Genomic DNA, 72,089 nt, shown 5'->3' with positions numbered 1-72,089 from the left:
GCTGAGGAGACAACGAGGTGCCGAGTTGAGATCACGCAGGCCGCTGTTCAGGACCGGGTTAAAGACTTTGTGTGAGAAGAAAAATAAAGGTTAGGTTAATATTTTTCTTTTATTGTTTCTTTTTGAATTTGTTTAATAAATAAATATGGCGGAAGACAGATTAGAGAATGTTAACGAGGAAGTTGATGAGGATTGTTTAAAATTAGAAACGGCTGTTAGACTAGTAGCTGAATTTGATGGAACCAATAGAGAACTGTTAAATTATTTCATAGAGTCTTGTGATTTAGCTCTTAATTCTATTCATCCACGATCAAAAAATTTGTTATTCAATATTATATTAAAAACAAAAATTAAGGGTAGAGCGAGAAACGCGATAAAATATAGAATTTTTAATAATTGGCAAGATTTACGTGAATTTTTGGAAGATATATATTTAGAAAAAAGATCAAATGCTAATTTACAACTTGAATTAAATTCGTGTAGACAGGGACGTAATGAGAGAGTAGCTGATTTTTCACAAAAAATTGAGAAATTACTAAACGGTTTAGTAGAAAGTTCAGTAGAAGGGAAAAATGATGAAATAGCTGGAGAAATTGTTGCTTTGTTGAAACAACAAGCATTAAATGTTTTTATTGAAGGTTTACAACAACCGTTAAAAATGATAGTTAAATCTAGGAATGTAGAGACTTTAGAAAGGGCTATAGATTTAGCGATAATAGAAGAACGCGCTTTGATAAATGATAGGGAAGCTGTACAATTTTTTTCTAATAAGATGGGTCAAAACAGCACGAGACCTAAACCGAACAACGTTTTATATAACCAAAATTCAAATCAAAGTAATCAAAATTATTTTAGACCTAGATTTAATCAAAATTTTAATAAAAACTTTCAGTCAGATAACTCCCGTGATCAAAATTTTCATTACAGCTCTGGTAATAAAAGAAATTATACTGTAGATCATGGTCACAAAAGTGTATTTAATGTTCATTCATTCCAAAACCAAGAGTTTAATTATAGGAAAAATCAGGATAGGAGAAATGATAATAATAAACAATTTCGTCCCGTAAAATGTTTTTTATGTGATCAATTAGGTCATAAAGTTCAAGAATGTCCACAGAAACAATCGTTCCAAAATTATCAAAGTAATTCTAAACCAAGGTCGTATAATAAACCGAGTACGTCTCGAGTTCTCTCAGGTTCTTCATCCCAGAAAACGGTTATGCAAGGAGGTACTATTAAAAAAGATGCCAAGGTATTAAACAGTAATTTTAAAATCGATTCTAAAAACATTTATAAGGGAATAATTGAAGATAAACTTAAAAGGAGTAATCCTGATCTTAAGGATCATATTGCGAGAATAATTAATGAGGTAGATAATAAAAAATTGTATGTAGACTTTACCTTAAATAAGGATATTAAAGTAAAATTATTGATTGATAGCGGTTCAGATATTAGTTTAATTAAAGATTCTAAAATTGATAAGAGAAGAATTAATAATGATGAAAAGATAGAGTACAAAGGGTTAATAGGTGATTATTAGTTAACTAAAGGTACTTACACCTTAGATATCGATAATTTTAAAGTCAAATTTCATGTTATTGATGAAGTTTCGTCATCGTTCTTGGACGCTGATGGACTTATTGGAGTTGACTTATTGAGATTTTTAAAAGCGGAGTTAGACTTTTACAAAGATAAGGTGGAGTTATATGAGAATAAAAGAGATGATTATAATGCTTATTCTAAGGGCATTACATTTAATACGAAAATATATGAAATTATTAAAATAAATAAAGAGGATAGCCTTAAATTTCTTGTTGATAGTGGATCAGATGTTAGCATGATAATAAAAGGTAGCACTAACCCTAATTCCAAGGGATTGTTTATTAATAATAAAGAGATAGTCAAATATAAGGGCATAACCGATGAAATTAGAGAAACCTTAGGCACTTGCATAATAAAAATTGGAAACTGCGAGTGTAAATTTCATGTTGTGGATAATGATTTACTCTTAGATTGTGATGGAATCACAGGAGTTGATATTTTAAAACAGTTAGGTGCTAAACTTAGTTTCTTACAAAAGAGGATGTTGTTAAGTGTGGATGAAGTGATAAAAATACCTCCTCGATCAGTTATGGTAATTAATGCAAATATTGAGAATAACCAAGGTCAAACAATAGGGTTTACCGAGAAAAAGATTTTAGATGAGGGTGTTATAATAGGCAATTGTTTAACCTATGCAAAAAATGGTAAATGTATTGCAAATATCATTAATTTAACAGAGGAAGAGAAAGTTTTTGAATCCCCATCAATAGTTTTAAATGAAATCGATATTAATTATCTGGATACACAATCATTAAATAATGATATTTATATTTCGCAAGTAATTAATTATTCGGAGAATAATCAAAAGGGTAGATTAGAAAAAATACTTAATGCCTTAAGATTAGATCACTTAAATAGTGAAGAAAGAGACTCAATAATTGAAATATGTATGGAATATAGTGACCTATTTTATTTAAAGGGAGACAGGTTATCTAGTACAGATGCAATTGAGGATAAAATAAGTATTAAAGAAGATAAGGGTCCAGTGTTCGTAAGGCCATATTGTATTCCTCATGCTCATAAACAAATAATAGAAGAGCAAATAAAAGAAATGTTGGATCATGGATTAATTAGGCATAGTAAGAGTGATTGGAACGCTCCATTGTTAGTAGTTCCTAAGAAAATTGATGAATCAGGACAACAAAAGTGGAGAATAGTAGTTGACTTTCGTAAATTGAATGATATTACTGTAGGCGATTCGTTTCCATTACCGCGTATTGATGAAATTTTTGATAGGTTAGGAAGATCTAGATATTTCAGCACGTTAGATTTAGCATCAGGTTTTCACCAGATTCCGTTAGCTGAAAAGGATAAATCCAAAACTGCTTTTTCTACTGATTTTGGTCATTATGAATATAATAGAATGCCAATGGGGTTGCGTGGCGCACCATTTTCATTTCAAAGATTGATGACATCCGTTTTATCTCCGGATTACAAGGCTTGGAATGTTTTGTATTTTTAGACGATGTAGTTATATTCGGTAATACTTTAGAAGAACACAATAAGCGATTAGAAAACGTATTTAAAAGATTTAGGAATGCAAGTCTAAAGATGCAACCCGATAAATGTTCATTCTTGAGAAAAGAGGTTAATTATTTAGGTCATGTTCTTAGCGCAGATGGAATTAAACCAGATAAAAATAAAGTAAGTGCAGTTAAATCATACCCGAGACCAAAAAGCAAAAAAGATATACAACGATTTATAGGATTAGCATCATATTATAGGAAATTTATACCAAATTTTTCTAAAATTGCTCAACCAATCAATGAAATATTGAAAAAATGCCATGAATTTATTTGGACAGATAAATGCGAAAGTGCTTTTAATACGTTAAAAGATTTGTTAACTAGCGATTTGGTTTTAGCATACCCAGATTTTTCACGGGAATTTATTTTAACCACTGACGCTTCTAATAAAGCTGTCGGGGCAGTTTTATCTAAAGGAACTATAGGGAAGGATAAACCAATTGCATACGCCAGTAGAACTTTAAACTCTGCAGAACAAAATTATTCAGTAATTGAAAAAGAGTTGTTAGGAATTATTTGGGGTGTTAAAAATTTTAGACAATATTTGTATGGTAACAAATTTAAAATTTATTCTGATCATAGATCACTAACTTATATATTTAATATTAAAAATCCAACATCCAGGTTGATGAGGTGGAGATTAGAGTTAGAAGAGTATGATTATGAAGTTTTATACAAACCAGGGAAACAAAATTGCAATGCGGATGCATTAAGTAGACTATTTCATTCATATCGTTAACAGCCAATAAGAATTCGCGGTTTTCCGTCAATTGCGAGTATTTCAGCGGTTATTTGGCCGTAACCATGGAGAACGATAATACGAACCTTTGTATTATCGCTGTAATACGAACCTTTGTATTATCGCTTGTTTGACATTTAATTAATTTCGAGACATCCATGCATGTTTCCATAACAATCAATGTAATTTATTAAAAAAATATAAAAATTCTAAAAATATGTCTATTTTTTATTCATGAAATAGTCTAGCCATATACAACACGACAATCGAAAATACACGAATCTCGACGTATTGCCTTAAAAAACACCACTCGACCTTCGGTCTCGTGGTGTTTCAGGCAATACGTCTCGTATTATCGAGTATTTTCGATCGTCTTGTTGTATAATATATGAGTATTTTTTACCAATACAGATTTAGATTATAAAGAATTTTCTGAATATTGTAAATCTCATTTGATTTTTAATGATAAAGTTGAAGAGGTAGAGGGTGATTTATTTTCAGTAGGGAAAGACTATGCTTTAGCTCATTGTGTATCAAAAGATTTTGCTATGGGTAGAGGTATAGCTACTCAATTCAAAAATAGGTTTGGTAAAATAGAAGAACTGAAAAGCCAGAATAAGGAATTGTATGAAGTTGCGTATTTGAACCAAGATAATCAATTTATATTTTGTTTGATAACAAAGGAATATTTCTTTGACAAACCTAATCATGAAGGCATGTATAAAACTTTGATAAATTTAAAAAATTTACTATTAGAACTAGGGATAAAGAAATTAGCAATGCCCAAAATAGGCGGAGGATTAGATAAATTAAATTGGGGAATAACTCGGTTAATGATTAGGTATATATTTAAAAACTCAGGCATAATTATAAAGATATTCCATCATCATATCATGATAATAAAAGAAGAGGAAGATAAAATAAAATTACTAAAGGAATATCATGAAACACCTGTAGGAGGTCATCAAGGAGTAAAACGAACTCTAAAGCGGCTACGATTGAATTATAAGTGGGATAACATGAAAAATGATGTTAAAAATTTGATATTTGTCAACGTAATAAATTATTAAAACCAAATATAAAAGCCCCCATGGAAATTACAGATACTTCTCAGAATCCATTTGATTTATGTTTTTTAGATATTGTAGGGCCGTTAACTCTAACAGAAAACGGGAATAGGTATTTACTTACATTTCAAGATGATTTGTCAAAATATTCGGAGGCAATACCATTACCTAATCAAGAGTCTAAAACTATAGCCAAAGCTTTTGTTGAAAACATAATTTGTAAATATTCCATACCAAAGAAAATTTTAACCGATCAAGGTACTAATTTTCAGTCAGATTTATTTAGAGATATTTGTAAATTTCTTAACATAAAGAAATTGCATTCCACTGCAGTTCATCCGCAAACTAACTGGGCATTAGAAAGATCACATAGAACCCTTAAAGAATATTTAAGACATTTTATAAATAATCGATTAACTAATTGGGATGAGTATATTTGTTATGCAATGTTCACTTATAATACTACACCGCATAGTACTACAGGATACACACCTTTTGAGATACTATACGGCCGATTACCAGAAATACCCAGTTCAATAGATAAAAATCCACCAGATATTATTTATACTTATGACGATCTACTTAACGACCTAAAACTAAAGTTTCAAAACACAAGAAAAATTGCTCGAGATAACATTAATCAAAATAAAGCTAAATCTAAACAAAATTATGATAAACAATCTAAAATTAAAGAATTTAATATTGGGGACAGAGTTTTAATGTCAGATGAAGCAACACGTAAAGGTAGAAGCAAAAAATTTTTCAAAATTTTATTTATTCAAACTTTATTCAAAATCCCTCCTAGGGCATCGGGAGGTTAAAGAAACGGATGCCGTGCCCTTGTGGCATAGTTTCGATAATTATACACACCAGTTGATTCGACCAGGCGTCACCCAAAATACAGGGATGATCGAAAGACTTCCCTGTATCTAAATTGTTTTATGTATTTTGGCCTTTTGGGTGACGTATAATGTCAGCTCTAGTCAGGCTGTCGCCTCCAAAGGAGCTTGGGCCATTCGCTGACGTGTTAAGGGTTTAAGCCAGAGGCTTAAACCAGTGAGAGGAGTTTTGATTTAATCATTTTTTTTCCATTATTTTTAATAACTAGACATAGTACTATTTAGATTGGATAATGGTCAGTGATCATTGATGTTTAATTGCAGGTTATGGAAAAGGTTATGAAAAGTTTATTAATAATTCTTCTTGGGATAACGGTGTGGAAAGTAAAATTTGAAACCGATTCGGTATATGATATTACTAAATTTGAGCATTCACCAGGTATTCATTATGAAGATATCGGTAAAGTTAGTCTGTATAATGATTTTTGGAAAGTAATTACTTATTATAATCTTACTCATTATCATGAACTTATAGATAATTTAATGAAACATTTTAAGCGAACTGTTGTCATTTGTAAATCACCTGATATTATAACAAATTTTCATTTAGAACTTCCTCGATGTCAAGAATTTATTAAAACAAATAAAGCTTTGCTAGAGAGAACCTTAAAAGAAAAAGATATAATTGAACAATCAGTAGGTCATAGTTCACCTAGATTAAGAATCAGGCGAGATTTAATAAATTTCGTGGGAAATGCGTTTAAATTTCTATTTGGAACAATGGATGAAAATGACGCAGAATACTATAGCGAAAAGATTAAAGAAGTTACAGATAATGAATCAGAAGTTACTAGATTACTTAAAGAGCAAATTAGTGTTGTAAAGAGTACTATTACTAATTTTAATGAAACTATCGGTGCATCGAATTACAACGAAAATTGTCTTACCCGAAATTTAGATAAAGTAGCTCAAATAGTAAAAGTAGATGATAGAAGAATAAATATTTTGGAATTAAAATTTAAATTAGAACAACATTTTGGTATGTTCGAAGCTATGGTAAATCAATACCGTATGGAAACTTCAAATTTAATTGATGCTATTCTCATGGCTAAACAAGGAATTATACATCCAATGATTATAACTCCTACAAATTTAGTCTTAGAATTAGCGAAAAATATTATTAATATTCCTTCGGAACTAAGATTTCCATTTGAATTATCCATTGAGAATGCGAATTTATTATTTAAATTATTAAAAGTAAATATATTTTATCAGGATAGCAATTTGATTTACATTTTAGATATTCCTTTATGTAGCACAAGCCATTACAATTTATTTAGTTTAAATCCCTTGGCGATATTCTATAAGAATAATCAGTATGTTTTTATTCAACCAAACTCAAAATTTTTAGCTATTACAAATAATAAACAACATTATTTTCCTATCACAAAAGATGAGTTAAAAGAGTGTATCAAAATTGCTAATGAAAACTACGTGTGTCCACAGAACAAACCAATTTTTGTTAGTAATTTACACGCTTCTTGTGAAATTTTGTTATATCAAGGAATTAATCAAATTCCAGACACGTGTGATAAAAGGATTGCAGTACTAGAAACAAGTTTATGGACACAATTTTATACTCACAATACGTGGATATTTGTAATCCCTGTAAAGGAAACTGTTACAATCATTTGTAAAGATGAACCAAAGCCAATAGATGTACAAATTTTTGGTTCAGGAAGTATTTATGTAAAACGAAATTGTAAAATTTACGTAGGAACGGTTATTTTATCAACTAAAGATACCTATGCTTCTTATATTTATACTCAGTATATACCACCTATAAATTTTGATTTTGATTGTTGTGAAATTTTTGATAACGAAAAAATTAACGTTACCGAATTACATTTAGAAACAAAATTAAAAGTAATAAATTTAGATGATTTGAACATAGCCAGTTTTAAATTGGATGAATTGGAAAAACTTTCAGATGATATTGAGCAACAAATTAAAAGCATCTAAAATATCTAATTATTCCAATTACTTTTTATATGGTACTATTACAATTGTAGTTATAATTACATGCTTTTGTTGTAAAAAATGCTTTTCCAAACGTTGCTGTGGTAAAACCATTTGTTCTAAAATATGTTGTACCCCCGGTATTTGTTTTACAGTTAATAATACAGTTCAAAATCCAAATGATACTGGAAATCAATCTATACAATTATCTGAGACCTCATCTCTCACAAATTTAGCTACAAGTTCTAACAGATCCCCGGAACCGAAACTTACTAATCGTACTATTTGTGCTCGTTCGTCCGTTAGACAATAAGAAAAAAAAAATCTATGTCTAATCAATAATTTTTTTTCCTTTCATTTTAGGGGGGAGATGTTATAACCCCTGTATTTCTCCTTTATATTTTATATTATTTTCTCACGTAGATAATGTAAGAATGTGCTAACGTATTAGTATAAAACAAAGAAAGCTTGTGAAAAAGTCACTCGGGTCGGAATGTACGTGACCGTTGAAGTAGAAGATAAGTAATAAAACTGTGTAGGCGTACCGAGAGCAGAAATAGAGAGCGAGCGCTAGTTTCGGGGACATTCTTTTGTTTCTCGTCTTGATCGTCGTAAAATAAGAAAAGCCACATCAACGTGTTAATTAATTAGTGAATAAGTCATACTTTATCATCGTTCTTTAATCATCTTCCGATCATCCGTCGTCCGTCTTCATATAATTTTAATCACATCGTCCGCCGTCCGTAAAATCGTCGTTTGTGTCATCGTTGTTCATTATAATTACCAATAAAATACAAGAAAAGGTCACTCTGAGTTTTATTTGCGGACACCAACTCAAGAACCCATTCTGTGCTGGATAGGAGCACAACAATAAAGTGGCTATCGTACCCACTTAAATTATGAAAGACTACTGGAATCACGTGACTATCCTGATAGTTAATGTTGCAATCCTCATGCGCAGCTCCTCGATACTTACCAGTAAGGTGACAATGGTCTCGAACTCTGACGTCATCCACGTTAAAGGGGTTTTCGCATATATGACAGCATGATAATGAGCGAAACTCCAGTTCTTGCGCTTCGGTAAGAGGTTCCATGGGTAAGGGACATAGGAATATAGTTTCCACATCTTCAGCAAGCTGCTTCATTTCGGTCGCAAACCACTGCTGACAGTTCTCACCGGTATATGATTTGTAAAAGCTCAGAGACTCGTCATATTGTCACCAAGTACGAATTGAGCGCCGTTCGGTCTGCTTGGCCATTGGTCGTCAACCCTACCTACGGATCGGACGGTCGCCAACCAACCACAACGCCCGGTTGATAGGGTTTTACCCAAGGGCGCCTATTTAAGGCGGCCGGGTTTCCATCAGCGGTCAATTCCAACCGAACTCCGAAGCGACAACAACAGCGACAACGATAACAGCGACAACAGCAGCGACAACAAGCCAGCACTTCAACCGCCAATTCGAAGACGACCCCTTTCGTCTTAAAAAAACCTTTGAGGGTTTTTTTTTGTACATATTTTTGTAAATAAATTATTTCGTTTTATTCAACAACTGTTGTTTCTTCTTCGGCGCAATCCATCCCCCGTAACAATTGGCGCCCAACGTATGGCCCGATAATGCCAAAAGGACCAACAACGAGAAGCCGTTCATTGTCGACACGGCCATATCCGACGAAGGAAGATTTGGCAAGCTCTTCAGAAGAAGAGGGGCCCACCCAACCGATTAAAGAAGAGAAGAAAGGAAAAGAATCCCAAACTCAGAAGATGGGGAAGACCGCCGAAGAACCGAAACAAGACAGTGCGACCGTTCAGACACAGGTTTGCGCCCTGTCAAAGTTATTGGCCGAACATGTCTGCATCCCAAAAGCCGAGCCCCCGTGCTTCACCGGCGATCCCTTGGAGGATCCTGCAGAATTTATCAAGGTAATAAAGACATATTTCACTGACACCGGCATTCCATCAGCGGAACAAACAAAGAAAGCGACCAGTTTTCTTCGAGAAGATGCCGCTGTGTGGTGGAGTGCATTCGATGATTTGGAGATGTCCTTCGCGGAATTTCACCAAGCGCTGTTGGAAAGGTTCAACAGTCCGCAAATATTGGCACAAGTCAACGGCCAATATTTCAGCCGCCATCAGCAGACTGATGAATCGGTGCAGGCGTTTTTGAAACGCAAACATCTGCAAGCCCGTCGTCTGCACCGAAAACCGGACGACGACATTGGAATGATGGTTGCCCTGCTGCTACCTCAGCTACAGCTGCACCTGTCCCCCACGCCGGCCAACATACACGAGTTGCGACACAAATCAATCCGCACGGAGGCGCTTCTGAAAATGTCGGGCCTCCTCAAACAACCCTCAACACCATCTCCAAAGGGTAAGAAGATTCCTGAAGGGGACAACGAGGACCCCAAGAAGAAGGTGCCCCGATGCTGGTACTGCCCCGGGTACCATTGGAACCGTGACTGTCCCCTACAACGCAGCACCGGTTCGGGAAACGAAACGGCGGCCGTTCGCCCAGGACAACCCGGACGGCCGCAGTAATCTCCACATTGAGCAAGGCCGTTTCGACTACCGCCATACCGCTGCTCCTATACCAAAAAGGAATTTATCGCCCGTGAAGTAGAGAAGATGTTGGCGGAAGGTGTCATTGAAGCCAGTCGTTCCCCGTATTCATCTCCGATCGTACTGGTGGAGAAGAAAGATGGGGCCAAGAGGTTTTGCGTCGACTACCGTCGATTAAACCAGCAAACAGTGGACGAGTCCTCAGCGTTGCCAATCATCCACGAGACGCTGCGGGACCTCAGCCAGGCTACCGTTTTTTCGAGCCTCGACCTGCGGTCCGGATATTGGCAAATCCCAATGGAGAAGGGGTCTCGACCCTTAACCGCCTTCACAACTCCCGACGGTGCCACCTACCAGTTTCGCGTCATGCCTTTCGGATTGAAGAATGCCCCGGCGACGTTCCAGAAGTTGATGACGCAAGAAGTGCTCCCTGGATACCTCCGGAAATTCGCCCTGGTGTACCTGGATGATGTCATCGTCTACAGCAACTCCTGGGAAGAACACCTTAGACACTTACACCTGGTGTTTGAACGGCTCCGGTTACACAACCTCCGGTTATCACCGGAAAAATGCCACTTGGGGGCAACAACCATCGACTACCTGGGTCACCGGATTACACCAGGAGGAGTGGAGCCCTTACCGAACCACGTCAACTCCCTCTGCGACGCATCGAGACCGTCCAACAAGAAGCAGCTGCGATCCTTCTTGGGACTGTGTAACTGGCTACGCGGGTTTATTCCACGCTGCGCCGAAGTGTTAACCCCGCTGACAGATCTCTTGCGGGGCCAGAAACAGTTTAAGTGGACAGCTGAAGCCGAGAACGCCTTTCTCGAGATTAAACAGCTACTGAGCCGCCCACTGCAACTTAGACGCCCGGACTTCACTCAACCTTTCGTGCTACAGACCGATGCCAGCGGGAAGGGAATTGCCGCGGTCCTCTACCAAGAACCGGGAAGGAAGATCATCGCATTTGCCAGCGCCAAGTTGTCTCCCACTGAGCAGCGCTACCATGCTAACGAACAGGAATGCTTGGCAGTCGTCTGGGCGATGCGATTTTTCCGACCGTACCTGGAGGACAGAAGATTCACCCTGCGCACCGACAGTAGAGCATTGTTATGGCTTGACACCATGAAGGACCGGAACGCCAAGTTAACCCGGTGGGCGCTCCTTCTTCAGGAATATAAATTTGACGTACAACACGTCCCAGGGGAACAGAACGAACTCCCGGACTTTCTCTCGCGCCAACCCGGGCATGAGCCAACGACTCCTGCGGGTCACACAGCTGACGTCGACCGGATGTTTCTTCCACCATCCGCCGAACAAGAACCAAAAAACGTCCGACCCCACATCGCATGTGTCGAATTCCCTGGGCTAGCAGACGACTTAAAAGACAGTCAACGACGAAATCCCCACAGCCAAAACCTGATTCGTACCCTGGACGGAATCAACGAGGCGGGTCCCGCAAACCCGGCGGAAGCTAGAGTCGCCGCCCAGTATTTAGTGCATGATGGGCTTTTGTGGAGACGACATCCCGATGGTAACCGATTGATCGTGCCATCCCGGAGCTGAGGAAACCACGAGGGTCGTCCTGAGGATATACTGGTGGCTCGGCGTAGAGGAAGACGTGGCCAGACACGTCCGGGATTGCTGGGCCTGCTCATCGCTCAAGCGGGGACCCCTACAGGAACGGGCTCCATTACGACCACGAGCGCCCACACAACCATGGGAAGTTTTGGCAGTAGACCTCATGGGCCCATACGTGAAAACACGAGATAACAACAGGTTTGTGTTCGTTGTCACCGACCTGTTCAGTCGATGGGTGGAGGCGTTTCCGGCCGCTACCAGCAGCGCTCCGAAAATCATAAATATCCTGGAGAGTGAGGTGTTTCCCCGGTATGGTTATCCAAGGGCCATTTTATCCGACAACGGGCCTCAGTTTACCAGCGCCAACTGGGACTCCGCGCTGAGACGTTGGGGGTGCCACCACTGGACGACGCCGATATACCACCCTCAGGCCAATCCTGCGGAGAGGAGGATTCAAGAAATAAAGAAATGCATACGGATCCAACTCCAGGGCATAAATCCAACGACCTGGGATCGACACATCAATCGGGCTCTATTCAACGTTCGGTCACGGCGCAACGCGGCGACAAGAGAAACCCCCGCCGCCCTGCTGTTGGGATACGAGTTACCGCGACCTGGGGAATGGTTTCTTGAGGGCCCCCAAGATGGTCAACAGCCAGCGGCAGGACGGGCCGAGAGAAGAAGACGAGCGCACAGGAACGAGCACCGATACCGCCAGCGATACGCTGGGGCTGTACCACCACCCAGGCGGTTCCTGCCAAGGCAGCTCGTAATGGAGCGGGCTCATGTAGCGACGCCGTTTGGTCCTCGTTGAATAGGACCCCACATGGTTATAGAGGAGGCCGGACCTACAACGTACTGGATCCGCAGACACCAGACTGCAGAGCCCAGCAAAGTCCACACCAACGACCTACGTCTGGCTCCTCCACCACATCGACACCCACCTGCGCAGCCCGAACCAGCGCCTTGAGGGAGGGGGTGTCACCAAGTACGAATTGAGCGCCGTTCGGTCTGCTTGGCCATTGGTCGTCAACCCTACCTACGGATCGGACGGTCGCCAACCAACCACAACGCCCGGTTGATAGGGTTTTACCCAAGGGCGCCTATTTAAGGCGGCCGGGTTTCCATCAGCGGTCAATTCCAACCGAACTCCGAAGCGACAACAACAGCGACAACAAGCCAGCACTTCAACCGCCAATTCGAAGACGACCCCTTTCGTCTTAAAAAAACCTTTGAGGGTTTTTTTTTGTACATATTTTTGTAAATAAATTATTTCGTTTTATTCAACAACTGTTGTTTCTTCTTCGGCGCAATCCATCCCCCGTAACAATATGAGCATTTTACGTAATAACCAATACTATATGGCTTATGTTGTGTACCAGGATTTGTTGTCGGTATTAGAAGACATTCTAGATCCGCATACACTACAAATGGAACCGGTTCTTTATTCTGAAAATTCTTGAAATATACCGTTTCCCCTTCCTTCGGCATCCGGATGCGGCACTCATTCATTTTAACACAATCCTCCACATGTTTTTCTAAACCAGTGGAAGTGTAAAAATAATGAAGGCAACGTTCACAGAAATATTTTTTCCTATGATGTATCGATAATTGGGATGAAACTAGCCGGGATAAATTTTTTATCCAAACATAGTGAAATCTCGGTTTGAATTCATCATCATCATCCCCTCTTCTTCCACATACTTATCTTGGATGAGTAGTAGGTTAACATGTCTGCCTCTCTTCCCCTTAGCTAGATAGGAAGGAACTACATTATACCGTCCCTTCTTTAGTGGTTCGAGAATGTACACGTTGACCGACACATCATTTTGTTGTTCAAACCGAGGGATTTGTTTCATGACCATCGGCATTGTTATGTTCTTCATATTTAAAACTTCTGAGTAATGTGGATACATGTAAGTTCGGTCGGTGTGATGATTGGCTGGATGAAGCGCTGAAGTCACTGCCCACGCAAAACATGCTTCATCATCGTTCTTTACATTTACACAAGCATGCTTCAACCTAAGGGCTCTAGGTAACTCAATGTATGACGATCCAAGTTGTGGGGTAAATTTATTAACGTTCATCTGTAGGTTTACAATTGCATTTAAAGCCCATCCACTATCTTTTTCTTGAAATTCTTCAAGGTCTGTTAGAACGGGGTCTTGAATGTTGTTCTTAAACCATTCTTCTAAATCGGTGTTGTTATAAATTGGGACATTCCTAGTATATATATATTTAAATTCAAATACTTCCTTTCCTATTTTCTTAGTTACGAATTCACCACAAAACACAGCGTTAACTTTCAATGTTGATTTTTCACATCATTAGTCATTCTCCTTATTATCATTTTTTTGGCATCTTCCATAAATTGTCGAGGGTCCTTGTGGGTCAGGTTAATAACGATCCCCGTTCTCATTCAGTTGGAGAACGCCGTCTGAAGGTCCTGCCATTTTACCCGCAAGCTTCTAAAGTTTTCGCGTGTCGGGTGAGTTGGTTTGTACCCGGTCCCAGTTACGTACCGGAGCGATTTTAGCATGCTTCGGAATCCATGCATGTGACCAGCACAAGTGGTTATGTGGTGCTTCTCACCACTTGTGTTGGCTTATTGAGTCCGCAAACGGTGGAAGTTGATGTTCAACTGAACGATTTGTAAATGGGTAGGTAGATTTAATAGGCGGCCGCGCCCCCCCTCCACTTCTTTAATAAATTATTATTTAATTTCCACTCATTGCTTCATCGGCTTTAACACGTTCGGTACACTTAATTGGATATGGAATGTCCAGTTCAAGGTTCGAAATTGATTTTTTCCGCTAATAATAATAAGTGTAACCTGTTAGCTACTAAATAGTTGTTAAACTAAATAAATTATAAAAAACATGTAATCATATATCCCTGAAAAATTATTAGGGGGAGTGGGGGGGATGTGTAATAGAAGTATCTAGAAGGATGACGCCACCACCACCACCAAACACCACACGATCTGGTGGCATGATGTCATCGGCTCGATAACTAAATAAGGCCCTTTTGATAGTTTTCACCTGCGTCATGTTGTTCGTGCTTGTCATAGGCGACATAGGCGTTGTAGGGGGTAATTTTTCGGTTTATTTTTCGATTTGAAGCATCGTTAACGAGATATTTACCGTTTTATAACCTCCAAGCCAAACGCTTTGTACCCGGATGTATCGTGGCCTCGATGTATCGATGAAGATCCAACACCCCTCACTCCGCACCTCACCCAATTTATGTATGAACTATTGGAACATAGATGGTGCTTATGTGACTTTTATTCCCTCCCATATATATTATATTATAGTATATCGCTACCGTTTTACATTTCAGTCGACGTCTAGCGTTACGATATGTCCCAACGCGATTTGATTGTTGCGATACAAGGTTTATTAAATGACTTATTAAAGTTTTGTATAAAAATTCGTTTCCGCGATAAAAAATGTTTTAGAATGAGTACCAACATGATAGGGTTATCTCAAACTTTTTTTTCAAAATGTCGGTTTTATAGCGCCATCTATTTAGGTCCAAACAAAATTTTTTTTGAGATAAACCCATCATGTTTGGGCTCAAATAAAAGGATTTTTCGTTTCCTACAAGAAAGTCTTGATGAAATTTTTCTCTTTTATTTATTTTTTCAAAATGGCGGTCTATAGCGACACTTATTTAGGGTTAAACGACATTTTTTGAGATAACCTCATCTAACTGTGCTATTTAGTACTGTCATTAAAACTAACATAAGACCTAGAACTAGAATCATTCGGGTTTAGCCGTCTTGAGAGACATGCGGCTAAATCCGAATGATTCTAGTTCTATGTCTTGTGTTAGTTCTACTGCTAATATAAAACTAGAACTAGTATAAAGCTATATTACTATGTTGCATATTTTTATTGCACTAAAACTACAACTAACACTAGACCGATTACTGAAAACGTTCTGGTTTAGCCTTAAGTCTCTCAAGACGAAAATATTCCTCCTTCGAATACATTTTTAACATTTTGATGAAGTTTTATTAGATAATTTGAAGTTTTCATAAAGTTTCCTAGATTTTATTATGTTCCGATGAAATTTTCGGGTTAACATTAAACTTCGTGATCAAAACTAAAATTTTATTATAATAAAGTTTTTCTAATTTGATTGAAAGTTCCTTTAGTTGATACTTAAATTTTTGGTTAAAGTTTGAAATTTTAATGAAGTTACATAAAATAAATACAAAAATTTGAGAATTGATTGAAGTTTCTTACCCAAAATAAGTTTCAAATAACTTCTTTAAATAATTATTAAACGTTTTTTGTAAAAAAAATAGATTATAACGAAGTTAGATGAAGTGCATTTAGTTCCATTGAAATAAAATCCAAAATATGCCTAAAAATTAAAGCTTTTACGTATCTTCATTCATTAAATTTCCTTATTGCTGAAGTTCATTGATGAATTGTTGACGGATATTGAGTTCAACCCCTGTTCAACCGGTCGACCGGTTCAACCCCTGTTCAACTGATGTAGTTGTTGTTTCTACATCGGTTGTTGTTTCTACATCTGTTGTTGTTTCTATATCAGTTGTAAAATCTATTGTTGTTTCTATATCAGTTGTAAAATCAGTTGTTATATCAGTTGTTGTTTCTATATCAGTTGTTGTTTCTATATCTGTTGTTGTTTCTACATCAGTTGTTGTTTCTACATCGGTTGTTGTTTCTACATCTGCTGTTGTTTCTATATCTGTTGTTGTTTCTACATCAGTTGTTGTTTCTACATCGGTTGTTGTTTCTACATCTGTTGTTGTTTCTATATCAGTTGTAAAATCAGTTGTTACATCTGTTGTTGTTTCTACATCAGTTGTTGTTTCCACATCGGTTGTTGTTTCTACATCTGTTGTTGTTTCTATATCAGTTGTAAAATCAGTTGTTACATCTGTTATTGTTTCTATATCAGTTGTAAAATCAGTTGTTATATCAGTTGTTGTTTCTATATCTGTTGTTGTTTCTACATCAGTTGTTGTTTCTACATCGGTTGTTGTTTCTACATCGGTTGTTGTTTCTACATCTGTTGTTGTTTCTATATCTGTTGTTGTTGTTTCTAAAAATTAAAGCTTTTACGTATCTTCATTCATTAAATTTCCTTATTGAAGTTTAAAAAAAAATCGTTGATATTATTGAAGTTTTTACGATTTTAATCATCAAATTTAAAAGTTTTGGTGAAACTTCATCAAATAAATACAAATTATTTATTAAAACTTGATGATTAAATGAAGTTTTTTGAATTATTATTAAACTTCTTATAAAAAAATTAAAATTATAACAAGTTAGATGAAGTTGATTTGATTTTATCAAAGCTTTCTTGACGTATAACCCAAAATTGGGATAAATATTGAAGTTTTGAGGTGATTCGTATTAAATTCAAATTTTTACTAAAACATTAACTTTTTTGATGAAGTTTCATAAAATAACATCGCTATCATTGAAGTTATTAAGATTTCACATTTTTAATTCTCAAATTTTAAAGTTTTGGTGAAGTTTCATCAAATAAATACAAATAATTTATTAAAATTTGAAGATTTGATGAAGTTTCAATTAAATTTTTTGAATCATTATTAGACTTCTTGTAAAAATTAAGTTTTGTTAAAGAATAAGGCTTAAAATTGAAGTTTTGAAGTAGTTTTCTTGTACTAAACTTTCTTATTAACGTTCTGCGGTTAAGTTTCATAAAGTGATGTTGTTATTATTGAAGTTTTTGTGGTTACTACGTTGATTTTCAACTTTTTGAGTTTGAAATTTTCACAATTTCATAAAACTTCATCAAATAAGGGGTTGAAGGGGGTCAATAGGACACTAAGATGGGGTTGAAGGGGGTCAATAGAGCACTAAGATGGGGTTGAAGGGGTTGAAGGGGCGTCGACCGATCCTTAAGGATGCTACAGGTGGCGCCACCGTTGACCGATCCTTAAGGAGCAGGGGAGCAACCTTCGATCCTTAAAGTAGATATCCCCACCCATTATTCCCTCCTATATATACATTATATTATATATAGCTACCGTTTTACATTTCAGTCGACGTCTAGCGTTACGATATGTACCAACGCGATTTGATTGTTGCGATACAAGGTTTATTAAATGCCTTAAGTATAAGCGCGAACAAACCTAAAGTTCCAATTTCGTCGTCGTCGTCGTCGTCGTCGTTAGAGAAGAATAGGGTGTTGTATCGGGCGATACGTTTCACGCAAGTACTATCTTTTTTTCCGCTGAAATTCTATGTACTTTAATCGATGTTGTTGTTATTACAAGCGTTTTCTGTATATTTTTATCATTTTGAGCATGTTTAATTTAAATTTTTAATATATGTATTAACTTTAATTTTTATGATTTTCTCTTCCTCCTTCTCCTCCTACCCTCAATCAGTAACAGAGAACCTATTTTAAGGTAAGTATTATTATTATTATTAATATTATTTCACGGGGGAGCAACTTCCGCTGATAAGCATACGGCGTTGACGTCATCGTCGTCGTATTTGTCATCGCTCCACATCGTCATCTCTACTTGACCGTTAGGGTACTAGAGCGTTACCCCCTATCGTAGGGGGGATGCTTGGGGTTGAAGGGGGTCAATAAGACACTAAGATGGGGTTGAAGGGGCGTCGACCGATCCTTAAGGATGCTACAGGTGACGCCACCGTCGACTGATCTTTCGATCCTTAAAGAGCAGGGGGAGCTGGAGAATGCTGCGCTCTGATTGGTTCAAATTCTTAGATAATGCTGCGCTCTGATTGGTTGAACTTCGATCTTTAAGGAGCAGGGGAAGCTGGAGAATGCTGCGCTCTGATTGGTTCAAATTTCTTAGATAATGCTGCGCTCTGATTGGTTGAATTTAAAATGTGGGCGTGGCCACACCCTCGAAAGGGGGTAGTGGTGGGGATGAAAAGTACTTTTCGACCCCAATGTTAAATCTTATCGGATTTTGGTCCAGAACGCACATAGCTATACTACTCGCAATTAAAGCAATGGCATCGAACGCGCGTTCCGAAGAAACTAAATTTGTCATGGAGGCAGGTTCCTATGAGACCTTGCAAGATGCTATTACTAAATTTCTTACAGTTGACACAGAAACAAATAATTCACCAAATGTCTTTTATGCAAATTATCAAAGAAACCGTAGAGGAAATTCCCATATACGCGGAAACCGCGCATATTTTTCTGGAAACCGCGGACATAATAGAAATAATGGTTATCGAAATAATCAAAATTTTAATAATAATCAAAACCTTAATGATAATCAAAATTACCGAAATTCAAATTTTCAACAAAATTCAAATAGAAATTTTCGAGGTAATTACAGGGGAAACTTTAATAATTCCCAAAATTCGGCGAGTGTAAGAATGTGTGATTCGGGAAACGACACTCGCCCCCTGCCAACACGGATGGGGGAATTGTAAACATAACAAATTTGTCATATTCAAATTTTGTTACACTTCATCTGGAAATTTCTTCAGAAGAATGTACTTTTTTAGTTGATTCAGGAGCAGATATTTCACTAATCAAAGAAAGTTGTATTGTTACGAATAATTACATATATTTCAAAAATTATAGCATTCGTGGTATTACGGATTCTTGCGTAAAATCTTCAAAAGCGATATCAACAAAAATTTTCTTAAAAAATAATAACTATGTAACACAAGAATTCGTAGTAGTTGATGATTCTTTTCCTATACCTTCACACGGAATCCTTGGTAGAGACTTTTTGACTCGCTATAAATGTATAGTAGATTACGACAGATGGACCTTAACTATCAATTTAGCTAAAACTTGCAGTTTTATGCCTATAACAACTGGTCCAGAAGAGAATTGTTTCATATTTCCAGCATGGTCAGAAGTCACTCGATTAATTTCAATAAAAGAACCTGGGAACGTTTTTGTTCCCAGTCAGGAAGTTGCACCCGGTGTTTTTACTCAACGTATTATAACACAGTCATCACAAGCGTTAATAACTTTCATTAATACAAATGCAACTAATGTCACTATTCAAAATTTAAAATTAAAAAATGAAAATTTAGATAATTATAATATTTATTCAATCGAAAATGAAAATCATAACAGGGAATTCGAACTTTTACAAAATTTAAACACTAATGATGTACCAAAATTTGTCGTTGAAAATGTGACTGATTTGTGTAAGGAATTTTCAGATATATTTGCTTTACAGAATGATAAGTTGACACACAATAATTTTTATCAACAAACACTACAAACCACGGATACCATTCCAGTTTATGTAAAAAATTATAGAATACCTCATTCACAAGAGACGGAGATAAATAGCTAAATTTCGAAAATGTTGAAAAATGATATTGAACCCTCAATAAGTTCTTACAATTCTCCAGTCTTATTAGTACCTAAAAAATCAAACACCACGGAGAAAAAATGGAGGCTGGTTGTTGATTTTAGGAAAGTGAATAAAAAATTAATAGCAGACCGTTACCCTTTACCACGCGTAGATGATATTTTAGATCATCTAGGTAGAGCAAAATGGTTTAGTGTGTTAGATTTGATGTCAGGATTTTATCAGATACCGTTGGATACCAGTTCTCGTAATATAACTAGTTTTACAGCAGATGACGGAACGTTTCGTTTTAAAAGGCTGCCATTTGGTTTATCGGTTAGCCCAAACAGTTTTCAGCGAATGATGAGTATTGCTTTTGCTGCACTTTCACCGGAGAAAGCATTCATGTACATGGATGATTTAATCGTGATAGGGTGTTCAGAAAATCATCATTTAAAAAATTTGAGATCGGTGTTTGCTACCTGTAGAAAATATTGCTTAAAGTTAAACCCCGGAAAATGTCAATTTTTTAGAAAAGATGTAACTTATTTGGGACATCATATTACTGATAAGGGAATTCTACCAGATCAATCCAAATTTGATGTAATAAAAAATTATCCGAGACCTAAAGATGCAGATTCCGTAAAAAGATGTAGCTTTTTGTAATTATTACCGGCGCCGGCGATTCATTCAAAATTTTGCAATGTACAGTTATCCTTTAAATAAATTAACTCGTAAAAAAGCGCAGTTTCAGTGGACCGATGAATGTGAAAACTCATTTCAACTATTAAAGAATGCCTTAATGAATCCACCTATTCTACAATATCCGCAATTTGATAAACCGTTTATTATTACAACAGACGCTGCAAAATTTGCGGTCGGAGCCATACTCAGTCAGATGCATGATGATCAGGAACTTCAATAGCTTACGCATCCAGAAGTTTCACAAAAGGAGAAATAAATAAATCAACAATTGAAAAAGAATTAAGTGCAATTCATTGGGCAATTTTAGACCGTATGTTTATGGAACTAAATTTATCGTTAAATCAGATCATCGCCCTTTGATTTATTTATTTTCTATGAAAAACCCTAGCTCGAAGCTTACGCGTATGAGATTGGATCTTGAGGAATTTAATTTTCAGGTAGAGTATATTAAAGGTAAACATAACGTAGGTAGTGACGCGTTATCGAGAATAGATATTCAACAGTTAAAAGACACGAATGTTTCATCAGCTGAAATATTTGCTGTACAAACAATGGCTAAGAAATACGATATAGAAACTAAGAATCACAATAACGACAATACTACTAATGTAGAATTGAATATTTACGAAGTAATAGAGAATTTTGAAGCTTTTCAGTTACCCAAGTTACATTTTATATTAAATACGGAAAATCCTAGGTTAGAAGTAAAAATAAATAAAGAAAAGCGCGCGCGAATAGTAATTGAATTAGGCAGAAACTTCATTAATGGAAAATTTGCATGAGAACAAGTTATTTCTAGGCTAGATAATAAAGCCGGTGAAGAAGGGATAACAAGAATGAGACTCGAGTCAAATAATAATCTTTTTAATTATATCCCACTGTCAGAATTTAAATGTAGGGTTAACAAAAAGCTTAAATTCTTAAAAATACTACTCACAAAACCGATAAAAACAATTACCGATAATAACGAGAAACAACAATTACTTCAAATGTTTCATATTAATCCAGTTTTAGGTGGTCATTGCAGTAGAAAACGATTACTAGCTAAATTAAAATCATATTATTTTTGGAGAAAAATGAGTAAAGATGTATCAATTTTTCTAAAAACATGTAAACAATGTCAATTAAATAAACCTAAATTTAAAACTAAACAACCTCCTTGTGTAACGAATACTTCGCAAACAGCTTTTGATTTGGTTTTGATAGACACTGTAGGACCACTTCCAAAAACAATGAATAATAACGTTTATATTGTTACTATGCAATGCGATCTCACAAAATATTTGATAACAGCACTCGTACCATCTAAAGATTCAAAAACAATAGCTAAGGCGATTTTTGACAGTTTTATACTCAAATATGGGCCTATGAAAGAGATACGCACAGACATGGGTACCGAATACGTCAATGAAACCTTTTCGGAAATAACTAAAATGTTGGATATTGGTCATAAAACTTCAACCGCTTATAGACCTCAAACGATAGGGTCAATCGAACGAAACCATAGAGTATTAAATGAATATTTACGGATGTACATTAATGATCATAAGAATGATTGGGATGAGTGGGTCCAATATTTCGCCTATTGCTACAATACCACTCCCTCCTCACTACATCAGTACTGGCCCTTTGAATTAGTATTTGGGAAGGCTCCTACATTACCGAAAAATCTTTCCCAAAATTCAGGAAACATCAATCCACTGTATAATATTGATTCTTATGCTAAAGAAGTTAAGTATAGATTGCAAATTGCACTATCTCGGTCCAGTAAATATTTGCAAGATATTAAAGAGAAACGAAAGAATTATTTTGATGTAAACTTAAACCCTTTAAATGTTAAAAAAGGCGATTTAGTGTTACTAACAGACGAAACTAGACATAAGTTAGATTCCATTTATAAAGGACCTTTTATTGTAGAAAATATTGAAGAACATAATTGTATTATTAAGGATAATAAAGGAAAATTAAATAAGGTACATAAGAATAAGTTAGTTAAATATTATAATTATGTATAAGTAAGCTGAGTAGAATACGAAGAAATTGGCCAATTTCAAGAAAAAAAAAAAAAATGAGATAGATAAATTTATATACATTAATTAGATAAAAACGTAAGTTGTAGATGAAATTTTTAAGGCGGTAGGTATATGGGTTATAAAATAATCTTTTAAAAGGGGAAGGTGTAGTGTACTTATTGAAGTGTAAGCATCGACCTCAATTCGTATTGAGTAAAGGTAGTTCGTAGCGATAATAGTAGTAGAGTTGACGACAGTCAACGATACGTTACGCAAGTAGTCAGTAAGAAGCTATTGTAAGAAGTACTTATAAAATAGACGAATGATTTGAAAGGCGTTTAAGAGTTTAAATTCATTAACCCTTACCAACCACTTCACTTTCTATCACTTTTGGTTCCGATAATTCTGTCCACCATATATGTGATATTCAGGGGCCAAATATCGTATTGGAGCATGTTGGAGATAAAAAACAAAATGTGCCCAAAACGTGATATTATGACGTTATACGCCGTTCTGAGCCATGTTGGAACTTTCTATCACTTTTGGTTCCGTTAATTCTGTCGACCATATATGTGATATTCAGGCGCCAAATGTCATATTGGAACATGTTGGAGATAAAAAACAAAATGTGCTCAAAACGTGATATTATGACGTTATACGCCGTTTTGAGACATGTTTGAACTTTCTATCACTTTCGGTTCCCATAATTCTGTCGACCATATACATATGTGATATTCAGGTGACAAATGTCATATTGGAGCATGTTGGAGATAAAAACAAAATGTGCCCAAAGCGTGATATTATGACGTTATACGCCGTATTGAGCCATGTTTGAACTTTCTATCACTTTTGGTTCCGATAATGCTGTCGACCATCTATGTGATATTCAGGTGACAATTGTCATAGTGGAGCATGTTGGAGATAAAAAACAAAATGTGCCCAAGACGTGATATTATGACGTTATACGCCGTTTTGAGCCATGTTTGAACTTTCTATCATTTTTGGTGCCCATAATTCTGTCTTTTGATTTTCTAGAACAATAACTAGAACAACTAGAACAACCCAAAACAACAAAGAAAATTTGATTTTTCCAAAATTGGTGGTTAGTCAAAAAACGTTTTTTCAGGTTTTCTCGCTGAATTTTAATTTTTCTATTTGCTGCTTTGGAACCTGTTATCACTATTGGAACCGAGGGTGATTGTCCTCACATATACACCTCTTGTCACCGTGGTGGTTACCTCAACGGTCCACACAACCTTCGTTGTTGATGTCGATATCGTCAGATGAGGTTATTATCTTTAGCTTTGGGGTTTGTTAGCCTTGGTTCCTGTCATGTATTAAAGTTTTAAATTTAGTGACGTTTCCCACCTCTGGTTCCCAGTTTCTTGTTTTACTTACCGAGGTCGATTGGCAGCTCTATTGGTGACCATGTTGTGGCGTCCCCAGCCTTCGCACGTATTTGTTTAATAGTATATTATTATGTGAGCATATAATGAGGGCTATTATTGACGAAGGTTAAGTTTATGTCACGAGCGTAGCGAGCGGCATAATTAACCTGAGCTCATTATATGCGAGTAGAATACTATACTTTGTCCACGACTATTGAAATTGATTCCATAAATTTATTTTTTAAATAAATTTTAGAAACTCCTAAAAAAATGAATTAAATTGACGTTTTTTGAACTTTTAACGTTTCAAATAATTATTATTAGTCTGGTCAAGATGGCTACCCGTGAATAATGATTATTATTCACCGCTATTATTCACTCCGTGAAAAATGACTACCATTTTGTTTTAGAAAACTAATTCATAAGGTATTATAAGGTAGTCGTGGACAAACGTAATTTAGTTTGTCCACGACTACCTTATAATATATACCTTATGAATGAGTTAAGGTATTATAAGGTAGTCGTGGACAAACGTAATTTAGTTTGTCCACGACTACCTTATAATATATACCTTATGAATGAGTTTTCTAAAACAAAATGGTAGTCATTTTTCACGGAGTGAATAATAGCGGTGAATAATAATCGTTATTCACGGGTAACCATCTTGACCTGACTAATAATAATTATTTGAAACGTTAAAAGTTCAAAAAACGTCAATTTAATTCAATTTTTTAGGAGGTTCTAAATGTTTGACATTAAAAAAACCTAAACAAATTCCTTTTTTCGTATGATTTAAGCATAAATTAATTAATTTTCGTAAAGAAAACGACGTTTTATAAAACTGACATTTAATTTTGACAAATTGTTGTGAAGTTGGTTACAGTTAGTAACATTGAATTTGTGTCACATTGACGTTTAACCTTTATTCAAAAATTTATTAAAAAAATAAATTTATGGAATCAATTTCAATAGTCGTGGACAAAGTATAGTATTCTACTCGCATATAATGAGCTATTATTCACTCAGGTTAATTTGCCACTCGCTACGCTCGTGACATAATCTTAACCTTCGTGAATAATAGCCCTCATTATATGCTCATATAATAATATACTATTATTATGTAATTGTTAGTGGTTTAATTATTCATCACTTTAAACTAGTGATTTGAGATTGTGAGGTCAACGCCGGCTTTATCCATCTTTTTTGTTGAGTTCTTGTGGTTAGGAATCGTGTAATGTATGGTTCACGTTATAACATAACCTCTAAATCGTAAGTAACACGCGGTTGTGCTTGAATTACGTCTTATTTCCTTTACTTGTAGCCACCCTCTAATGAAATTATAAATAATTAACGAAAGCTTAGGACAGATAAAAGGAGGTTATTCTCTCATCTACCACACCGGCTGCTTATCCTGATATTTTTCGTCCATTACAGTTAATATTATTTATTACAGTAAGTGTTTCTTTGGTGTAAAAGCAAGTGAATAAATAAGAAATTAGAGAAAAGTGATTCATTTCTAACTTTCCCCCAAACATCAGCATTACATTTTGGTCCTTCCAGCCGGATATCAGCATTTGGATAAAAAAATTCAGCTCATTCAGTGACATTTTTGAGGTCAAGGGGAAGCGGCGTAATAGTATACATATAAAAGACAAGTTTCGTAAGACGCGTTTGAATTGCACGAATTCAAGTTGAAAAACGAGTGGCGAAGCCACGAGTTTTTTAATAAATGAGCGCTTTAAGTCTTATGAAACGTGTTTTTTATGCTATTTTTTATAATTCGCGTTTTTATCCTTTTTTTTTTCTCAAAAATAAAATAAATTTTGACAATTTAGGGAAATAGGTATGTAGCAGTTGGTAACACCGTAACTCTTGAAAATAGAAGTTTGAATTGACAATTAGAAACCATCAAATCACAAAATGTGTCCTGACAAAAATGTTTCATGTACACCTCCCAAAATAAGAGAAATTGCTCAGAGTTCAATGTCCTCATCATTGTGGACCTTGTATTCGATGCTAAGAACGTATTTAAACATCCATAGACAAACATTGTCACATTGACAACTAGAAAAATTAATGACTCAATGTCACCAACTTGAACTGGTTCCATAAAATGTTAGCAAAATCTCATTACAGCATCGGATGCTGTAAGGAGTCTCATTACAGCACCCGTTTGAGTACTGTTCAACTTGAAATTAAATTATTAGATTCTTCTGATAAACAGATAGAAGAAAGAGAATCATTTGAAAACACTTTTTACGAATCTATTGAGTACATGCCAAAGACTTATTAAACAGTGGTGCCACGACAGATATCACAACAAGGTTTCCTTCAGTCAATTCCGATATTTATATCAATCAATCTGAAGTTACAACAGGAACAAACAAGTCAAATAATCAGATAAAACTTCCAATTCTAATAAAAGAATTTAGATGTAAAAATGAAATATTAATGTTTCGATTCACAATAGAATCGTCATCAGGCACGACTAAAATTAAATTAAATATATGTATAAAATAAATAATAACAAACAAAAAACCATTAATCTAATTACCATCAAATAGGTTTACAGGTGAAGGTAGCAGAACATCAAACTCATTCCAAATAGTAACGTTTAAATAAATTCTCTCGTATATAAACAATCTAAATCTTACACACGATTGTAACTACGTGTGTAAGACGTATATAAAAATTGTCTTCCAACAAGAATATTTTTTTAAAATTTTTTAAAAATATAGCAAGTAACAATCTAAATATATTCAATCTATCAAACAAGCTATATTTTATTGGTGACCCCGACGAAAACCCCAATACGAAAAATAATTTGGAATCCGAATCTTTATATTCGCTTGTATCTTGAATCCTTATACTTCCACTCAATTATTAGAAGAGTTAGAGAAGTTACAAGAAGAGTCAAAACAAGGTGAAGAACAATTACCTATTGAGTATGCTTAAAAAATTGGGGGAGAAGCTGATGTTGAAACGATAGAAAAATCAGCGAAAATATAGGAAAACAGAAAGACCCGACGTGACATTGGTTCGGCAACTTGGTGGAAGATATTAGCTTAGGATACATTTTAAATCATTATGTTTGGAGGTAGATCTGGGCAGTGAGTACCCCTTTTCAGTACTGAGATATAAAAGACCTCTCAATATTAAAATTTTAACAAATCATTAACAAACAAGAATTATTAATCGTCTCAAAAAAAATTTTTTTAACTTCTTTGAGTCGTTATGTTGGGAAGTGATGAAGCACCAGAAACGCCAGACCATGTTGAAGTAGTCAATATGATTCTGCACGTCCAGAAACGTGATTCTGGCAAATTGAGTCACAGTTTGCCCTTAGTAGGATCACTAACTATCGTACCAAGTTTAATCTGAATCGTGACATCTTCCACCGGAGATAATTAATTCTATAGTCGATTTAATTAACACAATTCCGGCGGAAGATACATACGGGTGTATAAAGAGAGCAATCATTAGTCGTTTTTCCTTAAGTGAGGAAAAACGACTTAATGATCTGCTCTCCAACATACACATGGGGGACCAGAAGCCCTCAGAGTTTTATAGAGAGCTTTTGGCCTCCATTGGAGACTCTCAACTGGTGAGCGCAGATCGGCTTCTCAGACTATGGCGTAATAGACTGCCAAAGTCTATTTCAGTAGCTCTCCTAGCATCGGGGAAAGAAGAGACCACCGACTTATTGGCAATGACCGATAAGATATGGGAAGCTCTTTCGAATTCCTCATTAGAAAATCAAAATTTTAAAACCATTTTCCCAGAAACTTCTAATAAGAATTTCCAACGGCCGAAACTCGAATTTCCGTCCACTTCTGCTGCTTCTTCAACATTGACTCCCATTCCGTGTTTACAACAGACAACTTTAAATGATGTATTAAAGGCATTTGACAATTTCACAACAAAATGTCAAAATATATTTTCTACATTTTCACAAAAACAATCTGTTATGGACGCACAGATTGCGTCAGTAAATGAAAAACTTAGTAACTACCAAGGACAGTAAAATTTAACAGGACTGCTACATCCATTGTTGTGACAACCTGCCCGCAAACTACGTCACACCATTTTCCACGCCCAGCTGTTGTTATGGTCTATGCGTTTGCTGTGTATTTTTAGAAGTTATATCCTAGACGTATTCATATTATTTTTGAAGTTTTATGTTTTTAGACGTATTAATGTCTATCATATAACCTTTAAAAACGCAGACAGTTACCAGGCGTGGCAAATAGTGTGACGTAGACTGCGGGCAACCAATCCCTAGTGGACTACAAAAATACAATGGATGTAGCAGTCCTGTTAGATTCTACAGTCCTTGGTAACTACAACAATTTTGACAGTGGTCGTTGTTGTAATCATTATTCACTTAAGCAACATTCGAATTTTCGCTCAAGGTCTTCTTCTAAAAGTCCTTCAAGAAGTGACAATAATTGCGGAATTTGGAGATTTCATCTTCGTTTTGGTGATAAAGCAAGGTATTGCCAAGGGAGTTGGTGTAAATTCAACTCATCATTTACTGAAAAATCAAAAGTTTCAAATCAAAAAAACTAACAAACGTTTCAATAGAGATTAAAAATAAGGGTTTAAATATATCCTGCGGAGTTGAATCTTTAAGTTCACGGTTTATTTACGACGATCTTAATAACCTTCTGATTGACTCCGGAGCAGATATTTCGGTACTTCCTGTTTCTTTATTTCCTTCTCACAAAAGCGAATCATCCTTGGTATTGTCTGCTGCTAATGGTAACAAATTTAAAACGCTTGAAAAAAATTACTTTCTGTATCTTTACATCTACGACGTACGTTTCCATTCGTTTTCACTTTAGCAGATGTGACGAAACCAATATTGCTGATTTTTTAGGAAAGCACCATCTTTTAGTCGATATCAAGAATCGTAGAATTGTTGATCCTTTAACGCATATCGCTTCAATTTGTTCGGTTTTTAATTTTAACCGTTCCAAAATTAATTTAATAAATTCTCAGATCTCTATTGAAACTAAATTCACAAAGTTAGTTAAACAATTTCCTAATTTAACATGTATCCCGGATTTTTCAAAACCAGTCTTACACTCAATTGCTCATAAAATTATCACCAATTCGCATCTTCCTTTTAGTAGACCACGTCGTGTCGATGCAAAAAGACTTTTAATCGTCAAAAAAGAATTTGAATTAATGGTAGAAATTCCAGATCTTCATCCTTTACCGCATATTTAAGATTTTAACCTTCACCTACAAGGATGTTCAATTTTTTCAAAAATCGACCTCGTCAGAGCTTATCACCAAATTCCGGTAGATCCAGAGGATATCTATAAAATGGCAATATGTACCCCTTTCGGTTTATTCGAGTTCGTGCGAATGCCCTTTGGCTTACGAAACGCCGCGCAAACTTTCCAAAGATTTATCAATGAAGTACGGTCTAGCTTAAATTTTCTCTTTGTTTATTTAGATGATATATTGGTAGCAAGTAAATCTGAAGACGAACATTTAGAGCATCTAAAAATTTTATTCAAACGGCTTAGTGATTATGGGATGTTTCATCATTAGATTTTCTAAGCCACCATGTTTCTCAGGCTGGTATAAACCCTCAAAATCCAGAATTGAAGCTATATCAAAATTTCCTCTTCCGAATACGGTTAAAGCGTTTCCTTCCTAACATTTCTAGAATTTTATCCCCATTACATTCTTTGGTTACTTCTTATAATTCATCAAGGAAATTAAAAACAATATCTTCATGGAGAATAGAAGATAAAAGAGCATTTGAAGCTACAAAATCAATTCTTTAACCACCAACTATTATACCTATAGCATTTTGAAAGGGAATTATTAGCAATCTATTCAGCTATAAAGCATTTCAGACATTTCTTACATGAAAATCAATTTACTATATTCACTGACCACAAGCCGCTAGTAACAACATTCTTTTCAAAATCAGAGAAATCGCCTAGACAGACAAGATATATTAACTACATTGTAGAATTTACTTCCCAAATTAATTATGTAAAAGGAAAACATAACGTTGTTTCAGACACTCTTTCTAGCATCAATATAACCTTGAATTCTGAATATCCTTCAGAATCATCAATCAAAGAGGCGCAAGATTCAGATATAGAGTTGAAACCAAGGACTGTAGAATCTAACAGGACTGCTACATACATTGTATTTTTGTAGTCCACTAGGGATTGGTTGCCCGCAGTCTACGTCACACTATTTGCCACGCCTGGTAACTGTCTGCGTTTTTAAAGGTTATATGATAGACATTAATACGTCTAAAAACATAAAACTTCAAAAATAATATAAATACGTCTAGGATATAACTTCTAAAAATACACAGCAAACGCATAGACCATAACAACAGCTGGGCGTGGAAAATGGTGTGACGTAGTTTGCGGGCAGGTTGTCACAACAATGGATGTAGCAGTCCTGTTAGATTTTACTGTCCTTGGTTGAAACATCTTATTAATAAACAATTATGAAGTCATAACAAACGATCTGTCTAAAAGTAGAATGACAAATTCTAATTCAGATCTTTGACATGAAGATTCTTCTTCACTTAAATTATACATTCCTACTTGTTTCAGCCGAAATATTTTCAATAAATTTCATTTCCTTTCATATTCAGGTTTTAAAGCTACTTTAAATTTAATTAAGCAATAATTTTATTGGCCACATTTAAAGGAAGACATTAAACATTGATGTAAGACATGCATACAATGCCAAAAGGCCGAGGTGTATCGTTACACAAAATCACCAATAGATCATATACCCATACCAAAAGGACGCTTCGAACACATTCACATTGATCTAGTAGGTCCTTTACCTACTTCAGTGGGTTGTTCCTACATCCTTACAGTAATAGACAGATTTACTAGATGGCCAGAAGCATATCCGACTCCAAATACAACAGGATAAAAAAGAATAAGTCCACGATGATTATTTATTATTTTTTTCTAATTTCGGTACAACAATGTTTCGCTTTTTCTAAAAGCGTCTTCAGGTACGACTAGAATAATATGGAACATAATTATTACTAGTTGACGGGTTTTTTTTGTTGGTGATATAAAATTAAAATTATAAAAAGTTCTTATCGTCAAAAACTAAGAATGATGAACACGTGAAAAAATGATCATGTGGAAAAATTTCTCTTACAAAAAACTACGACGGACCGATGATTAAAAATATAATTTTGGATTAAAGAAAAAAGTGAAATTTTTGAAAACGGCGTGGGTTTACCATGTCAGGTTAAAAACTCCAACGTCGGGTGATAGGTTAATAAAGTTTTGAAATGCTGAAGGCAGGCGTAAAAGAAACTGTGAAAGCTGAAGGCGTGTTATAAAAAGGGAATTTATCGTTAAAAATCTAAAAGAAAAGGGTATTAATATTATTGAAAGCGTATTACAACGTTAAGTGTTACCGAAAAACTTGAGTCGTGTGCACATATCGACTGGTTACAACGGACTGAGGTCAGTTAAAAGAGGAAGTAAGTAATATGACAACTTAAGAAAATGAAAAATTGGTATCAGGATGTGACAAACCAAATGCAAGAGCGGTGAGTTTGAAATTATATGAAAGGTGTAAAATATCTATTATAATTGTTAAAATCAGTAATTTCATTCAAAATATGTTCAGGGTTTTTAATGTGGTATGATTTTATATAGTATTCCTCAAATAGGTCCATTTTTCTGGATTTATTAAGATGTTTTAGAAGTTTAATTTTTGATATATCAGTTTTATGTTTATGTTCTTTTAAATGTTTATAAAAAGTAGAATTTTCTTTATTTAAGTGTTCCTTGAATCTAGTACTGATATTCCTTCCAGTTTGTCCTATATAAAAGGAATCGCAATCGTTACAATTAAGTTTGTAAATCCCACTTTTAAGTTTATCATCGAATATGTGTTTATTATTAGTTAATAATTGGCCCAATTTAGCATTAGCACGGTATACCGGTGTGTAGTTTTTTGTCTCTATACCTTTCCACCCTTTAATCCAAAAACAATTTTCCGATATTTTCAATAAGTTTAATGTCACACCGGTATTTTACTTTTACCTTTTACTTTTATTAACCTATCACCCGACGTTGGAGTTTTTAACCTGACATGGTAAACCCACGCCGTTTTCAAAAATTTCACTTTTTTCTTTAATCCATAATTATATTTTTAATCATCGGTCCGTCGTAGTTTTTTGTAAGAGAAATTTTTCCACATGATCATTTTTTCACGTGTGCATCATTCTTTGTTTTTAACGGTAAGAACTTTTTATAATTTTAATTTTATATCACCAACAAAAAAAAACCGTCAACTAGTAATAATTATGTTCCATATTATTCTAGTCGTACCTGAAGACACTTTTAGAAAAAGCGAAACATTGTTGTACCGAAATTAGAAAAAAATAATAAATAATCATCGTGGACTTATTCTTTTTTATCCTATTAATACTCACCATGATGAACCTGGAGGCTACAGTTGCCAATTTCCAAATACAACATCTGAAACCATAGCTTCAGCCCTATTAAATCAATATTTCTCGAGATACGGTGTGCCTCATACCATCTCACATTATAGAGGTCAACAATTCGAATCCCATCTCTTTCAACAATTCAATAAGTTGTTTTGATCTCAACAGATCCACTCCTCTTATTATCATCCCCAGAGAAACGGCATTTTGAAAAGTTTCCACAGGACCCTCAAAAATGCCATTACCGCCAAAGGATGTAGCTATAGGTGGAACAACAATCTTCCTGTAATTTTACTGGGTTTAAGATCCTGTTTAAAGGAAGATCTCGGTTGATCCCTCGCTGAACTAGTCTATGGACAGCCATTACGCTTACCAGCAGAATTCTTCATAACCTCTCAATATAACATAGAGACAACACCCTTACTAACAAGTTTGAGAGAAACTTATCCTAATCTTAAACCTATTCAAAATTTCATTCAGTGTCGAAACCTTTCATTCACAAAGATTTGCCGACTTCTGAATTCGTTTTTTTAAAATTACATATCATAATTCAATAATTAATTTCAATAATTCTTCTTTCAGTAACAATAACTCATCGCAAATTATTAACAGTTACAAAAAACATTTGGGAGTTCGTTTCTGTACTGGCGTCCCTCGTATAACACGGTTTCGATATTACACGGTATAAAATTTGCGATTATTATAACATGGATTCGATATTACACTGTACAAAATTTTAACTAATTAATATTACCCGGTTTTGATATAACACGATTTTAAAAAATTGAATTTAATTTTCGTTCCACACGGGGAATTCTCAACTGAATATTTTTTTTCAATTACGTTCAATAAGGGGAATTCCCAACTTTATTGCTACAGAAAACCCGTCACTTCTTTATGAGGGTAGTTATGTGTTTTGTTCTTTGTGAATGAAGTTGGTAAAGTTTTTTCTTGTTCTTTTTTGGAAAGTAAATAGCAAAAAGTGAAAAAAAAAATAGATAGTGAATAATAAATAATCTTCTTTTGACAGTTACTGAAAGTTAATACATAATAATTTTAATTTGAGGTAAGTAAAAATTGAAGTTGTAACGTTTATAGTAAATTTAATTTTGGACCCTAAATTTAGACAATGTCTGACAAGATCGCGAAGCAAAAATTTAAACGAAAATTTATTTCTCCCGAAGAAAAAATTAGAATTTTAGATTGTATAAAAACCGGAGAAGAGCCTTCATCCATTGCAAAATCATTAAATTTGAATGAAGCTACTATTCGAACTATATTAAAAAAGGAAAAATAGAACATGCTCTTATAATATGGTGGAAGATTGTTTAGATAAAAAAATCCCTTTGAGCACAAACAGTATTAAACAAAAAGCACTCAAAATTTACACGCACTTAAAGAAAAGTGAACTTTCTTCTACAGAACAACCAAAGGTGTTATTTTTGACAAGTTAAGGTGGTTTGAAAATTTTAAAGAAAGATTTTCTTTGCACAATAGAAAATTTCAAGTAGAGCAAGCTTCAGCAGATGTAGATGCTGCCCAAAAATTCATGCTGGAAATACCACAAATTAAGGGGAGAATATTGGGGCAGATCAAATTTTTAACGCTGATGAAACAGCTTTGTACTGGAAGAAACAGCCGTCACGAACATTTGTTTCAAAAATTCAGAAGCAAGTATCAGGTTACAAACTTTGCAAAGATCGTGTTACCCTCCACATGTGTAGTAACTTATCGGGAAATTTTGTAGTAAAACCAATGTTAATAAATCGTTCCTTGAATCCAAGAGCAATGAAACACACTGCGATACGCGGAACACACGTATTGGGTATTACTGTTTTTGTTATAATTCCGCACTATTGCTCGCGTTTGAATCGACTAGGGCACTAGGTCACTAAATCGAACGGCTTCATCCTCTGAAGGCGACGCAGGACATCCTCGTTGTCGAGAAGCTGGATGGCCTCGATGTTGGGATGATCGTGCATTCTCTTCTCATGTTTACATGCAAATGATGCAATTTCTGATGACACCGATGCTACTTTCAAGTCGCGATGGAGGTCGGTGTTTCTTATATACCAGGGTGCATTCACTATGCACCTTAGTACTTTGTTCTGGAATCTTTGAATCAGACATGCATTTGTCTTGCAGGTATAACCCCACAGTTGGATTCCGTATGTCCATTTTGGTTTTAATACTTGTTTGTATATTAACAACTTGTTTCTTAGTGATAGCGTTGATTTTCTACTAATAAGCCAATATAGGTGTCTAAATTTGATATCATGTTCCTCACGTTTTTTTTGACGTGAGCTTTCCATTTGAGTTGGCATCCAGCGTCATACCAAGATATTTTGCGGTGTCGGCGTAAGGGACTGCATTGCCATTTATGTGTACTGGGACATAGTTTAGTTTCTTGTAAGTAAAGTTTATGTATGTCGATTTATTTGCATTTAGTTTTATTAGCCATCGTTTGGTCCAGTTTTCTATTGAATTTAATGCCAATTGTAACTTATTTGCTGCAACTACTTCATTTTATGCAACAGCCAAGATCGCTGTGTCGTCTGCGAATGTAGCTGTTAAAGTTTCTGGTACCTGAGGAAGGTCGAATGTGTAGAGTAAGTACAATGTTGGGCCAAGCACACTTCCTTGAGGAACTCCGGCTCGTATTTCATGTATTGGTGAATAACCGTTTTCGTATTTTACTCTAAAATATCGATCAGAAAGATATGATTTTAATAGTTGACTATACGTTGATGGTAGTATTTGGTCTAGTTTGTAATTTAAACCATCTAACCAGACTTTGTCGAATGCTTGTGCAACATCAAAAAATACGGCAGAGCAGACTTTATTTTCTTTCATTGCTATTTCGATAGTATTCGTTATTCTATACACTTGGTCTATTGTTGCATGTTTATTCCGAAACCCAAATTGATGTGTTGGTATTAGGGCTTTTTCTTCTATGACAGGTTTTAGTCTTTTTAATAGTAATTTTTCAAGCAGTTTTGATAGTAAGGGTAATAATGAGATTGGCCTATATGATGTAACATCTGTGGGGGGTTTACCAGGTTTTGGTATCATTATTATTTCAGCAACTTTCCGTATGCTTGGGAAGTATTTCTGTTTAAAAGCAGCATTAATTATGTGTAATAGTTTTGTAATCGCCCGTTTTGGTAGATGTTTCAATGTTTCTCCACTAATTAGGTCATACCCCACTGATTTCTTTACATTTAGTTTTTGTATTTCATAATACAGTTCTTTCATTCTTACACATGGTATATTACTCTGCTGATCACTTTGAAATACGCTAGGGACACTATTTAGCATAGTTGTTGGACTGTCTGATGTAAAAGTTTCTTTCAGATGTTCAGCAAACAAATTAACTTTTTCTTGATTGCTCTTAGCCCAATTTCCATTATTATTTCGAATTGGAGGTGTATGTGTTTTTGGAACTTTAAGCTTTCTTGTTGCCTTCCACAGAGAATAATTATTAGTACTGGCATCGTCAGTAAGGTCTTTTAAGTACTTTTGAATATTATTTTCTTTGTGGCTATCTGTTAATGCCCTTAATTCGGCTGTTATTTTATTTAATTTAGTTTTATCAGTAGGAATTCTATTGGTTTGCCATTTCTTTCTTGCTTTCCGTTTTTCTGCAATTTTGTCTCTAATGAATTTAGGATAAATATTAGATTTAGGTTTTGGTGTTAAAATTGGTGGTGAGGCCCAAGCTGCGTGTTGTATGTCTTTTAAGAACTTTTCTACTTCATTGTCAATGTCTTCGTTTGTTTTCATAAGAGCATTAAGATGAATTTTATTATCTAATGTTTGTTGAAATAGATTCCAATTAGTGAGTTTATTAGTTAGTGATAAAAAGGGTTCTTTGTTACATACTTTATTATTTAGAGTAATAATTACTGGTGAGTGATCTGAGTCCAGCCCTAGCTCTTCTTCTATGTTTACGAAGTTAAGCGAAATATTTTTCGTAATAAAAAAATCAAGCAGGTCTGGAATTTTACTTTTATCTGTTGGCCAGTAAGTTGGCTTCCCAGTGGAGAGCACCTCACAATTTAGGGCCTCTATTGCATGGTTCAGTTCTCTTCCTTTTGTATTTGTCAAGCGAGAACCCCAAGACATATGTTTTGCATTAAAGTCTCCTCCAAGTATAAATTTGTTGTCGAGATGTAGTAGAATTTCCTGATAATCTTCTCTTTTGAGATTATGTCTCGGTGGTATGTACGTTGCTCCTACAGATATTAAGCCATTAGCAGTTTGAACTTTTGCCACTGTAGTTTGATGTTGTTCAGTACTAATTGTATTGTTCAAATAGTGGTCAACATTCCTTTTAACAATAATTGCACTTCCACCTCGAGCCGCATTACTCCGGTGAATTGTGTGGTAAGTATTGTAATGGTTGATGTTTATATACGATTCTCGTGTAAAATGAGTTTTGGAGATAAGACATATATCAATATTGTTTTCTTTAAGTATTATTGGTAGTGTGTTTTGATGCTGTCGAATCGCTCCTTGGTTTAAATTGCTTTCAATGAAATCTAGACGAGTATATAAAGTTGTTATTATTTCTTCTTGTTGAAGTATTTTTTCTAGTATTAGATCTAACTTACTGCTTTCTTATCGGTTAATGTACTTACAGTTTTCTCTGTAGTTTCACCACTTGCTTTTTCGGCATACGAGGCGCCTGGCTTTATTTTATTTGAATTTACTGTTTTCTTATGTCTGATGGCTTGTAGTTCCTTAATCACAATGCATCCACGGTAGTTCGCTGGATGATTTTCTCCACAGTTGAAACATTTAGCCGGGATTTCTTTGGCTTTAGTGCATTTGTTGGTCCAGTGTTCACCAGCACATTTAACACATCTCATTTCTGAACTAGAACAGTTATTGAAGAAAAAAAATTTGAGCTTTAAAGTTTTATTGCTTATTGACAATGCTGCTTGTCACAGTAAAGAGTTAAGTTATCCAAATGTAAAGATTGTATGTTTTCCTCCAAATTGCACATCGCTGATCCAACCATTAGATCAAGGAATAATTTCAACAGTTAAGGCATATTATATACGAATATCATTCCAAAAGATTTTCGAAAGGCTAGAAAACGATAAGAGTTTAACGCTTACTCAAGCTTGGAAAGAGTTATCTATTTTAGATTGTATTGCAACTATAAATTTATCTTGTAAGGAGTTAAAACAGTGTACACTTCATGCGTGTTGGAAAGCTTTGTTACCACAAATGGTACAGAGAGGAAACTCTGTCCCATTTGAGGAAGCAGAGTATAATAGAATTATATCGGTTGCTTCTAATTTAGAAGGGGACGGATTGTCAGATATGAACATTGTTGATGTTCAGGAATTGTTTGAGGAACACGCTTTTAACGAAGAAGAACTAATTCAATTAATAAATATCCCCACTTCAAATAACGTGGATGTTTCCGAAGAGATTTCTGATATTGAATCGGTTGTTAATTTTAATGTAACTGATCTGCAAAAAGGACTTTAGCTAATGAATTAGAAGTTTTTTTTGTTCAAAAAGATTCTTCAGTTGTACGCATAGGGAAATTTAAGAGAGAATTTCAAAATTCTTTAGCTCCTTATAGGGAAATGCTGAAAGTATTGCAAGATCAAAACAAAGAAAACAAGTAATTAATGAAGAGGAGTTTCAACCAACGTTAGGAAAAAAAAATAGATTTGTTGTGTTTTCTGATGAGAGTGATGATAAAAATTAATTTTGTGTTCTAATAAGACGTTTTTATTTATTTTATAATAATGTTTATTATTTTTTGAATATATTTTTTGTTGTATTTTTAATTTTTCTATTTCACTGTATTGTATTTAATAATTTAATATTTTTATTTTTGGTTAAAAACTTGAAGATAACTTACTTTTTTATTTGTCGATTTTGTTGGAACGAAATTTTGGCAAAATTTCGACCAAAAAGAAGTAATATAATAATTTAAATTAATCAATAAAAAAGTATGACACGGTTTTGATATAGCACGGTACGAATGAACCGTGTTATATGAGGGACGCCTGTATTTAAACTTAAATTACATTTGTATTCATATCCTTGCTGCTGCTAATTTTGAGTGATCTTTGTATGTTCTGGAGAGGGGAGTATTTGTAGCGCTGCTACAAACATTCGCAATTCACTTTCCAAAAATTTAAAAATTTTTAGTAGCCATGTTTTCATTTTTTTTGCTACCGTCAGAAATTTATAAAAAAAATGAACGTTGTTATTTTTAGTTTTCTATCACTTTTGTCTAATTGTAACTGCATGTAAGACGTACATAAAAGTTGTCTTTCGAAAAGACTAATATTCTTTTTTAATTTTAAACATATAGCAAGTACCAATCTATATTCAATCTATCAAAACAAGCTATACACACTATGCAAAATAAAAAATATACTGAACATGAACCGTTACTATGTTTTTTAATTTACGATTTTCCACATTTTTGGGTATACCTATCTCGAAAATTGGACGTGATGGAGAAAAACTGAAGACAGTTTCAGAATCAGCACAACATTTTTCGAGATTTTTCTTGTAAACTAGTGTTATTATAATTATTCAAATCGCAGCTAATAATAATAAAATTAAAATAAATTAAATTTTAGTTTTTATTTTTTGACTATATTACTATAACAAAATGTTGAAAACTGGTGATGATTCATTAAAATAGTAATTTAGAAGCCGAATTGTTTCCCAAATCGCAAAAACACGTGATCAACTGCTTGTCTCTTGATTCCACGTCCTGAGTGTTTATCCTCAATGTTGCCACCTATAACTCAAATTTTTTTTCAAAACTAATTAAATTAACTATGATATTATTACTCGTATTTTCTTGTAATCTCAAGTTGTCCATAATATAATAACAAACTTGTTGTAACGAATTTGGTTCGCTGATGATGGGTACTGAAACGACCGCTTTCGAAAGGCAGAGTAACGTCAGGGCAAAACTAACTAAATGATTCATCCTAAAATATTAACCCGATTAAAATTTCGTTTATAAAAACTTTTTGATCTTTACCTTATTTGAGCTTACTTGAAGAACTTGTGAACTTTAGTTGTTTGATTGTGTGTGCTTTTAGCTTGGGGGGTCTTTGCTTAGCGTTAAATCATAAACATCAAAAGTGTCATCTAAAAATAGGTGCTGAATATTTGCGATAAATTCGTTACAATAAATCTTTATTTCATAATTGTTAGTATCCAATTATATAAAATGTAAACTCTCTTGTATTCCTTAAATAATATTTTTTATTGTATTATTTTAAAATGAATTAATTATAACTTACAATTCCCAATGCAACATGGGAGAATTGGCCGAAAAATGGTAGCTCGATTGCGAGTGGTTTTTGAGTTGTTTGAAGAAAAATTAGAATGATTTTGCGCGTTGATGTATCCGCTTCGTACCAATTAAGGTTATATATTTCATCGCTCACTCCAGCAGCCTATTTTGATTAATTTGATTAAATTAATAATAGTGAGAAAAAGAAAGAAATTATTCATACCGCTGTAGTCAATTTCTGCACAAAAGTGTGAGGTGCAAACATTCCTACTAAGCAACTTATGGTCATTAAGAAACTAGTCGAGTCCTTACTCTAAAAAAATATTAGATTAATTCAAACCATGTTAAATAAATTTAATTCGTACCACAACAAATTTAACAGTAGTCATAGTAAGACCAACTATAGTACCAAATTTTGTGAGTACAAAAAAACTGCTGAGGTAACCACTAAGAAATTGAAACATCCTGAAATATTTTACTTAATAAAAATAATTACTTAAAAAGGTTAACACCTTAATATACGTTGATGATACAAAATGATGGGTCGCAACGTTTTAAAATTTCTTTTATTATTTCTAGTTAATTTTGTATTTTTTACCATATCATTAAGGTGCTCTATACGTACAATCAACAACTTCATTGAATAATAACACATCGTTATCGCTATTAATAATCCATTTATTGTAAGATGTATTGTGTATGCTTGAAACAACAATATTAACGTTATTACCCAATACCTCACACCAAAAGGAACGTAATACTCAATAACTAAACAATTTTTATAGTCACTTAAACCACCGCAATCATCGTTCAACAAACCATAATACGTCATAAAATAAGCGACAAAAAATGAAGCGAAACGAATCGTTTTAAACAACATTTTTAAATTTGTTTCAATGCCTTTAATTCTTTGAATTTCCACCTGGTTTAAATCACTCAATACATTTATTAATTTAAAAAAGCGGTGTCGATTTCGTACTAGTTGGACGTTAATTGATATTACTAATAGTCCCATTGTAAAAATTTCCATATTATATAAACATTTCACAAAATTAATCTTGTAATCTGGAATGATTGAGAGGTAAATAAAATTGTGTACGGATTCGCGCTTATTTCCTACTTATAATGTTTGATATAAATGGGTAACTTCCTAAAATTAAATTTATACCAATCAAAATTGTTGGTCCGAACCCGTGTAATCCTTGCGGTATTGGCAAAGCGTGGTGTTTTCGCAAATATTCTTTTAAAAGGTAAAACCCGAATGTTTTCGACATGTTAACGGCGAATGAAGTAATGAAACTGGTAAGTTTGGGAATGTAATATCATTAAGAAAGTAGTTAATGTATTAAAAATGTATTTGTATTGAGTTGTGCTTAATGATGCTTGATGATATAATTTGTTTTCAGTATTGTCTAATAACAGTTACATATTAAAATAAAATCAATTTTTCGTTTATTACCTTAATTGAACATTGACATTTTTCTTATTACTCGTATTACTTATTATACATAGGCATGAAGATCAAAGTTTATGCTTTAATTTAAGATAAAAGTCGTTTCTTAGTTCTTATAAATAAAGTCGGTATGATTTTTTTAATATGGTTGATTTTCTGTTTATGTATAAATTTAATTATTTTCCTTATAAATTGCTTGAGAAATTGTAGATGAAAACAAAATTTGTGGCTTTAGTTTAAGATTAAACACACATTTTCATTTGCATAAATTACCCCCTTAAGATATGTTGAGTTTCTATCATCATTTTAACATTTTGGGGTTAAGGTAAAAGCAAAGAAAACTACCGACTTTTTTCATAAAATTTTTATAGTCCAACCCAATACGTTTCATACACTAATTTAAAGAGGAATTTCGTTGGTTAAAATCACTTAATAAAGCGATCATTTCAAAGAAATTATATCGATTTCGATATAATTGAATATCTGCAAACATAATTACTGCGCCTATTAAAAAAAACTAGTAGTAAAAAGGTAACTCGGCAAGATTCTTCTTGTAATCAAAAATCATTAAACCAACGACGTGAGACTAGATATAATTTAATACTCACTTATAACTTCTGTTCTAAACGCGGATATATTCGCTAAATTTTATTTGCAACAATCAAAATTGATTCTCCGAGCCCCCTAATTCCATGCGAAGTGGGCCAAATATGATGTAAATACTTCTCCAGTTGTCCCAAGTCACTTTTTGATTTTCCTAGTGTGGTGTATCGAGTGGCAATAAAAGTTACACGTATGATTTACACTATTTATTAATATATGAATACATAAGTCTTTTTCTTTTTCTTTCACGCATGCGCATACACTACACTCCTCACCCCTGGTGAAGAACTATTCAGTTTTATAGTCTTGTAAATATTTTGGAATTTTTCGTTCTCTTCTTGGGCGTGTAGTTTCTGGTTTGTCTTCATTTGTCCCAATCAAAAGTTGGTTGGTTGTGCAACTGCTTCTTCTTCCAGTAATGGCTCTGCTTCTGCATGTTCCAACCTTGGGCTCTTCTATCTCATTTGGTCTCACTTGGTGTTTGGACTTTATAGCTAAGTGGACCGGTTACTTCAGTTACTACTGCAGGTTGCCACTTTTCCCGTGTTCCATACGATCTCATGAAAACTGAATCGTCTAACGTAAACATTCTTGGCAGTGTTGTTGAACACTTCTCATCTTGTTTGGTCTTCATGTTCTTAGTGAAATCTAGTTTGACTCGGTCCAATAGGCATGACAATCTTCTTCCCATGAGCATCTCTCCTGGTGATCTCCCCGTGGTTGAACTCGGTGTAATGTGTTGAACTAAAAGATATCTAGCCATTAATACTTGTAAATTCTCACCTGACATTTTCCTCAATACTTGTTAAGCAAATAATTCTCTTAGAACTGTTATTGTTTCATGTCTCGATGGTCCAGAAACTTGTTGAACTTCTAACCATTATGAATAGGCGTCCACCACGACCAAAAAATACTTTCCATTCCCACGGATGGATTGGCGCTTTTCCTGGTTGATTTCCACTCATTTGGCATCTTTGACAATTTCTCACAAAGTCTTCTATTTCCTTATCCATCCATACCCGGCCACCAAACATACGAACTGGCCAGCGATTTCATCCTTATCATTCCCGGATGTGCTGTGTGCATTATCTCGACACTACTCTTGATCCCCACAGTAAACAATCTTGATAGGAGGATATTTCTACTTTTTTATTTATAAATGTTTTAAATTCCTCTGAGAATTCCTTTGAATAACTGACAGTACCGAATCTTTTGCTGTTGCTTTAGCTATTTCCTCAGCTGTTAAACATTTTTCAGGTACGTTTTCCAAAAGAAGTACGTCTGAAGCTATTGGAGGCTCAATTGGGTTGCTATTTTCTGGCAATCTGCTTAAAGCGTCCGCATTCCCCAACTGTTTTCCTGGTACATAATTCAAGTCATAATCATATACTGATAATGTGATGATTCATCGTAGCATTCTAGGAGATACGACTTCCGGGGTAGGTTTTCCCGATCTCAAAAGTCCCAACAATGGTTTATGGATCATAAACACATTTCATAAACATACATTTACCACATTTCGATAGCTATTTTCGTTTTCAGCCTATAAGCGAATATATATATTTCGCCCCGATTTTCAACCGTTATAACTCGCCCCAGGGGCTTTATTGGCACGTATAAAAAAATACGCAAACCTTATTTTTGGCCATACTATTGCTGTACCAAATTTCAACAAAATCGATGAGGGACAGTTCTGATACTTCCCTTGTAAGTACTTCTCGTTGTTTTGTATCTAAATCTGTATCCGAATTGCCAATTACTAAAATATCGTCATAATACTGTAATACTCCTTGGATTCCGTTAAGTCTTGAAACAATGAATCTCTGGAATATCTGCGGTGCCGCCGTTATTCAAAATTGTAACTTCTTACATCGAAATGCTCCCCGATGCGTTATTATAGTCTGTGCGTCGGCCGCAGCGTCGCCTACTTTCACTTGAAGATACGCCTGAGCCATGTCTAGTTTTGCGAAAATCTTTCCTCCAGCCAGTACCGCCAAAATATCTTGGACACATGGCACTGGGTATTAATCGACATGTAGCACTCGATTTACTGTAGCACGATAATCTTAGCAAATTCTTACTTCATCATTGCTCTTCGTTACGACAACAATAGGTGTTCCCCATCTCGGATAATCGACTGGTTCTAGGACACCCTGTTTTTGTAATCTCTCAATTTCGCTGTTAACGCGCTAGATTAAGGCGAATGTAACTTTTCTCGCTTTTAGTAGAACTGGATGTACGCCATTCTTAATATCGAATGATACCGGAGGACCGCGATACGTTCCAATGTCCTCGCTAAATACTTCCGGAAAATCTTTCAAGTAATCGTTCGTTCGGATCACTTTGTTTATCTCACTCACTCCGCTTAAGGTTAATTCAAGAGGTGCAAACCAGTTTCGCCCGAGTAAATTCGTTCGATTTTCCGCTATTACCAACAAAGGTAAATTTATTTTACTGTTTTTGTATTCGACCGTCGCAATACCATCTCCCAAATTGATGACTTTATTCTGGTAGTCTTTTAAAATCACTTTCGACTTTGTTAACACTTTTGAATTTTTCCCGAAAATTTCCACGAAAGTATCTTTCCCGACCACGCTATTCGCCGCACCACTGTCAATTTCCATTGAAATATTTTTATTATTTACCCGAACATTCGCAACAAACTAATTTAAAAACATTTTTCCGTCTATTTTATTTATCGGCCATTGATATACATTGTTCATTAATTCTCCGAAATCATCGTTTTTTTCTTCGGATGCGTCTTCCGCGTCTTGTTTGTTTACTTTTCGAGCCCCTTTCTTTTTCGCAAAACAAACGTTTTCCATATGCCCTACTATCCGTGCAAAAAGTCAAGGCCCCTCACTTTAGTAATCGATATCTTCGTAACCGCTCGATGGAAAAAATTGCGGTAGAGTTTATTGACATCAGTGAATGCCAGCAACTTTGTCTACTTTGCGATTTTTTTTCTCCAAAACTATTTGACGAAAAAATTTCAAATTTGAACTGGTGATTTTTACCAAAATATGTCAAATGTGTCGGTTGTAGGATTCCGTTATCAGTTTTTCAAAATTAAAAAAGGCTCCCTAATTTTTTAAGAGCGATTTAATGGCATTAAAAATTAAAGAGAAACAGAAATAAGCTATGCGGGGAGAGCAGGGTTCCGTCCAATCGGAACAGATGATGTGTCCCAGACAGTACGTCGCGCCTTTATCTTACCTACGTAAAAAAATAAGGCGCTAAAAAATTTTTTTTAACGGAATCCGACAATCGACATTATTTGACATATTTTGGTCAAATCCTCGAGGTAATCCACCCAGCCGTTTTCGGCATAACGGTGTATTACTAAACCGCGATTTTCCGCGAAACTGTATGGAATATCGAAAAAATAAAATATACCCCACATTAAGAACACATCAGGCTACCACCTGTTCAAAATTCAAATTTTTTCTTACGATAGTTTTCGAGAAAAAAAATCGCAAAGTTGACAAAGTTGCTGGCACTCTCAAAAATCGGGTACTTTTTTCATTTAACTCGCGATAAAAAGAAAACCGTGAATCCGAAAATTTTCAAATTAACATATGTTACGTGTTCAGCGATTATAGCAAACTTTGTCGCAATTTTTGTTATCGAGTGGTTGCGAAGATATCGATCTCTAAAGTGAGGGGCCTTGACTTTTTGCACGGATAGTAGTTTCTTACAAAACCGATATATGGTTTCTTTAAATTTACAACCATCTGTAGTGTGGTCGCCTGAACATCGATAACATTTTTTTCTTACGCCTTTTTTATCTGTTCCTTTGAAGTTGAGCTTATTTACCGACTATGGCGCCAAAAGTTCGTTTTTTAATTCTTGGAAGCCTTGCGACGCCATCTCGTGCGCTTCACATAATTCGTACGCTTTGTTTAACGAAATATTTGTTTCGGGCAATAACCTTTTTTGAAGAGGTTCATCTCGCACTCCGCGTACGAGTCTATCTTGAAGCATTGTTTCTAGGTACGTGTAACGTTATATTGTTCTCAATAAATCAACACCACTGTATTAGATTACTTTATTATATATATCAAAAACTGTTCTTAACACAAGCTTTATTACTAACTAAATCTAACTAACTTTTTATACGACGTAGTTCATGCGATACTTAACGGTTGTCTATTCTATTTCTAAAGCCCACGCGTGGCGCGATCTCCTACAACTAACACCTGACATCCCTCTTTTTTATTAACAAACGATTAAGATACATAATCTGATAAATATGCAGGCTTACGAAGGATGCGTCCGGATCTCGAACTAATCGGATAAGAGTTAATTGGAGTCGATTCACATTCTTCATTCTTAGATTTCATATCCGGTAATTTGTCACTATTTAGTGTTATTTCAAAATCTTCAGGCTCTTTACAATTCGGCAGAGTCTCTTCAGTAGATGCTTTATACAGATTAAATTTGTTTCGTTCCACTATGTGTCCTGTTTTGCAATTCTACTTGATAACATCTAGGTCTATCTGCCTTATCAATAATTTTAGCTGGTGTCATGTTGTGATTATTGTCTTTAACGTATACTATCTCTCCTTTAGAATAATCAGGCAAATACATACAATACAGTACTTATAAGCGTTCTGTGCCTTTTAAAGTTTTATCTTGTCCTCATCATATCTCTTGTTCACTCTAAAATTCTCTAAGATTGGAAAGAAAGCATTTCTGTTTCTTCCAAACATTATCTCAGCTAGCGATTTGTTAATATTCCCATCAATAGGCGTATTCCGATACTCCATCAATGCAATATACGGATCACAGCCACTCTCTTCTGTCTTCTTTAACATTTTTTTGATCGTCTGTAGGTATCGTTCAACCAAACCGTTGCTTTGTGGGTAATGCGGACTAGAAGTTTTATGGTCAAACTTCCATTTCTTACAAAAATCTTTAAATTTGTAATTGTTGTACTGTGGACCATTGTCACTGTATAAAATTCTCGGGATTCCAAAGCGAGCAAAAGCAGATTTTAGAGCTATTATCACACTTTCAGTGAATTCCCCGGTCAATGGTTGAAATTCCACAAATTTACTAAAGTAGTCAAGAAATATAAGGAATGTTTTTCTTTTAAAATAAAATAAATCAGTCCCAAGAACCTCCCACGGTTTGTTAGGTACACCTCTACGCATAAGAGTTTCTTTACTATGACTTTTCTGATTTTTCAAACAAACTAAACAATTTTTAATTATGTCAGCCAGCTCCTTAAACATATGTGGCCAATATAAAACTCTCTTAGCTTTATACTTGCACTTTTCATACCCAAGATGATTTAGATGTATTAATTTTAACATATCAGGCCTTAAGCTCTTTGGAACAATAACTATATCATTTTTAAACAACAAATCATTTACAAGTAGTTTAAGTTTATCATTTGTAAAAGACATATTTTTCTCAATCAAACACAGATGTACATAAATTTCTTTATCAACAACAACTAAAGAACTAGTTTCATTTATATAGTTCCTTGATAAATCATCAGCTATTAGTAATTCTTTTCCAGGTTTATATTTAATTTCGAAATCGTATGGTTGTAACCGTAGTCTAAGTCTTTGTAAACGTAAGGGTGTTTCACATAAGGATTTTTTAAAAATTTGCTCTATGTTTGCTCTTGTTACTTTTCTTGCATGCAAAAACCACTGCCAATATTATTACAATTGTTACTATTATTATTACTATTATTTTATAGCTATAGATAAATATAGTATATCTATGTAAAGTTAGTTTTGCCATATTTTTATTCAGTCTTATCCTGTTAATGTTATATATATAATTCAATTAGCGCGAGAATCGTGATCTATAAGAAACTAAATTGTTTATCGCAACCGCTAACACTGCCAATACTAAATTTTAGTAAAGGTACGGTCGAAAAACACTTTACAAGACACAGTTATTTATTTGGTGGAAAATGTAAGCGAGGTTTAATTGTAGGACCCTCTGGTGTCAGAAAGACAAATGCTATGTTATCGCTTTTACTTGCACGTAATGGCTGCGCTTCCTAAACTTGTACTTATGCTCTAATTCGTTATACCAAAATAAGTACGATTTTTTAAGACGCTTAATTGAACCTATAAAAGATTGTGGTTACTATGAATTTTCTAATATAGAAGAGTTCATTCGACCAGAAGATGCGAAAGAATATCGATAGCCGTATTTGACGATGTTTCCTGTACAGGTCAAAATGTCATTAAGGAATTTTTTTCGTATGGTCGGCATAAAAACATTGATTGCTTTCTAATTTGTCAAAGTTATAGTGCAATTCCAAAACAATTAGTTCGCGATAATTGTAACTTTTTAGTGTTATTTAAACAAGACTTAACAAATTTAAAACACGTGTTTGAAGATCACATAATGAGCGATATGGAGTTTCATCGGCTAAAGGAAATTAGCGATGCTTGTTGGGAGAATAGACACGGCATCCTAGTTATTGATTTAGATTGTAGTGTATCTAAGGGACGTTACCGTAATAAAGGAAGTTATGAAATAATTTACCTTCGTGCTAAACTCGTGTTTTGTAAATTTCCACGTTGTTTCCAAGTATCTACTCTTCGAGTTGATTAAGCCAGAAAGTTTTTTTATATCAAAATTGAAAAAACAATCGAAAAATGAGCCGAAAAACGTTAATATTTAAATTTTGAAAATTAAAAAGAATTAACAAAATAAAATAAAACTTTGTACTGAGTCCCACCTTTACATGACGGCGGTTTTAGGTGGACTGCTGATGCGTAGTTGAATTACGAGTTTTGAAAGGAAAACCGTTAAAACCGTGGGATTATTGAATTTCAATATAGAGGGCTATAATTAATACAGTGAAAAATGTCAACGGAACTAATTTACATCATCTTTATGAAAAATCTATTGGTGTTAATATCACAAAAATCGTTAAGCAATGTGTTAGGGTTGTCGTTTTTGTATTTAACAATGAAAAATTCCTCAAACAGGTCCAGCTGCTTTCATTTATTAATATTTTTGAGCATTGTTATATTATTAATGTTAATGGAGTGTTGAGATTGTTGTAAATGTTTAAAAGCGTTGAATGTTATTTTAGTTTATGTTCTTTAAATCTGGCCTTTAGATTTCTTCCAGCTTGACCCACGTATCTACACTCGCAATCCCCACATTGTATGAGATAAACACCACTTTTTTCCAAGTCATTAAATCTGTGTTTATTATTGGAAATGATTTTACCTATGCTAGTATTTGACAAAATTTATATATTAAAAAAAAAATACTTCGTTTAAGCCAAGAATTTCCTTGCGTTTTTTACTTTCTTATTGCATTCAAACGATGAATCTGGAAAATACTTTAGCATTACTTCTTCTCTTATTCGATAACTGACGATTTTATTGCCGAATGCTCCAGCTATTCTCTCCACTCCGTCATTGATTATAACAAAAGCGATTTACCAAGATCTAAGATTTACCACATTTACCAAGCAACGCTTATGTGCGTTGCTTGGTAAATGTGGTAAATCTTTGATCTCTAAATCTTAGAGGTCACACTAGGTATTCATGGCACACTAGGTTAAATATCGATATGATATGTGTGCATTTTTCAGAAAACCCTACTTATCTCCCAAACTATAAATGTTAGGTATAGGACATATGGAATATAAAAGATGTAAAATGAGACACCGAAGACGACTAAGTAATAAAATATGGGGGGTGCTGTTTAAAAAAATTAAGTTATGGTATTCCCAAATTTCGAAAAGTTAACGTGCCGTAGTAAAGTGACCAAACGTTTTAGACAGCTGTACTCGGCACCAAAACATACTCCATCATGTTGCTTACGCATGTTCTGAATCCTAAATTGATATCCCAAAAATCGAGCATTCTCTGATTTTTTTAATAAAGGTCTACATTTTCTAGAAAAATTCGAATAACTCGAGAACGACCAAATCAAATTGCAAAAGGTAAAGTTATTCATAAATCTTGAAAACAGATAAATCCAAATATGTAAAAATATATAGGGTGTTCCATTTAAAAAATAAAGTAGGTGGCGACTTCCGGTATAACCGGAAGTGCTAGAAAACTGAAAATATTTTAGTCGAAGAGAACGCAATTAATAGTACTTAAATCTGAATTTTCAAATTTTTGTTTTAACTAGAACCCTGTAAAGTTCTAATGGACGGTCGTCGTGGATGACCCTGTATATGTTCACGATATTTCAACTGTCTCAGGAATGCTATCAATGTTTGCAGACGACACCACCATAATTAGCCAGAACAACAATATTACTAATACAACCAAGTCACTACAAAATGATATAGATATCGTATGCAAATGGGCTAATAAATGGGGAATTGCAGTATACCCGGCTAAAACACAATTAAAAATGTTCGCACTACGAAGATTCCGAGAACTTCCAGTGATATTAACAAATAACCAAGCTGTGGAATGGTCAAATGTAGCTGTTAAATATCTTGGAGTATATCTCGATACCAGACTTCACTGGGGTTTTCATATTAATCAAAAACTTAATGAAGCTAATGTGCGATTAAACCAACTATATCCTCTAATAAACCGAAGATCACAATTCAAAATAGAGTGCTCACTTTTACTCTATAAGTCACTACTAAGATCATTGTTAACTTATGCCGGTTATGTATGGTCAAATATCGCAAAAACTAATCTTCATAAACTACAAACATTTCAAAATAAAATTCTAACAATAGCAACAAATGCACCATGGTATATTAGAAACGACCAACGTCATAAGGAACTTAACATTCCAAAGATAACTGATTTTACCAAAAATCTTAAAAAAAAGTTCATTAAAAATTTAAAACTGTGAAGGAGCAACATATTATAACCTTGGATAGAAAAACATCTCCGTTCGACTTAAAAGAAAACTGTCACAAGATTTAGTCACCAGTAACATAAGTAGTGAAGAGGAGACAACTGATTAACCTCATACAGTACAAAGAAATAAAACAATATTAAATATTATAAATATTGTGTATAACATAAAAATGTTGATCCAATAAAAGCTGAAATTAAAAAAAAAGAGTACAAGCCTTATTGCCAAGAGATTTTCCGCCACGATTGGTTTTTTGTACATTTATGCAAGACAAAATTGCTGAAAATCCTGAGTTTGGAGCCGAAGTTCTGTTTACCCATAAAGCATCTTTCTCGAAGGATGGTATTTTCAATTTTCACAATAACCACATATGGTCAGAAGAAAATCCACATGAAATTGCAAAAGGCCATCATCAACAACAATTTTCCGTAAATGTTTGGGCTGCCATCGTCGGTGATCATTTAGGCACACATTTTTTACCGAACAGATTAAACGGTACAGATTATCAACAATCTCTAGAAGAAGTACTGCCGGAACTGCTAGAAGATGTACCGCTTCAAGTAAGACAAAACATGTACTTTATGCATGATGGAGCTCCGACCCACTTTAGTTTGGTTGCTCGCCAATACTTAGACGACGAATATCCAGACCGTTGGATCGGTCGAGGAGGTCCGCACCCTTGGCCACCGCGATCTCCCGAACTTAATTGTTTAGATTTTTCTTTTGGGGCCATATGAAAATCCTAGTCTACGCTACTCCAGTTGAAAATGTTGACCAATTAAGAGAACGCATTGTTGTATCTTGCGACATAATTTGGAACACTCCGGAAATTTTCCTGCGTGTTAGTCAATGCGTCGAAGAATTATATCATTGTATCACAAAGAAGTAATATTCTCTTTAAGGTGATTACCCAGTTAATACATATACATATAGAAATTGTAATTATTATTATTATTTATATATATTTTTTAATATTATCATAATATTTTTTCTGATTACAAAACCGGTTACATACCATCGAAGAATTGGAAGATGCAATACAACACAATGTTCAACAAATAACAGCAAAACAACTTGTACACGACTTCGATATGAAAAGAAGAATCACTTTATGTTTAGAAAATAATGGTCAACATTTTGAATTGTTTTTATAATAAAACTTGTAAACCTTTATTTTTATAATAAAATAAAAGATCTTTTTTTGATTTATGAAATAAATTAATTAAAAAAGAATAGTTTAAAGGGTTTTCTTTTTATTAATTAATCCTTTTTAATTATTTTCATCATAATTTAAATGTTCATCCACCAATCAAACTCCAGAGAGAATTTATTTCGAATCTTGTTTAACGAGAGTAACATTTTTAATTTTGTATGAACACCCACTGTCCACATTGGTGACCTGGTGGTCGTTAAAGATGAACAACATCCACCTCTCATAAAAATTTATTCCGAGTCGACTTAAAAACGAAAAACAATTGTTTACAGCCCCCAGTGGCATTTATATTTTCGAGTTGCCTCGAAAGGAAGTGGTAATGTTCACGCATTTAATCACAATGTAACAATTTTAATGCGTTACGCATGCCACAGTATAACCAGATAAGTCGTCAAGTGTCACATTTGTACAAAAACGAACCCATAAGAAAATTTTAATTAATATAAGTCATCTATATCTAAATATAAAACACTATGTTTAACTCGAAACAGTGTTTCTTTCGACACCCCTACTTTAAGTTTCGTGGTCAGTAATTAATTTCTAAAATAAAAATAACTTAAATTTTGAATAGAGTCTTTAAAAGTAAAAATTGTAATTTCAAAAACAATAGTTATATAGAAGACAAGAGACGGATAGCGGAACAACTTGTTACGAAAACTGGTGAAGGCACCAGATGTGCTGATAAAACAAATGAACCGAACAAGTGGACACAGTCCCTAGATGCAAAATGCCGCGTAAATACGTTAAAAAATAGCAAAAATTAAGAAAAATAATTAATGATCCGGCAAGAAGGACCAAAAATGTTCGCTCAAACAGCTTCCACGACTTAAAAATGAGGTGTTGTCAATAGCGAAGGAAAACAAAAGAAAAAACGTTGAACAAAATAATTAAAAAAATTATATTAAAATAAATCGAACGAAAAATGCGGTTATGAGTAAAGAAAATGCGGTTCTAAAAATGAAAATTATAAATAAGAAGAAAAATAAGGAAACCAAATCGGGTGACGCAAAAGTGGGGGTAACCTGTGTTGCTAGAACTTTAACCTTCTTCTCCTTATACATATATTCTGTGGCTTCAGTGTTACGTTGATCTCGATACGATATACTTTTATAAATTTGACGTCAACAATACAATTTAATTAAATCCACAAATATCCGTAATGGCTGATACAGAAGACAATGTAAGCAATTTAACTTACAAGAAAATTTTTTCTAATGCATTTCTAATACTTTTTTTAAGATTCCTCCAGTAACCCTTGAAAACCCCAAAGATTTATTGAGGTTAAGTTTGGGCGAACGAATTTATGTTAAAACGCAACAAAACCGTGAGTTAAGTGGAAAACTTCATGCCTACGACGAACATGTGAACATGGTGCTTGGCGACGCGGAGGAAACTATAACTAGTTATGAAATGGACAATGAAACTTACGGGGAGATTTCTTTATTTACAAAGAGAGCCATTCCGATGTTGTTTGTTCGTGGGGATGGAGTTATTTTAGTTTCATTAATAAATCTAGTTTGATACATTTTTAGAATAATCGTTAAGTTTTTTTTTGCTTTAATGTAGATTTATACTTAAAAAATATATAAAAAAATATATTATAATAACCTACCTATAAAAAAATTTTAACTACTTTTGATTTTATTTTAGCTTATAAGTTTTAGCAAAATAAAATTTAGAAATGGAACAAAGAAATGCAATATTAATAAGTATAAGCTTAACAATTGCATTTTAGCCCAATTTATTTCGTTTTAGATATTGTTTGAAAAATCTGATTAATTCAATAAAACGCCACAATATAATAAGGTGTGAGCCAATCTTAGAGGAGAAGGGGTGGATTTATTGATAATAAATAACTTGGCTTAATAAAAGCATTGAATGAAAATGGTTGAATTGCAAGTTAAGAAACCCATTTTTGTTCGGTAAAATGAACAAAAATGAATGCGCATCTATACAGAATGTTTAGTGTTTTGTGTAATAATTTGAATGACAACAGGTCCGTGTTAACCTTTTTTAATTTTCAAGTTGTCGCGTTTCTGTTTGTAATGGGGTCTGTTCCCGATAGACCTCTTATTTACACGAATAAGGCATTGAAATCTTTAAAATAAGTAGGAGAGACTGAAATAAAATAAATCTAAAATATATCGGAAAATTGAAATCGCGTCTGCTTTAAAAATATTGAATCTGTTGTTTCTACAAACTAATGAAAAAGATGAAGAAAGAAATTCAGATGCTCTCACAATTGTCAATACGGACCAGTATTTTTCAAAAACGTTTTTAGTTAATTAATTATTATCAATATTTTATAAAATATTTATTTCGTTGTCTTCAGCACTGGTGATCGGAAAATCTTTTACAATTTTTCGGAATTTATTCTTTGTGATGTGCGATAGGTAATAAAAAAATATGAAAATTAGATGAATTCGTAGTTTTATAATTTGTTAATGGTGGCATTCGGGATTCGAAACATATTACGAAAAGACTCTTAAAGCAAACGTATAGAAAATTTTAATCTTAACTATACCACCCTTTTTCACTTTTGCTTTCAAACAAGACCAATAAATATTCAAATCGGTTGAATGGTCCAGGATCATCAAACAACGTAAATCAGACTTTGACGTTTGTCAAAGTCATTAAAGATTTGTTTTCCATGGCACACTAGGTTAATATCGATGTGATATGTGAGCATTCTTCAAAAACCCCTAATTATTTTCCAAACTATTAATGTTAGGTATAGGATATATGGAGAATAAAAGATGTAAAATGAGACGCAGAAGACGACTAAGTAATAAAATATAGGGGGTGCCATTTAAAAAAATTAATTTAAGATACCTCCAAATTTCGAAAAGTTAACGTGCCATAGTAAAGTGACCAAACGATCTAGACAGCCGTTCTCGGCACCAAAACATACTCCATCATGTTGCTGATCGAATGTTCTTTGATCTTTTGAACAAATGTCTGCTGGAGCAGATTTTTCTAGAAAAATTCGAATAACTCGCGAACGGCCGAATCAAATTGCAAAAAGTAAAGTTATTTATAAACCTTGAAAACAGACGAATCCAAATATGTAAAAATTTACAGGTGTTCCATTTAAAAAAATAAAGTAGGTGGCGACTTCCGGTATAACCGGAAGTGCTAGAAATCTGAAAATATTTTAGTTTAAGAGAACGTAATTGATAACACCTAAGTCTGAATTCTCAAATTTTTATTTTGGCCAGAACCCCAGAAACGTCTAATGACCGATCTCGCTGAGACACCTGTATGTAAACAACCATTTGTGTTAAATAGTTAATTGTCATCATTATGCATAAAATTAATAAATTGATTAAAATTAAAAATATATACAAGTGAAATACTTAATTAACTTGCCACGTGTGCTGTCCACTGTTTTTTAGTTAACATCCGTTACGTTTAAACAAAGAGTTGTTCCTTTAAGGTTTTATATTTAGCTAACAGTGGTTGAAAAAAATTAGAGTTAATGAAAAAAAATTTTCACTCACTCGTTTCTATGAAAGTCAGCAGACATTCCCTCTGCTGAATAACAAATAAGAACTTTCAACACTCGTATCCAAGTTAGAAACTGACAATTTCGAAGGTAGGATTGAACAAATTAGTTTTGGATACAAAATATGAATTTATAGGTAATATAAATTTTTTATTAAATTAAATTTGGATATGCAATAAAATACGATAAAAGATACATATCCTGTAGAAGATACGCTGATACAACAAATCCTCGTTAAATTAATTCCTCGTTATTATTCTTTTATTATACAAATATTGACGTTAGCGATGTTAGAATCAACCATCTCTTTAACAATCTATTTGACAATATCTGAAGAGTAATCGTGCAAATTTAGAACTCTTTTGAATAAACGTATAAAATAAATACTAAATGATTAGTACCAAAAATTTTAATGTTGTACAAAATTAGTACATAAATAGCACAAAATTATGGCACAGTCAAACTGTTGATATCTAAAAAAGGGGGTGTAACTGAACGTCCAGCTACACTCGTAAAATTGGTATTTAATTAATATTTATTTTTGTTTGTATTTATGCTGATATCTTGAAAGGGGGTGTAGCTGTACGGACCTGTATTTTAAACATGCTAAACCTAAAGTCCCTAGATTTACAAAGTACCGCGGGTCATGAAGCCTGTTTTCGAGCCAAAATGGCGGTTTGACAGCTTGTCACTGCATCTCATCACTTATTTACAAAAATGTTGCCTTTGGAGTTGCAAAAATGGCAGTAGTCAGAGTACTACGAGAAAAAAAGAAAGGAAATTTGGCGTAATGTTATCAATAGAACAACATAGTTTTAAATTTCCCGCTTGTCTTTCGAGCCAAAATGGCGTCAAATCGCGGTTCTTTGTAAATCTACTGACTTTAGCTAAACCAAACACTGTGCGACCTCTACAAATCAGAGATTGAACTATACAAATTTTTGTATCAGTTTTTAGAACCCAAGTAAATTGAACGGCCACCTTAAAGGTGGCTTTAGTGCGAGGGAGATTTGAAGATTTGTTGAAACGGAAATTGACGTGATCACCGGATCGCCGTATCACCAAATACCCAAATACCCTGCGCAGTAAATAGGTTTCGTGACAGTGTTACTCTCCCTCCTTCAAATCTCCCAATACCTTCGCATACCTAATCTCTTTCGCACTAAAGGTACCTTAAGCGTTCAAAGTCTAACGTTCGTCAGGTAAAATTGAATTTTAAAAATTGTAGATTTCTGTACTTAATCTAAAATCTAACCTAAAAATTTAGCCTGACGACATCTTGTGGTGTGCGGGGAAACTAAAAAAGGGGGAGGGGGTTTACCTGTTGAGCGATAGATGGCGCGCGTGTAAATTTAAAATTCGAAAATTTTTAAAATTCAATTTTACCTGACGAACGTTAGACTTTGAACGCTTAAGGTACCTTTAGTGCGAAGGAGATTAGGTATGCGAAGGTATTGGGAGATTTGAAGGAGGGAGAGTAACACTGTCACGAAACCTATTTACTGCGCAGGGTATTTGGGTATTTGGTGATACGGCGATCCGGTGATCACGTCAATTTCCGTTTCAACAAATCTTCAAATCTCCCTCGCACTAAAGCCACCTTTAAGGTGGCCGTTCAATTTACTTGGGTTCTAAAAACTGATACAAAAATTTGTATAGTTCAATCTCTGATTTGTAGAGGTCGCACAGTGTTTGGTTTAGCTAAAGTCCCTAGATTTACAAAGAACCGCGATTTGACGCCATTTTGGCTCGAAAGTCAAGCGGGAAATTTAAAACTATGTCGTTCTATTGATAACATTACGCCAAATTTCCTTTCTTTTTTTCTCGTAGTACTCTGACTACTGCCATTTTTGCAACTCCAAAGGCAACATTTTTGTAAATAAGTGATGAGATGCAGTGACAAGCTGTCAAACCGCCATTTTGGCTCGAAAACAGGCTTCATGACCCGGGGTACTTTGTAAATCTAGGGACTTTAGGTTTAGCATGTTTAAAATACAGGTCCGTACAGCTACACCCCCTTTCAAGATATCAGCATAAATACAAACAAAAATAAATAATAATTAAATACAAATTTTACGAGTGTAGCTGGACGTTCAGTTACACCCCCTTTTTTAGATATCAACAGTTTGACTGTGCCATAATTTTGTGCTATTTATGTACTAATTTTGTACAACATTAAAATTTTTGGTACTAATCATTTAGTATTTATTTTATACGTTCATTCAAAAGAGTTCTAAATTTGCACGATTACTCTTCAGATATTGTCAAATAGATTGTTAAATAGATGGTTGATTCTAACATCGCTAACGTCAATATTTGTATAATAAAAGAATAATAACGAGGAATTAAAAATTTTTTTATTTAAAATCACTTCGAAACACGCGACATGTTTCGAAGTCCATAAGGTAGAAAAGGTAGAAAAGAACCGAGAGTTCTGGCACAGGAGCTGCTCCGCATGCCCCCCCTATCACGTCACGCTACAATGTTAGAAGTATAGGGAGCGGTGCCAACTTAAGTCTAGGGGAAAGTAACCAGATTTGGGTTGGTGTTGCAAAAGTTACTACTTAAATAAATTCGCGCCACATAGCGGGGTGTAGTGGAACCATCGAGATATACTATGTTTACTGGAGTGCGTGCTTTGAGCTAGAAAACGAGCCAGCCTCCCCCACCCCATAACGGCAAAAAGCTTCAACGTAACATACGTAAAATTTATTTATTTATTTTTTTTTTTTCCTAACTATGATAACTTAAATATGTAATATTTGGTATTTTTCATCATTATTGAATAATATTATTTGAATTACTTAGTAAATATTGAATAAATTCATGCTGAATTATATCCATTAGTTAGTACTATTTGTATTTCTTGCCGTTATAGGGTGGGGGAACATGCTAGCAAATCGGACCGTTTTCTCGACCAAGCGAATATCGTGAGCACGTACTCCAGTAAATATATATGTATCTCGATGAGTGGAACTAAATCCTAGATATTTCTGTACGAGAAAAGGTTTTTACGTCACTCGTAAAAAATTTGAAAAATTGCAGATTTCTATACTTAATCTAAAATCTAACCTAAAAATTTAGCCTGACGTCATCTTGTTGTGGTGTGCGGGGAAACTAAAACATGGGGAGGGGGTTTACCTGATGAGCGATAGACGGCGCGCGTGTAAATTTAAAATTCAAACATTTTTTAAATTCAAATTTACCTGATGAACGTTAGACTTTGAACGCTTAAGGTACCTTTAGTGCGAAGGAGATTAGGAGATTTGGGTATTGGGAGATTTAAAGGAAGGAGACTAACACTGTCACAAAACCTATTTACTGCGCAGGTTATTTGGTGATACGGCGATCTGGTGATCACGTCAATTTCCGTTTCACCAAATCTCCAAATCTCCCTCGCACTAAAGGCACCTTTAAGCCTAGATCTCACGTAACGAGTACAGTGGCGAGACAGTAAAATCTCACTAGGCCGAGAGAGTGGCGTGGCACTCGGTCCAGTAAATAGAATAGGGTCCGAGTGAAGCCTAGGTCACACGTAACGAGTACAGTGGCGAGACAGTAAAATGACACTAGGCCGAGAGAGTAGCGTGGCACTCGGTCCAGTAAATAGAATAGGGTCCGAGTGACTGTCTCGCCCTGGTACTAGGTCGAGCCCTCGGCCGAACACTCGGTAATGTTTATACCAACCGAGGACTCGGCCGAGTACACTGTCTCGCCACTGTACTCGTTACGTGTGACCTAGGCTTGACTGTCTCGCCCTGGTACTAGGTCGAGCACTCGGTAATATGTTTATACCAACCGAGGGCTCGGCCGAGTACACTGTCTCGCAACTGTATTCTTTATGTGTGACCTAGGCTTTAAGGTGGCCGTTCAGTTTACTTGGGTTCTAATAACTGATACAAAAATTTGTATAGTTGAATCTCTGATTTGTAGAGGTCGCACAGTGTTTGGTTTAGCATGTTTAAAATACAGGTCCGTACAGCTACACCCCATTTCAAGATATCAGCATATTTACAAACAAAAATAAATAAATACAAATTTTACGAGTGTAGCTGGACATTCAGTTACACCCCCCTTTTTAGATATCAACATTTTGACTGTGCCATAATTTTGTGCTATTTATGTACTAATTTTGTACTACATAAAAATTTTTGGTACTAATCATTTAGTATTTATTTTATACGTTCATTCAAAAGAGTTCTAAATTTGCACTATTACTCTTCAGATATTGTCAAATAGATTGTAAATAGATGGTTTATTCGAACATCGCTAACGTCAATATTTGAATAATAAAAGAATAATAACGAGGAATTAATTTAACGAGTATTTGTTGTATCAGCGTATCTTATACAGGATATATATCTTTTATCGTATTTTATTGCATATCCAAATTAAATTTAATAAAAAATTTATATTACCTATAAATTCATATTTTGTATCCAAATTTAATTTGTTCAATCCTACCTTCGAAATTGTCAGTTTCTAACTTGGATACGAGTGTTGAAAGAAATTATTTGTTATTCGGCAGAGTGAATGTCTGCTGACTTTCACAGAAACGAGTGAGTGAAAATTTTTTTCATTAACTCTAATTTTTTTCAACCACTGTTAGCCAAATATAAAACCTTAAAGGAACAACTCTTTGTTTAAACGTAACGAAACTAAAAAACAGTGGACAGCACACGTGGCAAGTTAATTAAGTATTTCACTTGTATAAATTATTAATTTTAATCAATTTATTAATTTTATGCATAATGATGACAATTAACAATTTAACACAAATGGTTGTTTACATACAGGTGTCTCAACCAGATCGGTCATTAAACGTTTCTGGGATTCTGGGTAATGAACCTTAGGCTCGTTACTACCATCTTCTGGTTAAGCTATCTAAGAGATTCTTACCATATGGTTACGGTCATGGTGCTATTTTATGCGCTCTAATTGGCTAATAGATGGGTTTATCTATAAGATAAATTTTACTATATTCTAAAATTTCGAGTTGATGTAACATTACTTTTCGTCGTAATTCTACCTTCACCTCTATTACTAATCTTACCAATTAAATCTAAAGGCAAAAAGTCTTTTTAATAACTTCAATTTTCGTCGAACAAATATCAACAGGTCAATTTCTTCTTACTTTAATCGCACCACTTGGATTTAAGAAATAATTCACTCTTCGTTTTTCTTCGGACTTTTGAGCAGCCCTCAACTGTCTTCGAAGAGTTGTGTGTCCTTGACAAACTTTCCTCAGCTTATCATAAGTTACGGCTGCAACCAATAGAGATTTCGGATCAAGAAAACCTAAAATTATTATTATTAGTTCCATGGGAAACTCCAAAAAGAAGTTCACTTGGTTTGTGTTGATCGTTTTTGGAAAAATTTGTAAAAGCATATTGATTAATATTTCACTAGAATCGACTATTACATAGGAACTGGATAAACTGAATTTTAACACAGAATTTGAGGTTATTTATGTGTACAGAATAGTAATCAAGACGTTAATGTGGGTATTAAAATTCGTTTAGATGGGTTAATTCATCTTTAAAATGCCGAGAAACATAACGAGCCATTCTTATTAATGCAGATAAACGTGCTGATAAAGAAAAAGATTTCGTCCAAAACTGAGTTATTTATTGTGTAACCATCCATTCTACTTTTAATAAATGTACCTGAAAATGAGTAAGTTGTTGGTTGCATTTTGATCAAGTTCGACTAATATGATTAATGTCATACCACTACACAGTCTTAACTAACAGATATGTAAATAAAAGCCCAGCTTTGGCTTAAATGATGTATTTATTTTCTTATTCACATTCGGGCACGACTGGTACATAAAAATAGACAAAGATTGTAGGAATATACATTATACATTACCGTCATTGGTCAAATGATTGACGATCCGAGAGAAATAAGACTAGAAAAAGACTTTCCGAATGAACCATGTTTTGAAATTTACTTGGAACATTAAATTTGTACAGTTGATAAATATTGACTTATTAACTTGAATATAATAAACTGTAAAAAAAAGTAAAAATCATAAAAGACTTGATAATATCTTTAAATTTAACTTTATACCATCCATGCTTTAATTAACCTCAAAAATTTCCTTATTTAAATTTCGTATACGTTAAGCCAAAATTATATTAAAATACGTATTAATTTCGAAAAGACAAAGCCAAAACAATAATAATTAAATTTTGAATTTTGATGATTAACTTGATTGAACTAGATATAAATTATAAAATAAAACTTTAACTTTGAGCGAACTGAGGATGCGTAAGCGAATCAAGTTATTAGGTTATGAAAAATTTCCGTTGAAACAAGCGGGAAGTTTGAAAATATAATTTTAAATCTATGAATTGAACTATTGGAATGAATGTAACGAAGAATATTATAACAATTTTAAAAAGAATCTTTGGTTGTTAATGTCGGAATTATCGTTAAGTAGGTTTTCTTCGTCTTCCAACTTATATTTAACTATGAAATATTCGTCATAGAGATCAAGTTGTTTAGATTTATTAATGTTTTTAAGTAGTGAAATGTTGATAATATAGATGGAGTGTTTGTGCATTTGTAAATGTTTATAAACGTTAATAAATTGTTTTGTTTTATGTTCCTTGAATCTAGCTGGTAAATTTCTCCCCGTTTGTCCTACATATTTACTATCACAATATTCACATTGAATAAGGTAAACTCCGCTCTTTTGTAAATCATTAAATCTGTGTTTATTGTTGGAAATTACTTGGCTCACTTTTGTACCTGATAAGCAATCAACGGCGAAACACGTGTCGCACCGAATTTGAATAAGAAAATAAATACATCGTTTAAGCCAAAGCTAGGGGGCGTGATCGCTCAGCGTGTTAGCTCTCGGGTTAACATGCAGACGTCCCGGGTTCAAACCCCAGTAAAAGCACGTTGAGTTGCCCCCCGTCCTTCGGAGGGGACGTTAAGACGTCGGTCCCGGCAACCAGTCGTCAATCTCTGGTTGTCGTTAGCAGCACGCATGTGTGTGAGGCTTGATTTATAGGGACGAATGCGCGTGAGCGCTCTCTGACCCCCGCCTACGTTGACGGACCCACGCCAGGCCGTTGAGCGAGTACTGATGTCGATTAACGGTACTTTTGAATACTCGTTACTCGAATTTCCAATAATCATTTGTTGTATTTGTTACTTTGATTACTTGAACTTTTAGGAACTAGGGAACAGGTATTTAAGAATTTTTTGCGAGTAAACGGTTACAAATAGCAACCCAGGTAGAAATTATTTACCAACCTTACCATTTGTAACCGATTACTCGATTCAGATGTTTGCAAATAATAAGATATTTGTCATTTAAAACAAAATTTTATTCAAAATTAAAAAAATAACAAAAACGTAATACTTAAAGAAATAAAATAAAAAAATAAATTAAATTTCGTAATTATTATGCAAAAACAAAATTTTATTAACGTTATCTCCTTTTAGTCGGCTTCGTCTGTCCGAAATTAATTGTCCGGCTTTTGAGAAAACCCTTTCAGACGGAACGGATGTTGTAATGATACACAAATGTTTTGTGCCAATTGAGCGATATGAGGGTAAATGGTTTCTCTTTTGCTCCACCATTCCAAAGGGTCATCCTTTTTAGGTATTAAATTTTCCGGTAAATAAGATCGGACTTCGATTATAGCCATCGCTTTTGGATCGGTATTGTGGAGAATTTTGAACGAATTAAACGAAGCTAGGGGAATCTCTGGTTGCGTGGAACATATCGGCGCAGCGACAACCGATAACCAGTACGACTTGAACCAGCGAGGTGAGTTTTATTGAACTATTGCCACATTTTGGTGCCGAAACCCGGGAAACTTACGGAAATTTACGTAGCGAAGTGACGTGTGTGTAGAGAACAAAGAAAAATCAACGATGGATTTAGCGGTAAGGAAGACAACACGTGCTAGTTAACCAAGCTGATAAATCAATCAAAAGATATAAGCACGCGGCAATTAAATAGTGATATTGTTGATGAAATCGACGTATTACTAGCGAAAATAAAAGCGGTTCAGATAAATTTAGAAGACGTAAACGAGAGATTGGCGCCTACGTTTGGAAAAGATCAAATGGAAGCGGAGTGCGAAAAAATCATAGAGTACAACGAACAAGCGATGGACGCCGTAGCAAGGTTGCAGTGCCCAAGGTTTATATGTTAAAGGTCGTTTAGGTTCCTATGCTGCAATACTTTGATTTTAGTTTGTGGGCGAGGGGCAAGAGCAGGAGTGCTTCGTGACGTAAGCGATCACGGATTGCGCACGCAACCTTATGGCTATGTGATGCTCCGTGCATTTGTTTAGTAAAAGTTGGTAAGAGTTGAAGTGTATTCAAGTGTGTTATTGTACATTTCAATTTTAAATCTGCGTTTCTTTGTTATTTTTTCTGTAACTGTGAGAATTAAAAACTGATTTCAAGGTAATTATTATTAATAATTAATGTTGCTGGTTTATGAGATACAGGTGTTCAATAAAAAATAATCTTTAAATTTTTTAATATAATATACTATTTAGTATTTTTTAACAATCGAATTGTCGCTTAAAAATCGTCAATTTTTTTTATCAATAAGAAAAGACCTAGCAAAGATGTTAACAATAAAAAAAGTGCGGAAAAGTTTGCAACTTAACGAAAAATCACTTTAAAGTTGTGAAATACCCTTATTTCTTTGTTTTTGACGTACTATCGCCCCAGCCTTATTTGCTACATGGCGTAAAGGACAGAAAACAAATCCCCCGCACGGTCGCTTTGCCGAGTACGGCCGAAGAATCGAAGACTGGAGGGGCGTACTCATTTTCTCTCGAACCTGCGCTCTAGCCGCTCTAGCCTTGTCGTCTGTTCAACCCTGAAGTGACGGGCGCCCGACGCCAGCTTAAAGTCGAGCGCGCCTTGGATTCGAACAAAAATACACAATTTCGTTTTTACAATTCAAATAACTGGACCAATGTTATGTCGTAGTAGATTTTAAAAATTCATAAAATAGTCAAATACATTCATAAAATAAAATAATTGAACTTTAATAAGTGAAAAAAATTGTTTCTTAATTTTAAAATACGTTTCTGTACTAAAGAATTTAGTTAAAATTCGATGTAAAAATCGTCTCTTAATTTCCATTAGTAATATTTTTTTCTAATCTCATTTAAAATGGCATTTTGACCGTTTAATATTATAGAAAGTCTCAATAATTTCAAGCCATTTACGACCATTAATGCGTTTACGCACCGTTTCTCACTTTTTTTCCCTTTTTTTGACATAAGTCTTTTGCGAATTTTTTTTTTGACAAAATTGATGGGCAGATCACAAGCACAACATTATTTTATTAAAAGTTAAATTATTGTGTATTTACATTGTCAAAATAATTATAATTTGTAGATGATAAAATCGGAATTAAGCTTACTATACAGGGTGAGTCAGAAAGAATGGGAAATCCGAATACCGGAGACACTAGACACCAAAATATGGCGATTTAACCTAACATGTCTTATACAAATGTCAGTGGCTTTTAATACACAGGGTGTTAAAAGTTAAATTTTTATTTCGAAATTTCTTGATAATTTTGAAGGTTTTTGTACTATTAACATAAAATTTGGTAGTTAGATGTTTTCGAGCATGACAAATACGAATTTGATATTTGTTTTGTGATTACTCGTAGAGGGCGCTAGATACACACTGTGCGTTTGAGATATAAAGTCATGACTATTTTGTCAGTTGAGGTATGGTGAATTAGAACCACAAATCTGAAGGAGTTTTCAATTCTGCACAAAAAAGGTACTCTTGCTTACATTGTATAAGTCTACTGGTTTCCAAGTTATCTGCTTTTAATTGTTTCAAAGTAATTTTAAGGTTAACATTTAAAATCAATAACACACAGTAACTATAGCAATTAGTAACGATAATAATCGATAACAATAACAATTAATAACAATAGAATATTTTGGCCATTTTCAAAAATCCAGTGGACTTAAACCTGGATTTCTCACTATTAAAAAACTCATTATGTCGTGGCATTTTCAAATTGGTAATAACTTTATTGTTGGTAAAAATGATTATTGCACACGGAAATTAAATCAATGTTGACAATTAACAGGCAATTGTCGAAACATAAGCGGAAAAATAACCCAACTTTGCTTATGTTAAAAAATAAATATTTTAGAAGAAAAAATACATTTAAACATTTAAAAGTAATTAATTCGAAAACCGATAGACTTAGACAATTTCAATAAAAGTACCTTTTTTATGTAAAATTGAATGCTCTTTGTGATTTCCAGCTCTTATTACGTTACGTTTAAACAAAGAGTTGTTCTTTTAAAGGTTTTATATTTAGCTAACAGTGATTGAAAAAATTTTCACTCACTCGTTTCTATGAAAGTCAGCAGAATGAATGCAAATAACAACTTTCAACACTCGTATCCAAGTTAGAAACTGACAATTTCGAAGGTAGGATTGAACAAATAATATTATACAATGTAAGCTTAAAGTTAAACTTTGAAGCTGAAACGGGCCACCGACCGTGGTCCATCTGCCCATGATACACTGATTAGTCATCTGTTGGGAATCCACGATTTTCTTGTAAATAGTGTCAAAATTTGAGGATTGGAAAAGAGGAGAAGAGTTCGAGGACATATTTTTGTAAGCTTTTTGTGCGAGGAGAGATATTCGTTGAGTAATGGGAATAATTTGGAATTTTTGATAAAGGAGTTTGTTAAAGGGGTTGAATAGGGGATTTCTGGGGTTTCGAAGTTTGGATATTATTCTAATTGCTGATCTTTCTCTGCTACTTCTAGATGCGATGTCGCCTTTTTGCTGATATTAAGGAACATGGGAACTCCATAATCAAGAATGGGTCTGCAAATTGTTTTATAAATATGCATCACATATTTAACATTTATCCCATTGTTCTTATAGGTGAGACATCTAAATTGCTTTATACGTACTTTGACTTTCATTTTAACCTTTTTCGTTTATTAAGATAATTTATTTAAAATTGAATTTTAAACAACTTTTATTCGAAACAATGTTTAGGATTTAGAATATTGGGAATCCATTACCACTTTATATACAGGCTGGTTCAGTATTTAATCGGAAAACTTTATTAGGATGTAGTACTTGTCAAAATAACACAATGATATTTACCGAGATATACAGTGTGCGCCAAACTTATGGAAGAAATTTCATAATATGCTTATAAACATTATTTTGCAAAAACGGCATAACAAGTCTATTTTGGTTTCTCAAAACACACATTTTTCATCAACAATTTTTTTTATTACGGAATTTAATAGTATATTGTTTTTCTTCAAACGTCATTAAATGACAACTTTGTTTATCGCGGTAGAAGTAAGTCATTGTTGCATAACGACGGTTGCTAAGATCAACATAGCAAAAAAGTACTTCAGCGTTATGGCGCTAAAGTAAATTTCACTTTAGCGCCATAACCGTATTATTTGCAACGTTTGAGGACAAAATACTATGTTTTATTCGGAAGAGAAGCAGTTTCGTTTGTGGCTGGTCCGTCATTGCCGTACTTACTTCGTTAGTCCGGCAAACGAATCTGATAGCAAAAGTGAAGAAGAGTGGCATTGTTAAGATTAAAATTTGCTATACGTTTGTTCTAAGAGTCTTTCCGTAATATGTTCTCGATATTCTTGCATCCGAGAGCAAAAGTGAAAAAGAGTTTCCTGTAGTATGCTCGGTATTCCGCGGTTGCAACATCTATAACAGATAATTTAAAAGAATTTTTTTAATTCTTTTATTTTATTTTATATAATATTACAATATCAAAAATTAATTGAGATTGTGTGTTTATTGTTTTATAAAATTTTCATATTTTATAAACCAAGTGGGAATCGAGTAATCCTATAAAGTTGACCTAAATTATTGGTTATTGAGGCTACATTTCCAAACACTCCCATCAAAATAAGAAAACATGATATTTATATTTAACTAACTTTATTTTAGGATCTTAATCGTTAAATTTCACAAGCAACATCTTATAGTATAAAATTTATTCAAAAATGAATACGTTAACACACTTAAAATTAAAAACTTATATTCTAAAATTTCGAGTTAATGTAACATTACTTTTCGTCCTAATTCTACCTTCACCTCTAATACTAATCTTACCAATTAAATCCAAAGGCAAAAAGTCTTTTTTAATAACTTCAATTTTCGTCGAACAATTATCAACAGGTCCATTTCTTCTTACTTTAATCGCACCACTTGGATTTAAGAAATAATTCACTCTTCGTTTTTCTTCGGACTTTTGAGCAGCCCTCAATCGTCTTCGAAGAGTTGTGTGTCCTTGACAAACATTCATCACCTTATCATAAGTTACAGCTGCAACCAATAGAGATTTCGGATCAAGAAAACCTAAAATTATTATTATTAGTTCCATGGGAAACTCCAAAAAGAAAGGCACTTGGTTTGTGTTGATCGTTTTCGGAAAAATTTGGAAAAACATATTGATTAATATTTCACTAGAACCGACTCTTACACAGAAACTGGATAAACTGAATTTTAACAGAGAATTTGAGGTTATTTATGTGTACAGAATGGTAATTAAGACGTTAATGAGGGCATTAAAATTCGTTTAGATGTGTTAATTCGCATTTAATTATATTTTAATGACAGTGCGTTTAAAAGAATAATCTCTTTTATTATATTTTAGTAGTGAATTTAATTTTCAAGAAATGCTGAGAAACATAACCGAACCGTTCTTATTAATGCAGCTAAACGTGCTGATAAAGAGAAATATTGAAAACGAAACTTAAACTGTCTTACGTTTTTCTTTCGGAAAAGCACTTGCACTTATGTTTATGAATTAAGGAAAAACCTTTCACAATAGAAACTTTTGGCAGAGCTCAATGAAACAACACGAAAACTGGTACACGAATGAATTTATTTCTACAAGAAGACAAGGTGAAGTGACAATACAAGTTTAAAGATCGAGACGGTCGACTACGAAGACGAAAAACTAAAAAATGTAAACGAAAATTACAAACAAAATAAAAATGAAATATTTAACACTACTGGTTAACACCTTAAGCATATTCCCTAGCGCCCTCTAAGGGGATGAAATTCATAACACCTTTAATTTTTTTATAAGAACTTTTTAACGCCATGGAATAATGACATAAGAAAATGAATTGTAAAGCTCATTCAAATAGTTTTCGAGTAAAACTCTCGTCGACTTTGAAGGAGCGGTGCAGGGTTTAGTCATGCAATTTTAGACGAGGAGTTTCGACTAATTGGCATTCTTCGTGTATTCTTTTCTTTTTCTTCTTCATGTTTCTTCTTCTTCGGACTTATTATAATATAATATATATGTTTATTGATGATGCAACAAAGAATTTACAAGCCCACAAAAAAAAATACAAAAAATAATACATAAAAGTAAATAAAATAATAAACACTCTGAAATTATCAACAAAACCGGACATAATAACAGCGCATCATCAAAAAGAGCCGAGTCAATGCAGACATAGCTTGTCTGCTATTGTTTTTCATCGGCCCTTTTATAATAGTAATAAATAAATTGGTTTCAAACAAGATAGCACTAACTATATATATATATATAAAAACTATATTAACAGAAGTAAGCACCTAAATTAGTTAGCAATGAAAGATAACAATAATAAGGAATAATAAAAAAAAATACAATAAAATTAAAGAACAAAAACATAGCAAAATGAAGAAAAGGTTGAACAAGCTGCCGCGAACAATCTCCCCCTGCCCTGTTAGGACATACAATTCAGAAATGTAAAAAGTGAATATTACCTCTTAATAAGAACTTAAATTTAAAATTTAAATTTAAATGCTGTTCTGCTCAATCAAAAGAATTTTTTTATAATATGACTTGAAACTTCGCTCACTCAGCTGCTTGACTGAATCAGGAAGGCTATTCATAATAGTAGTTACATTATAAGAGTAAGATCTTTTAAAGATTTGAAGTTCATGGCGTGGTATGCATAACATGTGCCGATGTCGTATATTAATATTGTGCACGTCACTGCGATACCTGATTCTATTGGCTAAATATGGTAGACATTTATACATAATAATTCTGTGAAAGAGGCAAGCACTGTGAAGGATTCTACGACGCGTCATATTCAACCAATTTGCCCAATTCAGAGTGTGTGATATGTTTTCCCGTCTTTTAATACCATATATAAACCTCAGACATGAGTTCTGCACTCTTTGGATACGCACTTTGGTTACAGAGTCTAAGCATGGATGATATAAAGCATCTCCGTAATTGAATATGGACAGAACAAGAGCTTCACATAATTGGATTTTCAAACGTTGGTTAAGTAAGCTCCTGTTACTGTACAATAATTTAAGCGTCACGTAGGCTCTACGAATTAGTGAAGAAACATGTCCACGGAATCGGAGTGCGGTATCAAGACGTATACCCAAATTACAGCACTCGTCCGTAAAATTCAATTTAACACCACCCACTCCGACACTCAGAGACCCCTTGACCCTGTTCACCACACCACCACTCCCAAATACCATAACTGCTGATTTAGACGGATTAATAATCAAACAATGATTTGAAGCTTCGTGGGCCAATTTGTCTAAATCAGAATTGATAGCTCTTTCAGCCTTGTCAATGTTATTCTCATTGAATGAGTAATAGACCTGAGTATCGTCAGCATACATGTGAGCAGTGCAATAGTCTAGTACTTTTTGTAAAGCAGCCGTATAAATTAGATAGAGCAGAGGGCCAAGAATTGAACCCTGCGGCACGCCTGAGGACACCACTGCTGCTGAAGATTCCTTTCCATGAAGCTTAACAGTTTGTGACCGATTCAGGAGGTAACTATTAAAAAACTTTATGGCACCCTCCGAAAGGCCAATATGGTGGAGTATTGCTAAGAGAGTGGGGTGGTGAATGGTATCAAAGGCCTTAGAGAAGTCCAAGAGAATCAGGATCGTGGCGCTTTTTTGGTCAATTGCATGGAAAATATCATCCGTGACATCAAGAAGGGCTGTCGTACAACTGTGTCTTGAACGAAAACCAGACTGACGGACTGGTAGAATCTGCGTTCAGTATCTGCGGTCTTTTTCAAGGTGCACAGAACCAACGGGATTGGCCTCTTTTCAGAGCCCTGGCGTATCCGTTTCACGGTTTCTAGCCAGATTCCCTGTTTTGACAGATCGCTAAAAACCACCTTCAAATCTTTAAACTTATTAAGAAAAATTGTATTCTTCCATATCTTGTGGTATAATTGTTAAAATTTTTAACGATTGTTAGCTCGTCTTTTTTAGGAGATTTGGAATAGGTTTCAGGTTTAGGAGGTTGATTTAAGATATTCATATTATTGTCTTCTTCATTTTCAGCTTTTTCAGGCTCTGTTTCACCACTTTCTTCTTCTTTTTGTTTTCTTGCAAAAATATGTTTTTCATTTCTTCTATACTCGTTTCCTAATTCCTCTTAAAGATGTAAGACCTTGGTTCTTTAGTAGGACTTACGATTTTTCCTTTTACCAATGTATCATTCATCTTTTTTCTGAACATAATACTTTGATTGCTATTAAAAGTATTTTCTTTCTTTGATCTCTTGTCGTAACATTTTTTATACCTCTGTTTGTGTCTTTCTAGATTTTTTATGTCTTCATCTATTGTATTATTTGGTTTCAGTTGTTTTAATTGTATTGGAATATTTGTTCTCAAGTTTTTACTGAATAAGATCTTTGCAGGTGAATTCATTTTATCTCTTGGAGTATTTCGTAGATTAATGCTAAATAAATATCTTGATTAGAGTCTTTACATTTCTTGAATAAATTTTTGATGTTCTTTACCGCGCTTTCAGCCATTCCACTAGATTGAGGATAATGCGGGCTTGATATGATATGACTAAAATTCCAGTTATCTGAAAATTCTCTAAATTCTTTGCAATTAAAATACTTGGCTCCATCTGTGTAAACAGTTTATTTTCGTTATTATTGTGGTACTTTTTAAGTCTTTAACTTGTGATGTCTCTATAAAATTAGATAAGTAATCAACAATACTATAAAGTTTTTGTTGCAGTAGTCAAAAATATCTATGCCTACTTCTTGCCATAGAACTTTAGGTGTTTCTCTCAAAATTACCTTAGATTTCTGTTTGTTATCTTTATATTTATTGCAAATATCACATTCGTCAATATATTGTTCTATATCTTTGTTAATTTTTAACCAATAAATTGTGTTAAGAGCACGGTTTTTCATTCTTTCTTTTCCCGGATGACCACTATGTAGTTTTTCTAACATAATCTTTCTAAGACAGTTTGATATTAAGATTCTGTCATCTTTAAAAATGAGATTTTTATATATGGTCAAAGTTTGTTTAATGTCAAAATAAGGTTGCATTTCTTTAGG

The 72,089-nt window shown here is 34.2% G+C and overlaps 1 protein-coding gene and 1 long non-coding RNA gene across 3 annotated transcripts; both read right to left on the bottom strand.

Moving 5' to 3' along the window:
- Positions 1-31,296: 31,296 nt before the first annotated feature.
- LOC139429354 (uncharacterized) lies at positions 31,297-32,315 on the bottom strand. Its single transcript, XR_011639998.1, has 2 exons — positions 31,788-32,315; positions 31,297-31,732 (listed from the first exon to the last, which is right to left on the bottom strand). It is a non-coding gene; the product is annotated as an uncharacterized lncRNA (long non-coding RNA).
- A 7,115-nt stretch (positions 32,316-39,430) lies between these two features.
- LOC111425079 (odorant receptor 22c-like) lies at positions 39,431-48,897 on the bottom strand. 2 transcript variants are annotated; one of them, XM_071195153.1, is made up of 7 exons: positions 48,689-48,897; positions 40,482-40,581; positions 40,340-40,429; positions 40,124-40,279; positions 39,859-40,070; positions 39,663-39,805; positions 39,431-39,609 (listed from the first exon to the last, which is right to left on the bottom strand). In XM_071195153.1, the coding sequence occupies exons 2-5, from the start codon at positions 40,578-40,580 to the stop codon at positions 40,017-40,019; spliced, it is 399 nt and encodes a 132-aa protein (XP_071051254.1). In that variant the 5' UTR covers position 40,581; positions 48,689-48,897; the 3' UTR covers positions 39,431-39,609; positions 39,663-39,805; positions 39,859-40,016. The 2 variants fall into 2 exon arrangements, 1 of the variants encoding a protein (XP_071051254.1); XR_002707684.2 differs by lacking the exon at positions 40,482-40,581.
- Between the last annotated feature and the right edge of the window lie 23,192 nt (positions 48,898-72,089).

Source organism: Onthophagus taurus, chromosome 3 (assembly GCF_036711975.1).
Source record: "Onthophagus taurus isolate NC chromosome 3, IU_Otau_3.0, whole genome shotgun sequence".
Classification (NCBI taxonomy): domain Eukaryota; kingdom Metazoa; phylum Arthropoda; class Insecta; order Coleoptera; family Scarabaeidae; genus Onthophagus; species Onthophagus taurus.
Note: the sequence above shows the minus strand (reverse complement) of the source record. Positions and strands in the feature narration are given on the sequence as shown.

Bases quoted from the DNA above. Each gene is read 5' to 3' on its own strand.
- LOC111425079 (XM_071195153.1), bottom strand. From the start codon at position 40,580: ATGTTTCAATTTCTTAGTGGTTACCTCAGCAGTTTTTTTGTACTCACA. The intron at 40,430-40,481 runs GTACGAATTAAA...ATATTTTTTTAG, and splicing joins CTACTGTTAAATTTGTTGTG to AGTAAGGACTCGACTAGTTT. The intron at 40,071-40,123 runs GTAAGTTATAAT...ATATTATTTAAG, and splicing joins CCCATGTTGCATTGGGAATT to GAATACAAGAGAGTTTACAT.